Source organism: Thermobia domestica, chromosome 9, assembly GCF_964235325.1.
Source record: "Thermobia domestica chromosome 9, izTheDome1.hap1.1, whole genome shotgun sequence".
In the NCBI taxonomy this organism is placed as follows: Eukaryota; Metazoa; Arthropoda; class Insecta; order Zygentoma; family Lepismatidae; genus Thermobia; species Thermobia domestica.
In genome coordinates, this window is record NC_137462.1 from 77578738 (window position 1) to 77650826 (window position 72089).

Consider the following 72089-nt stretch of genomic DNA (forward strand, 5'->3'; position numbering starts at 1 on the left):
CCTGCCACCCCCGAGGGGTGGGGGTAGGGGTCGAGTGTGGTATCATTGGATGTCCCCATTCGAGACGAACAACTTTTATTACAACTTTTTAAAAATCCGATTTGTGGTTTTCCAGATATTCTGAAAAACAGTTTTAAATGCCTCATTTTTCGTGTTTGTAAGCCATTTTGTTTTTTGTCGATTACAACGCCATCTATCACGGAACGAAAAAAAATGTTCGAAAAAATGTTATGTATTTTTCCACGGAGAATCAGTGTGCAACAAAAAATGGTGGTTCCTATTTAAGATTTGAAAGTTAACCCCCCTCCCGCCCCCGGGGGATGGGGGTAGAGGGTTGAGTGTGGTATCATTGGATGTCCCCATTCGAGACGAACAACTTTTATTACAACTTTTTAAAAATCCGATTTGTAGTTTTCCAAATATTCTTAAAAACAGTTTTAAATTCCTCATTTTTCGTGTTTGTAAGCCATTTTGATTTTTGTCGATTACAGCGCCATCTATCACGCAACGAAAAAAATGTTCGAATCAAAAGTTACTTATTTTTTCACGGAGAATCAGAATGTGCAATAAAAAAATGGTGGTTCCTATTCAAGATTTCAAAGTTGACCCCCTCCCACCCCCGGGGGGTGGGAGTAGGGGTCGAGTGTGGTATCATTGGATGCCCCCCTTCGAGACGAACAACTTTTATTACAACTTTTTTAAACTCCGATTTGTGGTTTTCCAGATATTTCCAAAAACAGTTTTAAATGCCTCACCCGGTATATATATATATGGAAGAAAAAGGTGGGAACTAAAAATATGGATATTGCAAATGTGCCATAGGTATCTCGAAATCTCTTGAAGTGAGAGACATGAAATTGGTTTTTAGACTTTTCATTTAAAATAATGAAAGACGTGTTTCAACGTTTTTTGATGTTTCCTTTAGAAGAAAAGACAAAAAGTGTGAGGTTGCAATTGTTACAATAAGATGGCCATATTTCGAAATCCTTTAAGATTAGAGACATGTTCTTAAGAGAGATGAAACTTCGTGTGCGAACTCCTTATTGAAAACAAGTCACAGTGTTTCCAGAACTTCCACTTTTAGCGAGAGAAGAGGGGAGATTTCTTTTCTTTTCTTCTTCTTCTTCTTTTGTAAATATATTAAAATTATGTCAAGTTGTCAGTTTCATTATCAGTGGTAAATGAATGATTCATTTTGAACATACAACTTGGGCTAACAAGAATCAAAAATTTCACTTGGATTAAATTGTGTATTCTGAGGAGGAAGAGTACAAATTCGGAGGTCTGGAGTGCCAAGGTATAGCCGAAAGTTGTTTAATTTAAAAAAAGAAGAAAAAGAGAGAAGTGCGTGGTCACTGTTCATTTGGAATTACACTTCCTGTATACAGATAACATGTTGTTACTAAAACGTTCATTTCACTGCCATCTGTCGCGCGTTTGTTGAAGTTCGTCTTGATTAGAAGCTTGCTGAATTTGGAACAGTCACACTGAAACTGTATGCCTTGCTGGGTTCTACCAGATTATTGGAACAGAAAGTGATAGGTTGCCGAAAACGTTAAAAAAAAATGAACTTTAAAGGTCAATAGCTCCATAGCTCCTATCGTAGTCGGGTCAATACTTTACTTAGGAACTAATACGTGCCCTATCCAAATATCCATGTTTCAGAATCCTGCGGTACTTTTACAACAAGTTTTATAGAGGTAGTTCGTGAGTACTTCATATTATATGCCTGTAACCAAACTTCCTTTATAAAAATTGTTGCGGAAGTACCGCAGGATTCTGAAACATGGATATTTGGATACGGCACATACAAGTTCCTAAGTGAAGTCTTGACCCGACTATGGTAGAACCTATAGTTTTAGAGCTATGGACCTACAACGTTCATTTTTTTTCGTGTTTTCGGCATCCTATAAGTAGTAATCGCATGACTTGAGGCCATTTTTGCCGCCCCCTGGAGCATGGCGCGCGCCGCCGCCGCCAAATTTTGCGCCCCGGGCGCCGGCGCCATTTTTGGGGTTACGTGACTCGGGGTCAATGACCTAGGGGGCGCCCGCCGCCGAGGCCAAATTTTGCGCCCCGGGCGCCGGGCGCCCATTTTTTGGGTTACGTGGCCCGGGGTCAATGATCTAGGGGGCGCCCGCCGCCGCCAAAATTTTGCGCCCCCTGGCGCCCATATTTTGGGTTACGTGCCCCGGGGTCAATGACCTAGGGGTACTTAGGACCACCCCTTTTAGATTTTGGCAGGGGTACCATGACCCACCCCCCTAAATTTTGGCAGGGGTACCTAGGAACATCTCCCTTAAATTTTGGAAATTGCCAAATCTAAAAATTTTGGTGTGGTAGCCTAGGACCATAGTATGTACCTTAATCAATATTGGGGGTCTATGTCGTTCCCTTTTATGGGTAAAAAATTGCCAAAAAGTCAAATTTCGGGGGTTTTTGACCTAATTTATCCCCCTTGATGACGTGTTATTATCCTATATGGTTATATGGTCGTATATAAGGGTCCATTACCTTTCCTAAGATATGGGTACATTTGTGCACCCCTTTAAAAATTTGGGAGGGGTACCTTGGCCCACCTCTTAACTTTTGGAAATTGCCCAATTTACACATTTGGTATTATAGTACTGGACCCTAATATGTATTATGATAAATTTGGGTGGTCCACCTCGTTCCCTTTTAGGGACAAAATTGCCAAAATATAAACGTAAGCAATACGTTGTACCACGTGTTTGGTCTTTTGGTTCAATTTATCCTCTTGGATGAGGTCCGATTACATTATATGGTTATATTGTTATGTATAGGGGTCATTACCTTTCATAAGATATGAGTACATTTGTGCACCCCTTTAAAAATTTGGGAGGGGTACCTTGGCCCACCCCTTAAATTTTAGAAATTGCCCAATTTAAACATTTGGTATTATAGTACTGGACCCTAATATGTATTATGATAAATTTGGGTGGTGGTCCACCTCGTTCCCTTTTAGGGTACAAAATTGCCAAAATATAAACGTAAGCAATACGTTGTACCACGTGTTTGGTCTTTTGGCCCAATTTATCCTCTTGGATGAGGTCCTATTACCTTATATGGTTATATGGTTATGTATAGGGGTCTATTACCTTTCGTAAGACATAGGTACGTTTGTGCACCCCTTTAAAAATTTGGGAGGAGTACCTTGGCCCACCCCTTAAATTTTGGAAATTGCCCAATTTAAACATTGGGTATTATAGTACCGGCCCTAACATGTATTATGATAAATTTGGGTGGTCCACCTCGTTCCGTTCTAGGGGTATAAAATTGCCAAAATATAAACGTAAGCAATACGTTGTACCACGTGTTTGGTCTTTTGGCCCAATTTATCCTCTTGGATGAGGTCCTACTACAGTGAAACCTGTCTATGTTGGCCACCATCGGTTCCATCGAAAAGTGGCCAACTTTGACAGGTGGCCAACTTACAGAAAATAAGTGTGATTTGTGTATTTTTAGAATAGGATTTCTAGTATTACTTGATTGTAAAATTTTAATAAGCAGTGGCACGACAGCTACTTAATAATGTATATAGAATAATCATAAAAATATACAGTACTAGAAAATATTACTATAGTATACAAGAGCGACGATTTCTCTGTAAATTGGGGGGAGGGCATTCAGATGCAGAAGGTATATATATGAAGATTTTAAGACAAATTGCACTCAAATTATACCAAATATTGTATACTCAAACAAAATAGGGGCCACATGAGCTTTGGGGGGCTCGGGCCCCCTCGGTCCCCCAGGATCGTCGCTCTTGATAGTATGTTTAATATATATGCATACCTTTCTCTTCCTGAAAACTAGTCTGGTACATTGGATTATTCGGATTGAAAACACAATAACATAAACAACCATGAAATAGAAGTGTATGTACGCAGTTTATTGAAATTGATATTATAGCACACGGAGTTATTCAGATTGAAAACAAGAAAAGCTGTTATAAATTGAGAAATTCATATGCAATTTATGACTTCTTTTCAGTTGTTACTGAATGGTGGTTCATTCTAGACATATTTGCTTTATTCTTTTTGGCAGATATGCACATTCTAATATTGTAGTTAACTACCTCTTGTTAATGAGCTAGAAGTGTTTCCCTCGGAGCAAAATATGTTTTGAGAAAATCTTGAGGGAATTCATATCTCAAAACCTCCACTACCTTTTGACATGGAGTCAGATGCCAATAAATGACAATTGAGCTTTAACCTTGAGAATTTTCCGGAATTACTAAAGCTTCCCACTGATGAAAGGAGCCGATATAGCTAATAGTTTTACCAAAACAGACAAGGTAAACAAATACGTACAACCATTTCCTGAATTCCTGTACGTGCTTTTTCTTATTCACATCTTCATTCACCACCCTTTTATGAGGGTAGTGTTCTGGCCATTGACCTCCAAGAACAAATCGTGCCAATCTATGCTTCTTTGTGTGCAGTCACAAATACAGAACATCTGCCTCTCATATGGGAATTCGAAAGAGTTAAGAAAAATAACAAAACTGTATTTTTCGTGGCCAAGATACGCAGGTAAATTAATCATTATCGTCATAGGGTAAACATTGCTTCAGTGTGGCCAACTTCCAAGATAGACAGGTGGCCAACTTAGAGAGTAATAAGTAACTAATGTCTTATGGGAAAATGCAGGTTCAAGACGAACTAGGCCAAGATAAGCAGGTGGCCAACTTAGAGAGGTGGCCAAGTTGACAGGTTTCACTGTACCTTATATGGTTATATGGTTATGTATGGGTGTCTATTCCCAATCATAAGAAATAGGTACATTTGTGCACCCCTTTAAAAATTTGGGAGGGGTACCTTGGCCCACCCCTTAAATTTTAGAAATTGCCCAATTTAAACATTTGGTATAATTGTATAAGACCCTAATATATTACTATAAATTTTTGTGGTCCATCTCGTTCCCTTTTATGGGTACGAAATTGCCGAATTTTAGTACAACCACGTGTTTCGTTTTGACCTAATTTATTCCCTTGGATGAGGTCCTATTACCTTATATGATTATATGGTCATGTATAGGGGCCCATTTCCTATCATAAGACATAGGTAGATTGATACACCCCGGGAGGGGTACCATAGCCAATCCCTTAAATTTTGGAATTTTTCCAATTTAAGCATTCGCTATCATAGTACATGACCTCAATATGTATCATGATAAATTTGGGTGGTCCACATCGTTCCCTTTCATGAGTAAAAAAAAAATGCCAAAATATAAACATAAGCAATATGTTGTACCACGTGTTTGGTTTTTGGCCCAATTTATCCCGTTTGGTGCGGTCTTATTACCGTATATGGTTATATGGTCATGTATATAGGTTCATTTCCTATCATAAGACATTGGTACATTGATTCACCCTTTAAAATTTGAGAGGGGTATCTTGGCTCATTCACTCAGTCTTAGAAAATTGTTTAATATAAGCATTTGGTATCTTCGTACAGGTCTTCAATATGTACCACTATAAATTTGGATGGTCCACATCGTTCCCTTTCATGGGTAAAGAACTACCAAAAATCAAATTTCGGAGGTTATTGACCCCTATTTAATACGTTATATGGTTTATTACCTTTATATGTTTATGTGCCCTTTTAAATTTGGGAATTATCAAATAACAAAATTCGGTAAACGTTTTTCTAGGACCCATTGGTGTTTCTCTTATGGCCAAATATTCAAAATTTAAAGGTTATTGACCTATCTTTTGATACGGCTTTATTATTGAATAACTACAGGATTTATTAGTTTTTCATAAGACACAGGTGTATTTGTGTACCAATCTTAAATTTTGAGAGGGGTACATTTCTTATTGTCATATTAATAATTGGTAATTGTTCTTAAAATTGGATAGTATCTCATTCATTGGGTAAATCATTGTCAAATATGAGTATGATCACGTGATCAGTTATTGACCTATGATGGGGTTAGGAGTCCAGGACATTGGTACATTTAAACTTTCTAGGATAATTTGAGAATGCGTCATTGGTTTTGATTATTACAGCCTATGGACCAAATATAAACGTAAGCAATACGATGTACCATGTGATTGACCTTGATGAGGTAGTGTACAGTGATATATAGCTAACCTTATTGAATCTTATGACTCATAGTCTTAAGGAAATACATGCTACAACACTGGCAAAGTTATTGTTGATGCAATTTGATTGGTTGATCACTATCTTTCGTGCAATCTGATTGGCTGATCACTATCTTTTGTGCAATCTGATTGGTTGCTGATTTCCAAATCTTTGCTGCATTCAGTTTTAAGTTTTGTTTAACATTTAAAAAGTTTTTGAAATTTTTGTTAGAAAATTTTTTTGTTTGACATTTTTTTCGTTTGATATTTTTAGTTTGAAAATTTTTGTTTCGAAATTTTTGTTTGAAATTTTTGTTTCAAAATTTTTTGTTTGAAACAAGTTTTAACATAAAATCTTGGTTTCGTTCAACACTTTGCACTCACTGATAAATATCAAAACCGTTTATTTGTTAATCGAATAGTTAAAAACCGGATAAAGTTTGACGGTTAACCTTGAAACGTAATTTTTTTAGTTTGAAAATTTTTTGTTTGAAAGTTTTTGTTTGAAAACTCGTTTCAAATTTGTTTGAATTTTTTTGTTTCAGAATTTTGTTTGAAATTTGTTTCAAAATTTTTTGTTTGAAAAATTTTAAATTTTTTTGTTGCAAAATTTTGTTAGAAAATTTTTTGTTTAAAATTTTTTGTTTGAAATTTTTGTTTTGAAATTTTTCGTTTCCAAGTTTTTTTGTTTAAAATTTTTTGTTTCGAATTTTTTTTCAAAATTTTGTTTGAAAATTTTTTTCGTTTCAAAATTTTGTTTGAATTTTTTCGTTTCAAAGTTTGGTTTGACATTTTTAAAAGTTTGTGCACTCATTAGTAAAGAACCGGAACTGTTTAGAACTAAAACCTCTGGCAACATTGTGGTGCAATAGTACACGTCAGAACATGATAATGCAATGTCATCAGTTTTGCATCATATATAAGTATCGTTCGAGTTAGTATTCATATCATCATGGCTACTTGTCTGCAGTTTCTAAACACACGTGATGTGATGAAATCATTTACCAAGATTACTGATTTACAACAGAATGTACCTTATAGAATCTTAGCTAGCCAAAAAATCCCTACAAAATTTGGATTAAGAATCGTAGTGAAACTTGAAAATGATAAGAATATAATTTTACCAGCAAGATATTTACCCATGGAAGCATCAAAACAAGAAGAACTGCTGCGTTTCTTAAATACTGGATCTGTATCTTTATGTTACAAAGGATTCTTGGGTCGAAGTCATCAATTTGAATTTAGTACATTCGTCAGCAATTGTGATGAAATCATGAATTCAAACGTCAGCACATTCCTTTGACGTCAGACATAGTTGTATGAATTTGGTTGGTGAGCATGACGTCAGCAACTGTGATGAAACCATGAATTCAAACGTCAGCACATTCCTTTCCAATGACATCAGCAATAACTATGAAATGAGCAAATACACTGTCATCCCACGAAATCATTTGAGCAAGTGCGTTTCAGGAGGAAAGATGTGTACTTCTAACGATAAAGAGTTCATCTTCGCAAGCTATTATCCAATAAATATATTTCAAACAAAACATGTGGTTGGTATCAGTGCTAGAACATTTGAACCAGTGATTCGATTGGGCAAAGCAGAACAATTTGGTGTACAACTGACCTGTGAAGAATGGCAAATATTATGTTCATGAATCGACCAAATGAACGATTATTTTCATGATGAGCTAAATGTGACCATAGTCAAATCATTAGGCTAAAATCATGAAGTGGTGATGCGTACAGTCCTCGAAGAGAAGATGGTGCTGTTACGTAAAAAGAATACATTCCATGTCCCTCGCAACATGGTGTATCTAACGCAAACGGAATGGAACAAATTCATCAGCGTATTTCAGTGTGTTAAACATGCAGTGGAAGTGTGCAACAAAACAAGTATATTCCTGAAAAAGTACTATTTTGAAAAATGTGTTATGCATATTGTACAACATGTATCTAGATATTGTGATGGTTGTCAACATCGTTCGTAGGTGCATACCTGTATTGATAAACAGTTTATTTGTGATCAAATGGACATTGAGTTTCCACCAATTGATATTGCAATAGACCTTAAAAGACTTCAATTGGAATTAAAATTATATGCTAAAGACAAACTAGTGCAAGAAGTTCAAAATACATTGTATCGACAATATCCAAAACCACTATCTGGTATGGATGTATGTGGAGTGTAATAAAATGATCCATTTCAATGAATTGTGTTTTTTTCATTTCAAGTACAATCCCATGTTCTGACGTGTACTATTGCACCACAATGTTGCCAGAGGTTTTAGTTCTAAACAGTTCCGGTTCTTTACTAATGAGTGCACAAACTTTTAAAAATGTCAAACCAAACTTTGAAACACAAATTTCAAACAAAACTTTCGAAACAAAAATTTTCAAACCGAATTTTCTTCTAACCAGTTCCCGTTCTTCACTAATGAGTGCACAAACTTAAAAATTTGAAACCAAAATTTTCCAAACAAAAATTTCGAAACAAAAATGTCCAAACAAAAAATTTTAAACAGAAAAAAAAATCGAACATTTTTTAAACTAAAATTTCAAACAAATATTTTTTTAGTTTTGAAACGAGAAAATTTCAAACGAAAAAATTTCAAAACAAAATTTTTAAACAAAAATGTCAAAACAAAGAATTTCAAACAAAAATTTTCAAACAAAAAATTTTGAAACAAAAATTTCAAACAAAAAATTTTTAAACAAAATTTTAGAAACAAAATTTTCAAACTAAAAATTTCCAACGAAAAAATTTCAAACAAAAAAATTTTGAAACAAAAATTTCAAACAAAAATTTCGAAACAAGAATTTTCAAACTAAAAATATCAAACGAAAAAAATAAACTAAAGTTTCAAACAAAAAAAATTTCAAAAAAATTCCAAAAACTTTTTTAAATGTTAAACAAAACTTAAAACTGAATGCAGCAAAGATTTGGAAATCAGCAACCAATCAGATTGCACAAAAGATAGTGATCAGCCAATCAGATTGCACGAAAGATAGTGATCAACCAATCAAATTGCATCAACAATAACTTTGCCAGTGTTGTAGCATGTATTTCCTTAAGACTATGAGTCATAAGATTCAATAAGGTTAGCTATATATCACTGTACACTACCTCATCAAGGTCAATCACATGGTACATCGTATTGCTTATGTTTATATTTGGTCCATAGGCTGTAATAATCAAAACCAATGACGCATTCTCAAATTATCCTAAAAAGTTTAAATGTACCAATGTCCTGGACTCCTAACCCCATCATAGGTCAATAACTGATCACGTGATCATACTCATATTTGACAATGATTTACCCAATGAATGAGATACTATCCAATTTTAAGAACAATTACCAATTATTAATATGACAATAAGAAATGTACCCCTCTCAAAATTTAAGATTGGTACACAAATACACCTGTGTCTTATGAAAAACTAATAAATCCTGTAGTTATTCAATAATAAAGCCGTATCAAAAGATAGGTCAATAACCTTTAAATTTTGAATATTTGGCCATAAGAGAAACACCAATGGGTCCTAGAAAAACGTTTACCGAATTTTGTTATTTGATAATTTCTAAATTTAAAAGGGCACATACACATATAAAGGTAATAAACCATATAACGTATTAAATAGGGGTCAATAACCTCCGAAATTTGATTTTTGGTAGTTCTTTACCCATGAAAGGGAACGATGTGGACCATCCAAATTTATAGTGGTACATATTGAAGACCTGTACGAAGATACCAAATGCTTATATTAAACAATTTTCTAAGACTGAGTGAATGAGCCAAGATACCCCTCTCAAATTTTAAAGGGTGAATCAATGTACCAATGTCTTATGATAGGAAATGAACCTATATACATGACCATATAACCATATACGGTAATAAGACCGCATCAAACGGGATAAATTGGGCCAAAAACCAAACACGTGGTACAACATATTGCTTATGTTTATATTTTGGCATTTTTTTTTACTCATGAAAGGGAACGATGTGGACCACCCAAATTTATCATGATACATATTGAGGTCATGTACTATGATAGCGAATGCTTAAATTGGAAAAATTCCAAAATTTAAGGGATTGGCTATGGTACCCCTCCCGGGGTGTATCAATCTACCTATGTCTTATGATAGGAAATGGGCCCCTATACATGACCATATAATCATATAAGGTAATAGGACCTCATCCAAGGGAATAAATTAGGTCAAAACGAAACACGTGGTTGTACTAAAATTTGGCAATTTCGTACCCATAAAAGGGAACGAGATGGACCACAAAAATTTATAGTAATATATTAGGGTCTTATACAATTATACCAAATGTTTAAATTGGGCAATTTCTAAAATTTAAGGGGTGGGCCAAGGTACCCCTCCCAAATTTTTAAAGGGGTGCACAAATGTACCTATTTCTTATGATAGGTAATGGACCCCTATACATAACCATATAAGGTAGTAGGACCTCATCCAAGAGGATAAATTGGGCCAAAAGAGCAAACACGTGGTACAACGTATTGCTTACGTTTATATTTTGGCAATTTTGTACCCCTAGAACGGAACGAGGTGGACCACCCAAATTTATCATAATACATGTTAGGATCCAGTACTATAATACCCAACGTTTAAATTTGTCAATTTCTAAAATTTAAGGGGTGAGCCAAAGTACTCCTCCCAAATTTTTGAAGGGGTGCACAAATGTACCTATTTCTTATGATTGGGAATAGACACCCATACATAACCATATAACCATATAAGGTAGTAGGACCTCATCCAAGAGGATAAATTGGGCCAAAAGACCAAACACGTGGTACAACGTATTGCTTACGTTTATATTTTGGCAATTTTGTACCCTAAAAGGGAACGAGGTAGACCACCCAAATTTATCATAATACATGTTAGGGCCGGTACTATAATACCCAATGTTAAAATATGTCAATTTCCAAAATTTAAGGGGTGGGCCAAGGTACCCCTCCCAAATTTTTAAAGGGGTGCACAAATGTACCCATATCTTATGAAAGGTAATGGACCCCTATACATAACCATATAACCATATAAGGTAATAGGACCTCATCCAAGAGGATAAATTGGGCCAAAAGACCAAACACGTGGTACAACGTATTGCTTACGTTTATATTTTGGCAATTTTGTACCCTAAAAGGGAACGAGGTGGACCACCCAAATTTATCATAATACATATTAGGGCCCAGTACTATAATACCCAATGTGTAAATTGGGCAATTGCCAAAATTTAAGGGGTAGGCCAAGGTACCCCTCCCAAATTTTTAAAGGGGTGCACAAATGTACCCATATCTTATGAAAGGTAATGGACCCTTATATACGACCATATAACCATATAGGATAATAACACATCAAAGGGGTTAAATTAGGTCAAAAACCCCCGAAATTTGACTTTTTGGCAATTTTTTACCCATAAAAGGGAACGACATAGACCCCAATATTGATTAAGGTACATACTATGGTCCTAGGCTACCACACCAAAATTTTTAGATTTGGCAATTTCCAAAATTTAAGGGAGATGGTCCTAGGTACCCCTGCCAAAATTTAGGGGGGTGGGCCATGGTACCCCTGCCAAAATCTAAAAGGGGTGGTCCTAAGTACCCCTAGGTCATTGACCCCGGGCCACGTAACCCCAAAAATGGGGCGGCGGGCGCCCCCTAGGTCATTGACCCCGGGTCACGTAACCCCAAAAATGTAGGTCATTGACCCCGGGCCACGTAACCCCAAAAAATAAGCGCCGGGCGCCCGGGGCGCAAAATTTCGGCGGCGGCGGCGGACGCCACGCTCTAGGGGGCGGCAAAAATGGCCTCAAGTCATGCGATTACTACTCTATAACTCCGAAAGAAAACATTTGTGCACCCAGGTTGGTCTATACTTTATGTTTTATCTTGGTGTCAGGAATCATCCTCCCAAACGTTGTCGGTATTGTTTTGAAACACCCTGTATATCGTTTGTTACACGTTTGATGTAAAGGAATTCCATGGAAACAGAATTTTGTTTTAAATGCTTAATATTTCCTACAGACGTGTTCGAATTATTAGACTCAACTTTCAGTTTCTGAATATTTTACTATTCTTACAATATTACGTGAGAAAACATGTTCGAACTTAGTCGAAATTACTGCTTTATAATTCTGTCCTAACTTTTAGTGGATGTGGCACATGCTTTTCAATTTTTCATTTCATTTCATATCACTTTATTTATCCTCCATTCTGTACAAACTTGGAAATAATAAAATAAATACGTATGTGACATTCTAATATAATGACTATACAGTGTGTATATCCAAATTGGAGACAAAAAATGAAATGGAATACTTACAAGAAAATGATCTCTCACACAAAGTTTAATATTTCGTATGTAATCCCTTGTTCTGTATTAAGTCTTGTAATGCCCCGCCTTTTACACCTGCGCCGCATTACATTAGAGTATATTTTGGAACGTGGCGATTTGCATTATGATCTGTATCCGGTGATTTAAATCTAAACAAAGACATTTTTCGAATCGAAATTTAATTTTAAAAAAGTGTGAGTCGAAGAAGATAGATACTAGTTACAATTCTTAAACAAGGTTTTATATCAAAAGTATTTTATGGTATTATATTCATGTACCACATCCAGTCACACATCGACAAACTGGAAAAGATGTTTTATTCACTAGCAAGATTGATTTATGCTCAACCGGCATTCTGCCCAAAAAGAGGTCTATTATCAGAAATAGGTTGTAATCCAAGTCACATTATTATTCCGAAATACGCACACAAATACATTTTAAATGTTCTTGGAAAATCTAATAACCCAATCGTAAATAAATTGCAACAAATAGATATAATATTGAAAAAAAGAAATATTCCGTATTCAAAAAACACCATGGTTCATTCAAGCATATCTGAATTTAAGAAATGTCTGTCCATATATTCAGAAAGTACCCACGTTAAGCTGTTATGTAGGTTGTAATCCAAGTCACATTATTATTCCGAAATACGCACACAAATACATTTTAAATGTTCTTGGAAAATCTAATAACCCAATCGTAAATAAATTGCAACAAATAGATATAATATTGAAAAAAAGAAATATTCCGTATTCAAAAAACAGACCATGGTTCATTCAAGCATATCTGAATTTAAGAAATGTCTGTCCATATATTCAGAAAGTACCCACGTTAAGCTGTTATGTCTGGAACTACCAAGTAAATACTACGCAGATCAAACCAGTAATACCGAACTATATAAAAATATATCACGAAGATCTCAAACAATCAATTTACCAGAATATTTGGAAAAACATCATTCATACTTTTGACGAAGATTATACATTTATATATACCGATGCTTCAAAATTTCCAAATTCAAAAGTCGGAGCAGCAATATTTATCCCCAAAGAGTCCAAAATTATCAAATACAAACTACCACAACATACCTCTATATTCGAAGGAGAAGCTTTTGCGATACGTCAAGCTTTATTATACATAAAAAGAAACAAAATATCAAAGACAGTAATATGTTCTGACTCCTTAAGTGTATTAATGTCTCTAAATTCAACTCATTGGAATAAAAAGTCTACCTGGATCATATTAAATATAAAACATCTTTATGCAAATATGTCAAAAAACAATTTTCAAATAACGTTTGTATTCAGTAAAGCTCATGTCAACTTAGATCCAAATTTAAATATCATCAACCTAGCTGCTAAAAATGCATGTCAAAACGGCCAAAATATGAATATTAAACTGGCACCAGAAAATTTCAAACATATTATATCAGAGTATGAAAAGACGGAAATCAAACAATGGAGACATAAAAATCCTTCTTTACCTGGAAAACTCTATTGGGAAATTTATGAAGACAATTCTACAAGCTTTTCAAAAAATTTATCATTATGGAATAGACGAGAAGTGATAATTTTCTATCGCATGTTATTTAACACTGCACTAACTCCGACCAAATTATTTCAAATAAAAAAAAAAGGACACTTATCATTGTTGGTGTGATAAAGGTATTGGTACTTTGAATCATTTAATATTCGAATGTGAGTTATTTCAAACACATCGAAACAATTTACTTCAACAACTGCATTTCATTTTGGGACATGGACCTCTCTCATATGAAAGTATTTTGGCATCCAGGAACTGGAAAGGAATAAAAACACTCATGCAATATATAGTAAAATCAGGAATTGACATATAAAAAAAATAATAATAAACAAATAAATAAATAAAATAACAATAATAACAAGTATCAACAACAATATACTGTACTATCTTCTTTTGGACACACTTTCAATTCTAATTAATTTTTTACAAGGAAGTAATATGAAAAAAAAGTAATAAAAAACAAAGTCACAGAAAACATGCAATAACCAATCAAAGAAACAAGGAAAATAAACTTAACATAGAGATTATATTACTTCCAAGAAAAACCCCACATTGAAAAAAAAATCTTCTAATATCAACATTTGTTGCACAGTAATAAGAGGGTGCATAAGAAAAGAGAAAAAACACCTTTGTATGGTGAAGAAGAAAGAAAGAAAGAAGATAGAGAATATAAAATGGAAGAATCAACCCTGCGAATTATTTTATGGATTTAATCTTATAGTGACGAGGGATTGAAAAGTGCGAAACTATTGTGCTATATTTTAATTAACTTTTCAATAAGTGTTGAGGATTATTTTACAGTAAGGCATGAATAAAATATAATGGATTTCTGAAGCTATTATTTAGCTCAGGGGATTCTATCCCCTCTCCAAATTCTACACTCCATCACGTCTAAACTTTCGACTTGAATTCTAAATAGTTATATTATAAAATAAAATGTGTTATCAAAATTTTCTGTGGTGCATGCTATATAATTTGTAGACTTGATATCAGATGGTGTTTGTAGCAAATCGTAATGTTATTGATCTTTCTTGCTGCGTAATTTGTATAGACGCAATGATATATTATTTGGTGTCATAAGATGTTATATTGAAGTTGGTTACAGGCTGACGATTCTGGAAGAGCTCACTAAAATACGTCAATTGTATTTTAAAAAAAGTTAAAAATGTAGATATTATAAACAAATATATTTATAAATGAAAGTATATAAAACAGATAATTATGTTAATATAAAAATTGCCTATAAGTGCACAGATATATTTATAAAAGATGATAAAGTAAAACTTCGTATATTTGATGTACATGAGCGTAGGAACGTCAGATAGTACCAATCAATGTTTGAAAGAGAAAATAGAAATGAAATGAATAACTGCAAGATATGCACAAGCAAGACACTAAAGCGAGCTACATATACTTAAATAAATATAAAACGAGCTACATACAAACAGAACTACAGTTATACTCATAGTACATGCAAGCACGCGCAAACTACTACTAAATTACTTAACAAATTTCAATTGTATGGATTTATTATTCATAATGTGATTATTACTGAATCTGCTCTTTGTTTTCACAATATAGATTTCAACACGATATAATGTGTACAGAATCATTGTAAAGCTGCTAGAAACTAAATTTAGTTAAAGTAGGATTTTGGTACAAACCAGTTCAATTTGATTACGTTCTGGAACATTTAAATACATTTTGCCAGACGTTGTTAATTTTAGATTCCCACTACGTAACATCCATCTCTACCACGAATCTATAATTTTCCTCGGATAAAGAAGGGGAACATCGGCGACTCCGTTACTGGGCCACAGGCTCAGGTCTTCTCGTAGAGGATTCTGAGCCTTTATTATCTTATGATAACACCTAACTCATTGGAAGTCAGATACTGTTTTGTGTTGTCTGTCTTGTTGAAGTAGTAAAGGATCCTGAAACGACATCTGTAAAGTCATCCACGGCAAGATAACACTGAAATAGTTAATGGCGTCTAGGCATGGATGGCGTTAGTGAGGGTTAGCGCATTATAGTCTTTTATCATTTGTGACATGCTATGTGCGAGTTGGCACATTTTGCCTTCAATTCAGCATCATGATGCCACAAATTATTGATCTCCTCGATCAATTGATGTTTGGTTGAATGTGCTTCTTCTTTAGCTTTTCCTTCATGAAGCTCCAGGGGTTTTCAATCATATCAGGATTATTACCAGGGCACGGAAGAATACTCATTTCATTGTCCTCGAAGAATTTTGTCACAGCTTTAGCCCAGGGACATGGGGCTCCATCATGCACAAAGATGACGTGTGCGTCATCAAACCAGACTGCAGCCTGAGGAAACATTTCTCGCTAAAGACCTTGTAGATATTAGGCGTGCTTCATTGCTCCCTCTACTATATACACTCTCCCAGGTCCGAACACAGACATTACACTCAGACCATGACTGAAGTAGGATGCTTCACAGTTTGTTGGAGGCATTCCAACTTGAATTCTTTCCAGGTCGACGTCCCACATATTGTGAACTTTCATCAGACAGGAAAACACGATTATCCACTAAAACTCACTATTCTCCAATCATCAGCAGCGCGTCGTGCCGATTCGAGACGTTCTTTGCCATGAATGGAGTAATTTTTGCTCTTTTTTGGCCTGCGTGTTTTTATTCCCTCAGCACAAAGACTTCCTTCAGCCAGAAGTATTTTGATAACTTCCACTTTACGCCGATGAAAGTGCTTGGTACTTCTCCATTATGCCGCGAATACAGGATTTCACACAATGAAAGAGTAATACACAAAACACGTCACGATCACTTTAAACTGGCCCATTCGCACTGTTCAAATCTTTGAATGTCGTAACTGCTTACGACTGCAAACACAACACTTCAGACTGTAACTTGTTAATAGAAACTACAAAGCTGTCTACAACTGAAACACCATTTCTGAACTCCCCCTTCCCCCACTAACACCATCTGCTGTTCAACGATGATATCACCACTTCAACTGTGTAGTGAACAAATGAAGGATAGTATATTGGTGGTTTAACCCATAAATTATCATGTTCTACAACTCCGAAATTAGGATTGCAACATAAACTTTGCATTTTTTGAGCGTGAGTGTAATAATTTGAACAGGTCTGTAGTTAAAAAAAAAAAAAAAAAAAAAAAAAACAGTTCAAATATGGGATTTTGTACGCGTGTGTATGGAGCTTAAGGGTCTTCACTCCAGCGAAATTAAACTACCGCTAATTTTAGTTTTTCTGTAATATATTCAAAACAAATAAAAATATTCAAAAAAACGGAAACGTAGTGAACTAGACAATACTATTTTGCATGTGATACCGTTATCGCAACTCATCTATCTGCTTTCGATTTGCAACTGTCTATGGATTTAGTATCTTTTGCGGGTTCTGTATATAGCGGCATACCTAAAGCATATAGGTGAATTGTTATAAAGGTATCACATGCAAAATCGTATTGTCTAGTTCACTACGTTTCTGTTTTTCGAATATCTTTATTTGTTTGAAGATATTACAGAAAAACTCCAAAATTAGCTCAAGTTTATATTCCGCTGTAGTGAAGACCCTTAACTGCACGTTTTGTGAGATTACTCGAAACTATGAGAAATGGATGTGGCGGATTTTGATACTACACGCCTCCATAATCTTATTGCATATCTGTGAGTGATTGTTATTACTACCATGTTATACTATAACAAGGAAGTACTGTATCACGGTCAAAATGCCTAATGTAAATCCATTGAAATTTGTAATGTAAATTTGTGTGAAGACCTATCATTTCCGTATTGACGTCTGTGTCTGTATGTACGTTCAAAGAATATTTCGTCAACAATCAATCAAGTAAAAGATTACATATACACACGGGGCTCTGCATAACTTTCTATTTGGTCCAATATTTGTGAAGTCCAGACTTTAACATGCAATAACGTGCAAACGGTACAAGCTACGGTAAAATTCACTACACCAACTAAATTCCGAGAAAATTGCAGATGAATTTGATGTATCACTTGCACCTATTTCCATTTGAAAAATCGAAAGTTGGATACAATATGGTGGACCCAAGATGGCGGCCGGAGTGGCTAACATGTGTCAGAGATGCAGTACTTGGTCTAATTTGTTTTGCATATGCCCACATTCATGTCCAATTACCTCTAAAGAAACTATAAGCAATTTTGTGTCCTAGCGTTATAGTAGTGGATGATTGAATTTCGGATATACAGTATATGAAGACCCATACATATGCAAATTACCGGCATGGGCTGCTAAAATTAGTACAATATACGGAGAGCTTTGCATTTGAATCAATTTTACACTAATCCCGAGGAGACACTTCGCGAACGTACCTTGTCAGACAGGGGTACACCTAGAAATTTTTGTTGAGGTGCGGGGAGAGGGGGTCCAATACTACAAGCCGTTTAACGGGTATAGTAGTATTCAACGGGTATTATTCTGTACTCGATAAGTAATTGTAAAATACTTCTACCTATATCTTCACAAAAAGAATATAGAACTAGAGTGCTCTCTTATAAGATAAAGAGTACATATGAAGCGTAAAATCTAATGTCCATGTTACATCAATCATTTTTCGTTAAACGAGTATTTTTATTCAAAAAACTACAGTCTCTCTCTTACTTTCTAATCTAAATATTATATATTTTAAAGAATTTCACTGTTTTTCCCGCTCTAGTGCTCAATTGCATCAACCGAGGATTAATCTGTGAACACGTATAAAACTAAAATTAATAATCGAACTGAGGATAACCTGTTGCACCAACACTGATCTGAAGATTATTATTCGCGAAATGAATAGACAGGAATTGTTCATTTCTCAAGAAAACCCCTAACTCTACTCAACTGATACATTTAAAGATGAATGTATCAGGAATTTAATTGCTGGTACATTCAGGAATATTTCACTTAAACAGGAGAGAGCGACAAGACAAATATTGGACAGTTACAAAAGTGTATGCATAGGGTATTTTTGGTTTGTTGCTTGAACTTAACGTTCCACGATAATGGCATGGCGGCTAAAGGAGACTGATTCTGATTATAGTGGAATTCGAACCACATTTTTTCGTTCAAATGTACCCCCACCGGGAATCAAATTCGGGACCGGGACCGCCGTATAGGGTATTTTGTCCGAATACAGCGCTTGCGCAGTGGTACAATTGAGTATGTAAAGAAACAAAGCATTAGACGAGACTAGGAACAGGGGGTTGGAAATTGGCTCTATTAGGTAATTTCTTAAATGCAGCTTTTAGAAACATAGTACAATTATAGCTATGCTTATAACAACAATAAAATTATATTATACTAGCCTTCGCCTAGATGGAGCTTCGCCCCCAGAACCCCTATTTGCTCGGCATACGGCCTCGCACAATATAGCAAATGCTCCTAAGTGCTACTGTAGCACAGTATTTCGCGTTTTTCTTCTGTGTCTTTCATATAGAATTGGATTGAGCTAAAACTCTCACGAAATTTAAACACCTTTTAAGGCATTTTAGTGAACCACTCCCACCTCTTTTCCTTCCCTTCTACGTTAAGTGGCAAAAAACGCTCAAATACATGTTTAATTATTTTAAATGAAAAATCAAACTATCAACTTTCATGTCTCTAACCGTAAGGGATCGCGAGATATGAGCATTAAATAATACTTCCCACTCCTTTACTTCCCTTCTAGGTAAATATCAGAAACACTGAAATACATATTGAATTATTTTATGTGAGAAGTCCATATACCAAATTCCATATTTCAAACCTTCAAAAATTCTTAGATATTGATACTTTATTATAATAATTGCAATCCGCGCTCCTTTTCTCCCTATTTTACTGAAGTATCAAAAAACGTTGAAACGCGTGTCAAATTATTTTAAATGAGATATTCAAATACCAAATTTCAAGTCTCTAACCTCAAGGGATTCGGAGAGATGGCCATTTTATTAAAATAATTTCCACCCCACCCCTTCCTTTCTTCAAGTTTCCAAACAATCCTTCCTTAGTGATACCCTACATCACAAATCCTATCTACTGTCCGAATTTGAAGTTTCTAGCTTAAGCGGTTTGGACTGTGCGAAGATCAGTTATTTACTCAGAATTTCGTCTTTTATATATGAATTACAATAACAGCTTGTGTTATTTCCCAAGAAAAGATGAAATGCCATTTACACAAAATCACAATGAATCCCTGGTCCCTTCCAAATGTTTCATGTTGAACGCCAAAAATCACGGCTCTCTTTGTTGATCTAATAGCTAGCCATCTTTGATGCATGAGGTTCTGTGGTTTTGATTCCCAGTGAGTGAGCAACGAACGACTACAGTGGTTCAGATTAAATTTTAAACTCTAGTTCTCGTTCGGTAAAGCATCGCTTTTGACAAACGACGTAAATACATATCAATTAAGCAAGCAACCGAAAAGCCTCGGATTCAGAGAGCTTTTCGGTAAAGAGCGCTTAAGATTCTATATTTCTCTTTATTCAGGGTAAAGGTAATTGAAGTTTCCATTCTGAAGCCGAATTTCATTTCCATATCCTTTTCCTAGGACAGAATTTTAAAACATACATTTTTAGTTCAAACAGTGAGTCTTCTTACTCTTCTTCCTACAGCTGTTTGTCCAACGAATAAATCATACACTCTAAAAGCGGTGACGCTTAAATAAGCGTAAAAAAAAAGTTTTTTTTAAACATATAAAATGAATGTAACATTGTTACTTATAAATGGAAGGTCTTACGTTACGCATAAATTGAGCACAATGTGACGCTTAAATGTGTAAGTGTACCGGGTTCAAGTCCCTGTGAGGGAATAGCCATTTTATGAGTGTATCGGGGTTCGATCCTTGTACGTCCCTGTTCGGGATAAGCCATTTATTTATAAGTGTATGTGGTTCGTGTCCTGCAGTTCCCTAGGAGGGCTTAGACATTTACAACAGTCCGGGATTCGATCCTCTATGTTTTGGACGTCTCCTTTAGACTTTAATAGCAGTTCGGACTTCAACCAAAGCCGACCATATAACCACTGGACAACACGGTTCAGAGTTCGGGTCAGAACATTCTGGGAAATCGTCATAAAAATTGATTCTAATCGTATCATCAATGCCGATACAATTTAATAATGTGAAAATTATTATGTTGCATAGGCATTAGTTATTTATGCTGAAAAGGAAAGTAAATTAGGTTATCTCTTAAACTAGAAAATATAAATTTATACCATGATAATTATTTTGATAAAGGATATGCGAAATTTCACTTTTCACTTTTAATAAACAACACTAAAACTGCACAAACACATATTAAATTACATTTTGGCACTTTAATTTGAATAATTGAATATGAGAATAAAATTTAACATTTGGCCCAATTATTCTTATTACAATCGCGGAAGGCGCGGGTTACCGGTTGAACTTTACTACATCGTTAGTTTCCGTGATTTCGCACAGTCACTTTTTACTCACTTTGATGCTGAAGAAAGGCAATCTATGGCGGTTCCAGGAGGATGTCCTTGAGGTTGCGGGGTGAATTCCCTTTCCTTCCATTTTGCCTTCTTTCGGGTGGACTGGAAGCTTTTTATTGTGCTGCTACTCCTTTAGATTTAACTTTTAAGGCAACATTTTTATTATCGTCAACGCACTTTTAATGTGTTAAGCACTGTACTTAACTGCATAACAAATGTACCATAATACGCACAGTGTTGTTCGTCTGCTCTTCCAGAACTGCCTCCTTGGTAACATTCTGTTGTCACACCAGGAACAATTGTCAGACTAACTTAATTTTTCTCCCCGTCTCCTCGCGTTTCTACACAGCGGACAGGCTCACAATGCAGCCTGGTGATGTCAAAGCTAAAAATAGACAGGAATTTTTGGAGACGAAGTTTGTTTCCTGTGCTGAATTTTAACACCTTATTTGGAGAGACGAGAGGGTTTACCAAGATTTCCGTCGCAGACGCGACGCACACACACATATGAATATTCGTTTGTTTGCTGAGAGAAAAATTCTTAAGAGTGCCTTTATACGGTGTTTACTTAAAAATTAAAATTTTCTTCATTAATATTCGATCAGCTGGATCATATGGTTACATAGGCGCTCGACAAGACGTTTGATTTGAGAGGACTGAAAAACAAACAGAACTCTGGAACACTGATCATTTCACTAGTCACCAAATTTCTTTCACTGGTCTTCAAAGGGTTAATATCGATTAAGTTTTCTTGTGATGGTATGGCGAAAAAATTTTTAAAGTCCATTCGGAAGTACGGTAACGAACACGTGGGCCATACAAGGGTTAAGTGTAATGTAAATAATCCAAGTATAATGTCTAATTATCTACTATGTTTTATTGAAAGGAAGTAGTGCTCAAAAGAAGAACCTAACACACTCAAGAAAATTTATTGGTGTACCGTTAAAAGAAAATCGAAAGTTAATTTGTTTTTCTTAGAACTATTCCCCTTCAGTAATGTGGGACAGAAAGGTAGGCAAGTACACAAAATTTAGAATATTTAAAAATGGTATTTCATACAGGCATTGTCACCAGGTATACCTATGAATTTCCTACTAATTTATTATTAGATGTGATAAATAAATTTCGATAATGTTGTAATATACAATATCTGCAGCAATTAAGAAGATTGCTGAACTTAAACATTTATTTTAAAATGAAAATGTAGTATTCGCGTTCTTACCTTGAGAATATTGTGATGCTCAAAAAAAGCCCCACACACTCCGAAGCCATTTTGTTGAACTCGATTAAGCAGTAGGAAAAATTGCCTATTACAATGTAACGAAACAGCTAGATTGCCCATAGAAACCAAGTTTAACATTTGTTGAAAAAAAAAAAAACTCTCGAAACTGTTTTTCATCACTGTGGTAACAATGCAAGATACATCCAGTCCTCAAGGTCCAGGCGGTAACGTCCCATAGTGCTAAGCGGCAGTGGGGAGGTCAATTTGTTCAAATCCCACCGTCAACTATCCTGACTTAAGTTTTCCAGGGTTTCACACATTTAACCAGGCGAATGCGGGGATGGTACCTTAAGAAAGGCCCTGGCCGATACCTTCCTTGACCTACACTCTATCCTGGCCACAGCCACAGCTACTAAAAGGCGTTAAAAATAAACTTAAGAAACTGCTAAAACCACAACGTTTCATCCCACAATATTACATCTTACACGATCAGATTGAAACTGTCTTAATTATTTTTGCACTGGTAGACAATGTATAAATAAAAAATACCAAGCACATATTAGATGCTTCTACAAAAATACGCCATAAAGAAATAAAGAAAAAAAAAGAAAGAAATAGTAATTTTCGAAAATCAGCATTAATGTAGATAGCATTTCCGTCAGTGAGTTGGTCAGTATTGCGGTTATATTAAGGACTACATAGGATGCCTGTTTATATGAGTGATCGAAATTTACGAAATAGTTATAGTGTTGTTTGAACGCTATCACCTAATCTGTTGGTACTAATCTGCTGTTAGATTAGGTTGGATTTATAGTTGCTGGATATACCAATGATGGTGGAAATCGCTTTCAGTCGCAGGGCTAATTTTACGCAAATTCAATTGATCTTTCTTGTACTTTATAACTCGTATGAGCATTGACTGTTTTCTATTGACTTTGAATGTAAACATCTATCCGTGTACTAGTTTTCAAGGGAAGTTTAGACTGACTCTGTTAAGATTTTCCCTTGTTAAATATCGTTTAAAAATGAGATAATTTACTGTTAGGAACAATAAAAAATATTAATCGGGTAAACATAAAAATAATACACAAGCAATAAGTGAAACACTGTTTAAGTAAACTATATTTCACATTCATACTTTTACACTTTTACAAACTTCACAGACTCAGAAGCTTGAGAGTTTCGGAAAGTCTTTGCGACATGAATGCTTAGGAAATTTTTATCGAGTTACGACGCATTGCAAAAGCCCTAGAGTTTGCTCGTATGCACTTGAATAGTTCAAGTTCTTTACGTAATAGACTGTTAGTAACAGTATTGTAGCCCTTAACTCAGAGCATTCTTGTTCCAAATTAATAATTTCCTCAGGACCATAATATATTTCTTTTCTGTGTCAAAAAACACTGTTGGTCCTACAATACTCTTCGTCTTCTGATATATGCCTGCAAGTAAAACGATAACAATTTAATATATAGTGTATTTGGAAGAAATTTAAACAGATAATTTAATTTTTAGTAAATACTATGTACAATGAGCCTAAGAAAGAAAACCTTGTGTACTGGTAATGTGAATCAGTCCTTGAACTGGCCTTAAGAAGGCTTGTTCACCTTCCTGAGAGTTTGTTCTTTTATTCAACGCAAGATCTTATATGAATTATGGGAAAGAGCTCCGCTGTACTAGTTTCGACGCTACCATTGCGCATCTTTTTACAGTTGTTGGTGGTCAAACTACCGCAACAGTGAGGCTGCTTTGCACTTCCTCACAGAACGGAGCTTCTTCCATAATGGAATTTACTATTTCAAGATTTGACGTGTTTGTAAGGATTGTTAAGACTGTCCTAAACGAGTGAAAAAGCTTCCAAGAACGAGACCAAGTTTAAAGTGGGCTCCGAACCATATGTATCACCTACTGGGAATCGACCCCAGGATATTTTGATTAGAAGGTAGCGAGCATTACCGCTAATCCATAGAGGACAGTCGTGCTTTTGTGTTGTAACATGTGTGTTTGTTACTGGTGAAATTACATTTTTATTGTGATTTTTTTTTTTTTAAGTAAAATTGTGCACCTTAAACGGATTGATTTTTGGTCAAGATTGAAAGAGATTGTTTCAATAGCTAGCAGTTATTGAAAAACATGCTCGAAGGTTATCGTCTCTACAGACAGTTTTATTACTGCAGAGCGCTAAAGGCTCAGGCAACTATGAACAAGATTTCTTGTTCAGGTAAGGGCTACTTGACTCTGCCTGTGAACGCCAATGGATATGTTGTTATAATAAATAACCTAGTGTTTTACCTACTGTGATTTTTACACCCGATGAAGTATACAGTTAGATAATTTTAAACTAGTGCTCTTATCGATTCTAGTAACATGTGCAGGTCAAAATTTGCAGTCAAACTTCTTTTTCAGGTAATAATAGTCTCTCTGACATATTATGTTAATTTACTTCGAAGTTATCCAGTTAAGAAATTTTACGACCTGGTGAAATATTTTAGCCGCAGACTGGAAATGCGTCTTATTACATTGTTTCTTAGTACAAAAATGGACGGTTGTTTCTTTAATTCTTTTATATATATAAAGTGTCTGTGGAAAACGAGGATGTAGAAAAATGCTTCACAGGGGATATCATTTAGAGACTAGACAGTCTGAGTCGGTCACAATGTGACTATTGTTGATTGGATTAGGGATTGCGAATTCGAACCCTTTAGGATACTTAGCCGATATTATTATTCTTTTTAATCAGCTGGTTGTTTTACTATTTACTGCTTATTAATAAGGAGGTATCAGTAGATGTGTTAAGGACTTTCGGGACGATCAGAGGCCAAAGTGGAGGGTTGTACTTTATTTTATTTTATTTTATTTTTTTATTTTATTTTATTTTATTTTTTTTTTTTTGTATTCTTATACTAAAAGGCTGATGGGAATTAATATGCAAAGAAGTGTATCTTCATAATAATAGTAATACAAAGTACTAAATAAAATTTAAAATTAACGTTTACTCAAACTGCGTTGGTGATAAACCATTCTCAGAAATAATAATTCCCTTAACTCTATTATATGTACACCTACCTGGGAAATTGCTCGATACGAAGATCTCTTTGGCTGCAAATGTCTTTCTACGGCGAAAATATTATTTTCTATGTTGGCTGCCAGTGCCAATTTTCGAGCTTAATTTCAAGAGTGTCTACGTCGTACCCAAAGTAAAGACTTGCCTCTGTTTCCAACTGAAATAAAGGGAAAAAAATAAATGAATAAAAATAAAAAATAATAAGAAGAAAAACCCGTAATTTTTTTTTCCTTCATACTATCTTACGGTAGATTATAATATGCAAGGCAGTGATGTAAATTTTCCGGAAAATTTTCCGATTCATAAAAACATACTTCACTTATTCGTACATCGTTGTTTAGCGTAAAATTTATTTGTAATAAATATTGTCTGAAAAAGAGTTTCATGAAGTGAACATCTAACGATTCTTCATTTCTGCAAAAGTGTTTCACAAACTTTAACGTATTCTTCCCTCAAAATTCACCTTTGATCTCACGATATCATATTTCGTTAATTTAATACGCGTAAGACTGTTTTTTTCATAGCTTTAAACATAATAAAATCAAAGCATTTCTTGTTATTTTCTGTCACAAAAATAATCTTTATAAGAAACTGAAACTTTTATGTAGTTATTTCATTATATAGGCATGCGTATATATGAAGAAATAGTGGAAATTTTTGTTTTTGAAATAACTGATAAATTCACAAAGGTTTCTTTTCGCCTTTTTGTTACCTTTTAAACAATGGGATGGGATATTAGTACTCTACGAACACGATTTATGTTCTCTGCACTTTACATATACACATAGCAAGAGAAAGAGAGAGAGAGAGAGAGAGAGAACACCATGTAAGTTTTTACTTGCCAACTCGAAATATTAGAAAATTTTCCGGTTCCCAAAAGTTAATTGGAAAATTATAATTTGTTGCTATCCTCTACCTGAATTCAATTTTATAGCTCACTGTGCAGTTTAATATAGTGGAAAATTTTCCACCTAACATCACTATACATAATAATATTCAAAACTGTCCGGGTTATGAAAAGTGTTTCCACTTGTTTCTACATCATAATGAAAATTTTCCGATCCATGAAAATTTCTTTCATTTGTTTCTACAGAGAAATAAAACTTTCCGTTTCATAAAAAAATGTTTTACCTTTCGCTTCAAAATTATGATTATTTTCCTATTTATAAGAATTTTTTCAATTTTTCCATACACGACAGAGTTTTTCGATTCATGAAAAATTATTTCACTTGTTCCTACATAGTACCGGAAATTTTTTGAGCCATGATAATTTACAGATTCTCTAAACGATCTTCCACTTTTTAACATTTATATGCATGAAGTCAATCAATTTTATGGTTAATGAGGAATTGCTACTTGATCACTGATATTTGTTTAGAACCGAAAGTTTCTGAAATGGAAAATTTTCCACCTCACATCTAATTCAAGGCGCGTAGATGGATCGAGAAAATAAATCTAATAGTAGTCTTCACGAAAGTAATAAGTAACTTATCCAAGTTACAGCGTAGGTAAACGAGCTAATACTCGTTCTCAAACACTGCAAAACCACGCTCAAGAATTCTATAATTCTACTTACAGATTTCTGTAATTCCTGAATTTTTAGAGTTCCAAGCTTTCGACTCTTCCCGTGGAATCCTGGTCACGGAGGTTAAAAACAGGAAGAAAAAGAACAGAAACATTGAGGAATAAAAAGGTACGAACTTACCAAGGAAAGAGTTGTGTTCTTTATATATATATATATATATATATATAAAAGCCACTGCGTCAGCGATATACAGATGAGGTTGATAAGAACTAAAATATGGCGGAGTCAGTTTGTGCACCCTTCCTTTTTATTGTTGAATGGTTACGAACTCATGTTATTAGTTTTATTGTCATGCTATTGCTGTGAAAATTTTGTAATTACCATCTCCCATTCCACTCAACCATCCCTTGTCTACATTAATTTTTTCTTAATGAATAAATAAATTTTCAAACCTCAGTCTCTCTATTTCATTTGTAGCTCCAAATAAAAGTTGTGAATCTTCTATCCTCTGCTGCGCTTCTTTTAAATGTTTCGATAAACCTGATACTGGATTTTCCCTTTTGAATCTCTAATGTGTTCCTTTACTCGGACTTTCGTTTTGCCTATATAACTATCTTGACAACTGCTTTTTATTTCGTAAATATGTATTTTTTCATTGGAATTCGTGTAATAACACTTAAATTGGATTATGTTCTTTTCTAAAGTTTTTGGAGGTTTTACGGCTGTACAAAAACCGTAATGTGTATAGATTCTATTTAATGTCAGCTGTCAATCTGGAACAAACAGACAATCTAATCCATTTTCTATCCTTTATGTAGGTTTCATCCCAGATTAACAACTTAAAACTGTATACTATACTTGGTACTTTCAAAATCCATTATTGGGACAATTTGCCTAATTTTTCCAGGTTTTTGGCACTTTTCAGCAAATTTTCCTGAACAAGTTTAATTTCCCTGGCTTATCCCTCACCTTCCCTGACTTTGTAGAAAGTTGATACCCTGATACAGCTGCGTAAGTTTGCTGAAACCAAAGATGAAAATAAGGTAAGAATTGTAGAATTTAGTTTTTGTGAACTCACCCATTTCACCTCCATTTCCAAATGTATATACCTTAAAAATAGCAAAGAGTAGCGATTAGAGAGATATTGGTACGTGGCGTATAATTTTAACTTTTTAACGAGTATTTAAGGTAAGCCTTTCATATAACGATGTCAGATTTACAAATATATATTATCCGTAGAATTTTGTGTTCTTCACAACTTAAAGTGGCGAATATATCGCCACAAAAGATTGAGGTGAGGGCATCTTCAGCTTCAAAATTTGCCAACTTGATTTTTTTATTAGTTTATTGTGATAATTTCTTAAGCATGAGGAACATGTAATCTCGCCCCTTGAAACAGTTAAACTAGTTTTATAGAAGTATAATTTTAAAACATCCTACGTTATATCACTTTGCATCACATATCAAACATTGATTTCTACAAAATATTAGGTGCCTATGTGAGATTTTAATATTTTAAGGTAACATTCTTACCGAAGACTTAAGTTGAAGATACGCTGGAAGTTGGATTGTTGGGTTTTCCTTTCTGTAATTGCAAGTCTTCCGTAGGAGTTCTCCGATACGACTTATACTTTCCGGTAATATATTTTCAGGAATCGCCTGGAACGGGAAAACAATTATATCTAATTAAGTTAATTAACCTGTATTGTAGCCATTTTAAAAGTAAATTTCCGAGAACTGGTAAATTCCTAAGCATATCGAGAAAACAAAGCACTTACTATTTATATTGTCCATGATCTAATTGGTGCCGTACTCACATCCTGAAATCCTGAAAAACGCATCCGATTCATTCTCAGGAAACATATTTTACTTTTCACTTCGTCAATAACCTAGTTCTTTGAAGATGGTTTATATAAGCATTTGAAGCCTTAAAAATGCATCTACAAACAGTATATGAGATAAGCACTTTTTAAAAGCACGCGTCCGCACAGTATCCTAACTTAATTCCTGAATAAATCATCATACCATTTGTATGTTTTTCCCACTATTTTTGAAGAAATTAATGTTATTTAATCCAAAGGCCGTCCCAACCTGTAATTTGGGTACTTATTAGTGTTGGTCTTGTAAGTTGGGTTTTTTCGAAATACAAGTTATGGCAACAATGTTGTGAGTAAAAATAGTTTTGTAGTCTGTGAACGCTATTACACTTGCACATCAATAAACGTGCCATGGTTTAATTCTTGCGTGTCATTTCGCAAATTATAACATTGGTTTGACACAAGAAGAACCAAGAAACTTTCAGGAAGCTATGAGTAGGTCGGACAAAGAAAACTGGAAGATGGCAATGAAAGAAGAGATTAGTTCTATGCACAAAAATCAAACTTGGGATTTGGTAAAATTACCAGAAGGAGAAACAGCATTAGGCAGCAAATCGGTTTATAAATTAAAAGAAAATACTGACGGCAAAGGTTCACAGAATAAGGCTAGACTTGTTGCGCAGGGGTTTTATCAAGTCTTGGGGAAAGGCTATGATGAAGTTTTTGCACCGGTTGTTAAACAAACCACTTTGTGTGTGTTACTTACTGTAGCAGGAAAAAGAAATATGAAAGTGAAACATGACATAAAGACAGCTTTTTTGTATGGCAACTTACAAGAAGAAATTTATATGAAACAACCTGAAGGTTTTGAACAACCAGATAAAGAAAACCTTGTACGTAAATTGAAGAAGAGCATATATGGTCTTAAACAGGCTGCTCGATCTTGGAATAAAAAGATAAATGATTTTCTCGTAAATAATGGGTTCAGGAGGGGAAAGTCAGATCCTTGTTTATATTCTAAGGAAGTAAATAATACTCATGTGTATGTGTTAATATATGTTGATGATGTAGTCATAGCTTGTACCGATAATAGGATTATTGATGAAACACAGCAGTTGCTTGCAAAAGAGTTTCAAATTCGTTGTCTTGACGATTTGAGCAGGTACTTAGGGCTTGAAATCAGCAGAAATGTTGATGGATATTTTGTGATTTCGCAAGAAAGTTACATCGATAAAGTGCTAAAAAGGTTTAGACTAGAAAATGCAAAAACATCAAAATTTCCATTAGATCCTGGTTACATTACAAATGTCTCATGTGTAGAATCATTAAGTAAAGTTGATGCAAGTTTGTATCAAAAGACTATTGGCGCATTATTGTATATAAGCAATAATAGTAGGCCAGATATTGCTGCTAGTGTTTCCATATTAAGTAGAAAAAACTAATAATCCTTCTCAACAAGGTTGGGTTGAAGTAAAAAGAACTCTCAGATACTTGAAAGGGACCAAATGTTACAGATTGCAGTTGGATAATAAGAAAGGATGTTACAGCAAACTAATAGGGTTTGTAGATGCAAATTGGGCAGGCGATTTAACTGACAAAAAAATCAAGCAGTGGTTATATTTTCAAATATGCCGGAGGTATTATTAGTTGGGCAAGTCGTAAACAGTCATGTGTTACCTTATCATCTACTGAAGCAGAATATGTTGCAATGTCCGAAGCTTGTCAGGAGGCAAAATGGCTTAAAAATCTGTTGAGTGATTTGCATGACAGCTTTTGTGAACCGATTGTAATTAATGAGGATAATCAAAGCTGTCTAAAACTAATAAGTAGTGACAAAATAAATCCCAGAACCAAGCACATAAAGATAAAATTTCATTTTATTCGTGATTTGGAATGTAAAAAAGAAGTAAAATTCCAATACTGTCCAACTGATGTAATGATAGCTGATATGTTAACAAAACCACTGCAAGGAGTAAAAATAAAACATTTTTATACAATGTTGAATTTGTGTTAAAATCAAAATTGCAACATTGAAGAGGGGATATGTTGGTGTTGTAAGTTGGATTTTTTCGAAATACATGTTATGGCAACAGTGTTGTGAGTAAAAAAAAGAAGTTTTGTATTCTGTGATCGCTCTTACACTTGCACATCAATAAACGTGCTATGGTTTAATTCTTGTGTGTCATTTCGCAAATTATAACAATTAGTACTCACATTGATAGCAAAAATAGGCCTATTTATTTTTAAGAAAAATAGAAAGTCTGCATCTTTGTTACATATAACGTCAAATAGCAAATCAACTGACCCTGAACACATATTAATGGTCAGTTTGCCTGTGAGGCATATCGTTGGAAACTACGTATAATGAGCTTTTCAACGACACAAATATTATTACCAGTGGCTGCCCATCTAGATTGAGGAGTAGAGCTTTATCCTCAGTCACACCACACAAATGCCGGAATGGTACCTCCAAAATAGCGCTTGAGCGCCTACCTTCCAATATGCTCTTTCCTACCGTATCTCGGTTTGAGCCACAGATGATTAAAAGCCTTTAAAAAAACTAATTCAGGAAGCAATTACAGAGTAACATAATGCAGTGGGAAAAATGACATGGTATGGATAGAAATAAATAAATAATAATAATAAAAAAGAGTCCTACCTTTAATCTAAAAGGTATGTAATGCGATCAGTTTATGAATTGTCTTCATTTGCAGTCTGTTCTTTCCTCCTGTTGTTACGCTTGTTTCGGCTTACTTTTTCTGAATTTCTGCATTTTCCTTCTTTGGCTTAGTCGATGAATAAACACACTCTGTAAAAATACATTTTGGGTAATGACAGGCCTGTATCTACAAGTGAAGATACAGTAGACAATGTGAAATAGACGAAATAAGTGTATAGAATGAAGTGTAGTACCAAAATAATTATGCCGAAATACAATCGAATACCCTATGAATCATTTTTTAAAGCTAAGCGTTATAGTGAACTAAAAGTTCTGGAATCTAAAGGAAAACTTCAATATAATTTTAATTTAATATCTGTAGTTTATTGTTCCTAAACAATCGCTCGTAGCTCATGGTGTCCAGCTGTGTAAACATTTGCTTGTTCTACCACACTATATCGAACTTATAAACATAATTACCAGAACGTTTCGAAAGGTACTGAAAGAAATCAATACAAATTTCTCAGTATGTTTTCATTTAATATTAACAGTTAGCTAGAAATTATAATATTGTTTTTCGGTACGGAATTATAATCAGGAAAGCACAACGTGCTCCGTGTTAAGAAAAATCTGCTACCCTGTCTAATTCATAGCTATAGTAACAAATAAAACATATTAAATTCCGTTGTCTATTACATTGTTTTGTTCTTCCTTTGGAAAAAAAAATCATGTACTTCAAAAGCACTCAGATTAGACTTAGCTCGCATAGGAGATGTAGCTTGAAGCCATGAACGGTTAGTGTAATAAAGCCGTAAAATATGTTCAGAAAAAGTTAAATAGAATCCAGTGTGTGAATATTTTCAAATTAAAATTCATACAATTTATTTTGAAAACACCACGTGTCACGGGGAAAAAAGTACAAATTCCTATCTACGAGGGAGGGGGGCTGGAAAATTCATGAAATCAAGAAAAAAAAATAATAAATAAATATATCATTGTACTCATTAGAAAGGTCATATATTGTGAACCTCTCATCCCGTATATGATGAGTTTATCATTATTTCCTTTGTTACAGGTTCTGTAAGAAGATATGGCGGAGGATCTAAGAAAATTCGAAAAGAATGAGCTTCGCAGTGTCACCAAGTTTTTTACGCTGCAAGACAAATCGTCTATGGAAATTCATAAAACTTTGCAGGATACTTTGGGGGAACACGCTCCTGGATATACAACAGTAGCGAAGTCCGTGAGGCGTTTTAAGACTGGTCATCGTGAGACTGAAGATGAACCTCGCTTAGGCACGCCTTCAAGTACAGTGACCATAGAAAACACTGACAAAGTGCATGACATGATCATGGAGGATAGGCGCATATCGATCAAAAACATTGCTGCGTGGGTGAGGATATCGCGTGAGCGTGTGGGTGTTATAATAGTAGAATATTTGGACTGCGGGTCAGTGGCAAATAGATCCCAAAATGTTTGAATGCTGACCAGAAGAGAACACGGGTGCAGATGTTACAGAAATTTTGCAAAAGTTTCAAAGCTCTGGTGAGTGCTTGCGCAGTCTGGTGACAGAAGATGAAACATGGCTGCACTATTATGATCCAGAGACTGAACAGCAATCCATGGAGTGGCGCCACAGTGGATCTTCTCGACCCAAGAAGTTCCGAAGCCAAAGATCAGCTGGGAAAGTGCTTCCATCGGTGTTTTGGGATAAGGACGGTGTCATCCTTATCAAATATCTTTAAAAAAAAGGGTGAACCCATCATTGCTGGGGTTTATTCCAACTATTTGATTGAGCTGAAGGAGGCTCTGAAGAAAAACCGTCGCGGAAAAGTGAGCAGTAGTGTTCAGTTTCTCCAGGACAGTGCACCTTCCCATAAGGCTCATCAAACCATGCAATTGCTGGTGGATTTGGGCTTCGTATCTCACCCATCCTACTCACATGATTTGGCTCCCTTCGACTATCACCTCTTCCTACATCTCAAAGGCAAACATTTTCCACCCTATGAGGTACTCATTGCGGAGGTGGAGGGCTGGTTTGCACAACACGACAAAACCTTCTATTTGCAAGGGTTACAAATGTCGTAACATCGTTTCAAAAGTGTATTGAGCTTCGGGAGGAATACGTTGAATAGTGTATTAAAATGGTTCTTCCAGGTAACTTTCTTCTTGGTGATTTCATGAACTTTCCAGCCTCCCCTCGTAGACACGTAGTTGAAATCAATCTTCATTAGGTGCGAAAAGTCCCAAAAGGTCAAACACTAGATTTTAACTACGATAGGTATGAGTCAGAGGAAGGTTTAAATATATACTTACATAAACAGGTGCTCTGTCTGAAAATGATCTTTTCTGACGGTTTGAAGGAGCATCCCATAGCATATGTGGAAACTGTCTGGCTAATGTTTCACCTAAATCTCTGTACTGCCATCTCATTGAAGCTGTGCTGCCACTTGTAATGAGGTTATTTTCACTGTAAATTCGAAGGAATTTTTCGTAAATACCAAACCCGAAGTAATAACATCTACAAGTATCCAGGGAGCATGGTCTATTTGCATAATTATTATTGGTTAGATTAGATTAGGTAGTATGTTATAGCTTGTAAGGTAAAATAAATAAATAAATAAAATAAAATAAAATAAATATATTTAATGCATGGGTGATTGGTCTCTTCCAATTTAAATCCTATTAATACTAATATTGCTCTTCTCTTTCGAATATATATCTCTTTTCCTTCCATCTAAATTTGCGGTATGGAGATTCTCTACTCTATTTGCATATCTAACAGCCAATAAACTTCCGGCCAAACCTGTTAGTGTCTAGGGGTTCATATCAAACAGTAAATAAAATTGAGGTCTTTAAAATGAAATTATTAAGATATGTTTTTTTTTTAGGTGTTTTTGTTGACTTTCAGTTAAGAAGGTAAAGCATCATCCCTAATTATCGTTAAGATTATGGTTCATACGTCGTTTTGTTCAGAATAGAGTAGGCTTTCAGACAGTACCACTCACATGTCCCTATCATGTACCTGAGGGGATTTTTTGACAAAATAAACCTTCTTCAAAGTGCCCCCTTGGGGCGGGCGGGAAAATTTTTTGCCCATGTTGGGAGAGCATCAAAAAATGTCCAAAATTTCCCTAAAACGTACCCTACAAAATTTAAAAAATTCCTGACACGTCCCTAATTATCGTAGGATCACGATTCATACACCGTTCCCTTCAGAATAGAGAGTAGGCTTTCAGACATTACTACTCATATGTCCCTCGGACGTCCCTAAGAGTGAAAAGTTGAGGAAAATGGGGATTTTGTGAAAAAATCCCTTTTTCCCAATTTTGAGGTCCTCTGGCGCGGCTCTGGGTAAACATACAGATCTGGAAACCACTTGCAAAAATAGTACTTGTGATACTAATTATTTGTGACAAGTACCAATCTCCTATCTTCAACACCAAGGGCGGGAAAAATTATTTCTCTTTTGCGAATATCCGCACAATTTCCCAAAGATCCTATAGAAAATTTAAAAATTTTCTGACAGGTCCCTAATTATTGTAGGATGATTATTCATATGTTGTTCTCTTAAGAATAGAGTAAGCTTTCAGACACTATTACTCACATGTCCCTCGGACGTCCCTAAGGAGGAAAAAAATTAGGAAAATACGGATTTTTTGTGGATCCCTTTTTTTCATTTTGGGGCCCTCTGGTGCGGCCTGGGGTAAACATACAGATCTGGAAATCACTTGCAAAAATAGTACTTGTGGTACTAATTACTTGTGCTAAATACCAATCTCTATCTTCAATACTACGGGCGGGGAGAATATTTTTCCATGTGGGAAAAGCGCGCAAAGCGCCTCAAATTACAGTACTAACAAAAAGGATATTATGTAAAAAATCCCTGACACGTCCCTAATTATCGTAGAATGATGTTTCATACGTCGTTTTGTTCAGAATCGAGTAGACTTTCAGACAGTACCACTCCCCTGTTCCTATCATGTACCCGAGCGGAGCAATAATCGCGCAAGTGAGATTTTTGGTCAAGAAATATCCCTTTTTTTACCCTCTAGCCCCCCTTCTGTGTTGACGAAGAGATCCGAAAAAATTCAGATAAAACTAAAGGGTCCACTGACTGTGTAAAACTTCAGAAATCTAGGGTTAAAGAGAAGCTCACCAAAAAATATTGAAGTTAGACCTCACTAAAGAAAAGGGAATTTGTAAAGTGATGACGTCATACCCCCTATGTTCCGATGCTCGGAAGCGTATAGACCGCTTCCAGGGCTTTCTTCAATGCCTCCTCTCTTGTTATATATATATATATATATATATATATATATATATATATATATATATATATATATATATATATATAAAACTAAATAGCTTTCTTAGTTTTCGTTTAATCGAATTTTGAAGACACTATCATTTCATAGTAAAAACCACGATATATCTTAAAAGGGTTAATAAGTAAATTCCCCTAATTTCAGGTATATGGATTCAGACGAGAGAACAGGAGAACTATACCTCATTCTCAGAAAGCTGAGAATATCCTGCTCACCTTCCCCAATAATTTATGGAGCGGGCAAGGAGCTGTGCTCTCCATTTAACTGTCCTATTTCCTAAGTAAAAAATTCCTCAATATCTGGGGAACAGCGAAGATACAGAGACCGGTACTCTCTCTATTCTGGGTCCATATTCTTTTACTTTAAAGACTGTTGGTCTGGCCTATTCCTGTTTGTAAACTCTGTACATAGAAATTTCCACAAAAAGGAATTAACTAAATTTTAAGGATAGATTAGGTATTAGGATAGGAAAACAGCTGGGAAGGAAAAGAGTAGTGGAACTGGACAAAAGGACGGAAAATTCCATTCGTAACCTCTAAACAGGCTCTAAAAAAGAAGCACGGAATTTCAAAGGATAATACGTAAATCTACCTAACTTATAGAATATATAATATCAAATACTAAGGCGGATTAAACTCTAAAGCATATATAATTTTATACAGTACAGTCTAAATAGATAAATATCATTACCTTAAAACTATGTACCAATATAAACTATTTATGAAATAAGTTGAACCCAGTTATGAAATATTTCGAAACCCAGTACTGAAATTTAAAATATTATAAAATTAAAACAAAGTACACATATTATTATTTTAATATTAAAACCAATGAATAAGATAAACAATTTCTATACGAGGTCTAAAATGATACCTTGCAAGCTCAACCTATAGTTGATTTCCTCTTCACCGGCCACCTTTTTATTGGCCTACGCTTTAACCAACCGCCTCGAGTTTAAGACGATTATAACTCACGGACTTGTTGCGACATGTCTCAAGGCCTAATATGTACAGTGTGTTTATGTACTATAAACAGTAGCTTTAAGTAACACATGTTTAGTTTTTTTTTTTTTTTTTCTCAGAGGAAGTTTTTCCGGTGAAATTTTTCTTATTAATACATAGCAAATTACAATAAAGTATGCTATACACTTAATTTTATATTAATAGAAACTATTTCTGGAGTGCATTTTAATCCTTCTGAGAGAACGACAGTTTAACTGGCCAAATCGTTATCCGCTTTGGGTTCCATTGCCAAAATGACCGGTTAAGATCGAGCCTACAGTATCTCTGTTTCAAATTAGGTTAGATAATACTGCTATCGACAGCAGGGCGCTCGTCAAAGCAAGAAAAATTAAAACGTTCACTTTATTAGTTTTCCCACCCACCCCTGGTGAAAAAGGCACGAGTTAGCAACAGTGCAATCAATTTTCTCGTCAGTTTCGACTCAAAGACGCCAAAATTAGTTTTGTCTTCGTATGTGTGTGTGTGCCCAAAACAATAGCTCTTTGTTCGAAAAGTTGCTGAGAGATTTTTCCTGTGTCAATTCTCACGGAAATAAAAAAAAAAGCAATTCACCCCAGTTACCCAAGTGACATTTAAACTAATTCCCGATTGGATAATTTTTGGTCATCAACCAATGGTGGACAATGTTACATTAAGTGGGTAGTTGCTAGTCATGGGACCCACGATGACCAGAAAAAGCGCAAATCAGTCGAGCAGCGAACCTTAAAACCTCCATCACGGAGAGGTTCGGGCAGCGAATACCGAAACTTCCACCAGGAAAAGGTCATGTGGAGAGTAGCCCGACCAACGACTAGTGGACAATTGCTCTAAGTGATTCAGCCAAGTGGCAGGTTAAGACGAAGATTGTTTTGTAGTTTTGTTCCTAAGGCATTTGTGATTGTGCTATGAGTAGAGTACTTTTCTTCGGTCATTAAGCATTATAAGAGGAAGACACGCATCAGTTATTTTAGTATGCAGAGAATTTACTTGGAACATACGAAATCATCGGAGGACCGTTTGATCGTACATCTCAAAGGGATATGATGTGCTATGGAATTTTATCTGGATGAAACTGTAAGTAAAGTGTAAATTTCGTTTCAAGACAGCGGCTGAAACATTCAACGAGTTATTTTTGCGAGTGCTACATTTCTTCAGTATTGTATTAAAATCACCATTGATCATACAGCTAGCACGCCAACTACAGATTTGTTATAATAATAATAATAATAATAATAATAATAATAATAATAATAATAATAATAAAGGAAAGTAAGATTAGTTATATATGTATACCTTACCTTCGTACAAGCCACTTTCATCGAAAGTTTAGTTTGTATATTTTGTTTGATCGATCTTTAAGTAAAGAAAGAAAAAGATTTAGTTACTTAGGGCAATAAAGTTCATTTAATATTTTCACGGCCTTATAATGAGTTCATATTGTAAAATAATGTCAATGTATTTCTTATTGTGTTCTCATGTGGATGCAGTATTATATGACTAAATCGATTATAGAAATATGTAACATAGGTAATTTTAGAACTGAAAATATGATCCTTTAAATTCAAAATGTTATCAGTGTAATCATTTAATATTGAATCTGAAAATCCTTCATACCACGAGGACGTAGGTTGTGGTATGTGCTTCTGATAATTGATAGAAGCAGTGAGCTATCCCTCGCGTCGAGTTTAAAAAGGCAAAAGAAAGGCGTATAGTATTAATCATTACAGATAGATAGCTCGAATACGATCACATACGTTGCGTACCAACTCTCACTTAAATACTCCCAAGTTTAAGTGACAGTTGGGAAAGCATGATATGTATCCTGGTGTGGTAGATGATTGGGAGATTCACATGTTAGTGCATCTTGACTTTAAGTGCACGGATATACAGACGTGGCCTCCCACACCAGCGATAACAATACTATGTTAAATTGAATTGAAAAATGAAATGAAATCTTTGAGTTTTACGTCCCACTGTTATGCCGGTTAGGCTAAAAGGGACGCTGATGATGAATAATGAATGAAATGATGGAATGAAGAAAGTGGGAGGAAACGGGAGAACCCCGAGAAAACCCACGCATACGGTGTTTCTCCACCACAAAGTCCATTTGGCGGGGGCTGGGATCGAATCCGGGACCCCAAGCACTAGAGGTGAACGCTCTACCACTAAGCCACCGCGGCCCCTTAAATTGAATCTAGTTTAAGGTATATCATACGACTACCTATTTGTGCTTCAATTTGTGCAAAGAAGCGAAACGTAACAATAAAATTTTATAGAAAATATAATGTAACATATCATACAACTCTTTATGCTACGTGCTACACATTTATCTACTCACTTTAAGTATGAAATTATCTCTTCCTTCAAAATGGAACTCATTTCCTTCTGAACCTTAGGTGGTAGATTGTCTCCATTTAACAGTGGTCTTACAGCAGCCGAAAACTCTGGTAGAATGAATTCATTAGAGACTTTTTTCTCTTTTGTTGGTCTGCAATCCATTCCATCTTGTGACAACACGTCCATCATGCTTTCTATTTCTTCCTGCGTTTTCCCAATAACATCTTCCAGGGAACAAGTCATTACCTGACCTAACTACAATGATACATATAGTACACAATTTTTAGTAATATCAATGCAAAACTCTCACACAGTTGAATGTTACCGAATCACATACCATCTTCACTTCATGTCACTGTTGAAAGATTTCGTATCAATTAAATATGATGAATATTGAACGGTTATTCAATAACTTGAACTACGCAAATAGTATTTAACACAAATAAATATCTTCAACCCTTACAAATATACATAAATACAAATAAATATCTTCAATCCTTACAAATATACATAAATACAAATAAATATCTTCAATCCTTACAAATATACATAAATACAAATAAATATCTTCAATCCTTACAAATATACATATATTCTGTTTGTCTCTCTAAGTATAACTTTCACACAACTAACATTAGTTACCCCGAAGTACTGCAGTACAAAGACTTGAGTTACAAGATCACTATTGTACATACATTGAATTATATATTCTTCACTTCCGCTACCGTTAACTCTTATAATATCTAGTACAGTGGTTCTCAAACTTGTTACCGCGACCCACATTAAAAAGTATTTTGTGGTCCCCCTCCTTCTATTCAAATACACATTGACTTGTACGTAATGGTAGTGTATTCAAAGCAATTAAATTTTGTAAATCACATCTCTAATTTTTCCATAGAAGGGTAACATGCCTACCCCGTGACAGATTCTGACTCACCCACTCTCCCTCCATCCTAACTCAGCACCTCTGCTGACTATTCAACAGGGTAGGGCTCTGAGTATCCACTTACTCTTCACGTCATTAACAAACGCTTGCAATTTTCATTTCCTGAATAGTACTTTATAAGATGTTTCTGCACCAAAATAAAATTTTCATAATTTAAGGGAAAAACTTCTCGCGACCCACACTTTGAGAAACACTGATCTAGTACATGAGACACCACTGTTATTGCCCATATCCTTCAAAGGTATGTTATCAACTTCGGAAGTTACCTTGGTACTGATACATTCAATAAATGGGTTAAGCAACCTACTTTCAGTAAACTCCGACATTCGAAGGTTATGAGCAAAACTTATTTGAAAGAAATTACTCACAGAGAGAGGTACATTTTTGAAATTAAAGAACTTCATATTCTTTATAATCGCGTGTTTCCCCTCCATGCGCATTGTCCAATGGTGCCTTGCTGGGCCTTGATTACTATTTTTTTCTATTTCTGTAGCCCAGTCGTAGGGTTTTAGGTGATTTTAGGCAGCCTTAAGACTGTATTCCCTATTATACTGTGTTCGTTATACTTCAGGTAAATTGAATATGCTGTCTCAATAGTTCAACTCTGAGTGAAACTCCTGATCAATGAGGTTCCGTATAATCCTTGAAACAAGTTAGTTAAAAGTTTTCTCTAATTTTATTATTGCCTGTTGATATACATAAAATTAATATTGTTGAATTATATTTGTCTTGGATATACAAGGCAGACCAGTCCGTAAATCCAAATATAATGTACTTAATATATACAGGGTGAGCATCAAGTCTTGCCCTGATTACAAAAATTTATTACAGAAGAACCGTTTGACATAATAACGTAAATACTGGTCAGTTACATAGGTTAGTATTACAAGTTTTTTTAAAGACCAATAGATGGCACTAGGGCAAGGTTCTAGAACACAGGTCCCCCTTCCTATTTAGCTGTAATAAAGACAAAGAACAACGTGCCCTGCGTAGCTCTAACCCACCTTTACTCGCTCGGCAGTACCATATGAATTTAATATTAAACTTTGGTACAGAAAGGAACCAACCTAGCTACTAACCTATATGGGGGGACCTATGTTCTAGAACAGCGTTTCCCAACCTTTTTCAACTTGCGGCACACTACGGGTGTAACTTGAATTCTCGCGGCACACTCATAGCTATTATTATTATTATTATTATTATTATTATTATTATTATTATTATTATTATTATTTGCAAATATAAAATACCATGGTAATTTTTTCTGTGTTAACTGATCTCCTTCTCACAGAGATGAAAGCTCGATCACTGGTTTTCCCCTATGCTAATTTATCATGCTTGCAATGAAATATAGGACTTAGATTATTAAAAATACGCTTTCTTTTTCGAAAACTGTATCCAACCTTTCACTAAGAACGAAGATCACTAAATAGCAAACGAACATACAAATGTCTTGTATTTTTAACTTCGCTCTTTTAACCAAAACCGATGCATATTATTGCAATCACACAGCTTGCGATGCGTCGAAGTCAAAACACAGCTGTTGAACAAAGTGTTGTTCTGTCATTCACGTGCGAATGAGTGTTCTACGAACGTTCACTTGACGCGTACCGTACAAACGCTTCCATTTCTCGGTGTTAGTATGACTCTCAATTGAAGTGTAGCATAGCAGCTAACCGTGGAAATGTGTACGAGCCGAAATACTGTCTGCTACACAGTAACAGATGTAGAATAATATATTACAATTACAGTAATTTTTTCCATGGTAGAAATTCATAGTAATGTGAAATACAAAAATATACATTTTTTTACCTATTTCTTGCAATTTGGTTGCTATAGAATTAATAATTTTGTTTCGATTTCCTCGCGGCACACCGGTTGGGAAATGCTGTTCTAGAACCTTCCCTGGCACTAGTGCTACCCAAGAGTGACGCAGTACGTTACTTGGCGCGCGCGGGTTAGTTGGCGAAATGGAGAAATCGCAATGCGTGCTGTGGTATCACGCTCTCTCCGCTACAGACATTACTCCACTGGACTTTTTTTATGGGGCTATATCAAGGACAAAGTCTATGTCACACCTGTTGCTGACGTCGGAGAACTGGAGGCTAGGATACAAGCAGTTGTGGGTACTGTGACAGAAGACATGTTACAAATCACCTGGCGGGAACTGGAATACCGCTTAGACATTCTCCGAACTACCAAGGGGACACACGCTGAAGTGGTCTTAAAAAAAACTTGTAATACTAACCTATGTAACTGACCAGTATTTACATTATTATGTCAAACGGTTCTTCTGTAATAAATATTTGTAATCAGGGAAAGACTTTATGCTCACCCTGTATATATTAAGTACATTATATTTGGATTTACGGACTGGTCTGAACGAACTAATGATTTGATATGGTTTAGTAAAGTTTTATTATAATCTTGTATCGTATCTGTTCAGGAATATGCACAAGCATGTGCATTTTTGGTATAAGACTAATTGCCATAACATTTTACAAACAGTTCTTGGGACGAGCTATGAGCATTTCCAATGCATGTCATTATGTATATATGGCGAAAGTACTATTTGCACTGTTCGATCAAGCATAATTAAAAATGCAAATGAATCTGGATAGGAATTTTCAAAAAACTTTCTGAGAATAAAAGGTAAGTGAAGAATAAAATTCAGACATACACTACTGGAGGAAATGAACTGCATATTAACAGCAAGAGTTCTTGGATACGTGCTCTTACTAACAAACGGATGACACTGAAAAGAACTGATGTATTCATTTAATTTTTTTCGTGAAAATATCTTTCGAGACACACTAGGGTCAAATAACATATCCTTTGTTAGGGAAAAATAAGGTATGTCGCACAAAATCGATTTTGAGTTTATACCAAATTCCTTTGTTACACTTTCTTTCGCTCTAAAGCATTTTCACATGTCGATATTTGTGTCATTTGTCTATGCAATGCTCCATCTGTCCCTAAAAAACACTGGTTATGGTAGAAAGTACTTTCATATGCTGAGGACATAATTTCACATGATCGGCACGGCTGCTTTACGTTAGGTAAAAAACATTCTTTAAAACCACCCATATTCTGACAGGCAAGTCAGTCACCTGGATAGGCCAAAATACATCATCGAAAAACTTCAGTGCCGGCATGTGTGTAAAATGAAACTCCCTTCGTTGAACGTTCTTCCATAGTTTCTAAAAGATCCCTTAGCAGAAACATCTTAGCATCTGGTGTGTTTACGGAACTGGATTCGGCAACCTCCAACAAATGTATGAATGCCAGTTTTGATCGAAGATCCAGTTCGAATGCCAGTTCTGATCGGCAGATTCAGAAAAGAAATGTAGAACACGGATAGCTTGCCACGCAAAGAACGTTTAATTCCAATAGGATTTGCTACTTCTATGTCATCACTTTGTAACAGTTTACTAAAATTGTATTACTGTCACTCGGAGATAGAATTTGATGGCTGGAATATCTGAGACCACTATAAAAGTCAAACAAGATGCCCGGAACATTCTGTTTCTTACACGGATTACGAAAATGCGTTACGAAGATATCATATTTCATTAGGCATGAGAGCAAATTCTTCACCAGTATAATACCCTAATTGGCCATTAGATAACTCAATACATGTAGGCGGTACATATATTCCAATTTGTTCATAATATTTCTTCCTCTTGAAATCTGTACCCCAAAAAACTAACATCAATGTTACATCTTTGGGTCTGCAGAATATCTCGAAAAATGTCTACAACTTTCGTCAGGGCCTTTTTTGTACACATAATGCTTTCTCTCTAGTTCTAAACACAAATTCACAATTTTTGCATAGTTGTCATCTACCACTCAGTTTGGTCCCTTCAACTCCCTTGTCAAACCCATTTCTGCATTCATACTATCGATGTTACTATTGCCAGATCTATTATGATTGATTCCGCTAGCATTACTGCGAACGCGTGTAGACATAATTTTTAATGTGTCTGCATAATGAGGAACGAAATTTGAACTTAGTTACACAAGTTACACGAACTGCACTCATACCGCAATGCCCATTCATGCCTCTTTACATGGTGTCATAGTTTATCAAAACTGAACGTACTAAAATCACAATGAATATACCGATAAATTTTCCTCGAACACCTATTGCCAAATACCTCATTACTTTTGACGTGTACACTTTGTTCCTCATGGTCTGCACCGTGCTCTTCTCTGTGGGGAGAACTGCTTCCTGTAGATACTTCTTCTTTAACTATTTCTGCTACACCTAGTGTCCAGCTTCCAGCTGTATCTGAAAAAAAAAAAAAAAAAAAAAAAAAAAAATCAGTACCTAAAATGTGTACAGCCTTTTCAGATTTAAAATTAACACAGATGTTCAAAATATAAGTCAGATTTTGAATTTAGCCTAATGCTGAAATGGTATCTCAAACGTAAGCTTTAACTTCTTTTCGAGGCTGATCTTCCCATTTTTATACAGAAGGTGATTGCTTGGGATATTTCTGAAGGATTTGGCGACGACACTCACTTGTGGGTGAGCTGGACTCGCAGTGCGCTTCTTAATAGTCTCAAGCCTTATCCATCACGTGCTGGAGTGTTATGCATGCAACCGTAAAATGAGCCAGAAAATTAGCCTGGCTTTTTTTCCATTAACATTTATAGCATTACCGAAGTTTTGTTTTAAATTTAAAGTTTAACGTCCGCCAATTTGTCACGATGACTGAAGAGCATGAAAGGCCTGGACAAAATTAAGAAGAAATCGATCACGGCCTTGTTATTAGATGCCATCCAGCATTAACCTAGTAGGACTGAGAAAAACGTTTAAAACTGGATTATTGAACAACGTCTGAAATATTGCCGTCCATGTTTTTTGAAAGGCCTGACCAACTTTTGTAGGAAACTAACTTTCACGAAATTAGTGCTGTTACTCATAAAGCGAACAATAAGAGAGCAGACGATCGAGGAGCCTGAGGCCTCAGGCCGCCGCTGGGGGATGGATCTTCGTGAATATTAAAACTTAACACCTAATAGCATGGTGACAAGCCGCACGCACCAGAGGTGAATGTTCCAATCAATAAGCTCGCGCGGCCCCTCTATCAACATGAATTAACAAAAACTTGGGGTAATGCTACTTTACAAAAGTGCAACGTCTCGTTCACGTTTTTGTTGACAAATGAGTCCGCGACGTTAAACTTTGGGGGTGAGTGCTAGTCAGGGCCATTCTTTTTGAGGGCATAACATTGCATAATATCTATTTCTCATGAGTCACTTTCACATCAGGAAAAATTAAACATTACAACTGTCAATATTTCATGTCTAAATTTAAAAATAATGTCTCTTATCACAATAAGTGGTACACGCACTTCAATGCAGTAAAACTGAGAGGTCATACCTTGAATTGCATTGGCTTAGCATTTGGGACATCCTGGGGTCAATCTCTGTGACTGCCCGTCCTGATTGAGGATTGATAGGGATTTCCCTCAGCTACACCAAATACGGATGGTATCTACAAAAATAGGGTGGGGAGGAATATCTTTTCCCACCCTAAGCCATACATGCTTATGGTCGTAAATTAAAAACTCAATTCTAATGCAGTAAACTATTTGGAAGAAATTAGGATACAATGTTAAGGAGTGATAATTTATAGTACATATACATATCTGTACCACGGACTAGTGGTAACGGTATGCCTAAGTCATTGTCATTAAAATTGTACACCTATTAACATCAATGTTTACACAGGAAGAATTACCATGTTCAGTAAATTATTTCGGAGGACGGAAAGCGGAGGATTTAGTTCAATTTAGAGTGGTTGATATTAATAAATATAACTTTAATTAATCGAACTTAACCTAACGTACCCTTTATCTTTTACAATGATGTTGGAGAGAATAAAAAGTAGAGCTACCTTCAGCACTTAGCCATCTGAGGTTAGGTTCTATACCAGTACATATTCTTTATAAGACTATACACGTGTATTCAAGGGAAGACCAGGATTTACGATATTTTTGGAAAGGTTCTAGAACACAGGTCCCCAATATAAATTAGTAGCTAGGTTACTTCCTTTCTGTACCGAAGTTTAATATGTAATTCACAAAGTACTGGCGAGCGAGCGTTAGCGAGTGGAGATGAGTTAGAGCCCTGCAGGGCACGTTGCTTCCTCTCTTTATTACAGCTAAATGGGAATGGTGACCTGTATTCTAGCACCTTGAACGAAAGCATGAGTATTTCCTGCTGAAAACGTCTACGTTTGTGCGTTTGCATGAAGCGCTTACTTTAAAAATTGAAATACATACCTGATTTTTATATGGTATACAAGCAGATATGTTGCATTGGTAACTTATTGTTATCTTCCGAAATAATTAAGTATATTATTTTAGTGATGGTGTCGTTTTGGCCCACCACAGTTTGGAAGATTTACAGGTAAAATTCAATACTTTTCATGAAAAGACATGTTTAAAGGAACAAATTTCTGCAGGCGACACAATTAAATACAAAGTAATACAGTTGTATGTTAGGTTTACAAGTGTAGGGTTGCTAGTGTAAAATCATTACAAGTGCTTTATGACGGAGCAAATAAGTGTGTGCATATGAAAGATGGCTCTATTAGATGCTACTTTTCACCGTGGGCACCCTCGCTTGCGCACACCCACCATTACTGACGCGCCTGTTCCCTTCGGACCACCCCTGCGCAACCACACAGCTTCGCCTTACGCTGACTCGCTAAGATAACATCCGTGCTTTCTATTTGCTACCTGGTTACTTTGTTTCTCGCAGTGTAGTTCTTATGCTACACATCCAAAAGCCGTGACGCAAATCGCAAAAGAATCGTAATTTCTCAACAGTTACTTCTTGTGGCTCCCTTGAATTTTATCTATGTTAAGTGAGATATTTTCATGTCGCCCAGTGGAAACCTTTTAGGGGACAATAAGAAGGAAACCACTGAGAAAATTGTAATTCTTTCACTAATTTCTTCCCTATTGCCTCCTAGATGGTTTGCGCTCGGCGACATGAAAATATCTCACTTGGCATAGATAAATTTCAAGAGGATCATCAGAAGTAATTGTTGATAAATAGGGAATATAATTCTTTTATGTTTTCCGTGTATATACGCAGTCCGGATATATGGCAAAAACAAAAGTGAGAAAGCACAAACCCTCTACTAGGTGGCCACTAAATAGCACGATGCCATCTAGCCGAGTCCAAGTAGGGAGAAACTGGTGGCCCGAGCGGAAGCGACAGGCTGCGACAGAAGGGACCAAGCGCGTCAGCGACGCTGAGTTGACGCGTAGGAGAAAACAATTAAGGGGTGGCAATGATCTTTACACTGTGCAGAAATATTCCGCCTGTGGAAAATTGTATATAATACAATAATCTTTCACATGCATTCACTTATTTCATCTATCGTAAAGCACTTGTAACCCTAAAATAAATGTGCATTAATTTTGCAAGGTTCTAGAACAGAGGTCCCCCTTCCCATTTAGCCGTAATAAAGACAGAAAACAACTTGCCCTGCGGGACTCTAACCCACCTTCACTCGCTAACGCTCGCTCGGCAATACTATGTGAATTAAATATTAAACTCTGGTACCGTAAAGAAGGGAACCAACCTCGCTACTAACCTATATGGGAGGACCTGTATTCTAGAACCTCCCCAACACTTTGCATTTAATTTTATCACCTGCAGAAATTTGTTCTTTATAAATATGTCTTTTCATGCAATGTATTGACTTTTGCCAGTAAATCTTCCACAATGTGGTGTGCCAAAAGTAAAGCAGCAACTTATAATTTTCCTACGGGTCTTTCAGGCCGGCAACTAGAGGGGAGCTAGGGAGGCCTGGCCCCCCTAAACTTTTCAGGATTCTTCCAAACCTTAACACAAAATGCTATTATTAATACAAAGCACAATTTGGGCATTGCTAAGACAATGTTTAACGATTTGCCACACTCCCCTCCCCCAAACCTCTGCGGCTGGTTTCGGGCCTGAGATCTTTCTAGTGGTGCGCCAAAAGTAATCCTGCACACTTTGTTTCCTCTCTATTGCAGTTCAATGGGATCTAGAACCTTGCCCTTAGGGAACAACCAAAACATTCTTGTGTGTTATGCTAAGGAATAAAAACATATTTTTTATTTTTTTTAATGCAGTTTTACTATACGGATCTTTAGTATTAGTAGTTGTAGCAGTAGTAGGAACGGGTTACAAGCCCCACAGGGGTTGGTTGGGTTCTGTTCTCGACATAAAATGCGCAAATTAAAGACATTTTCTGTAAATTTCACAATATGTGGATCCGTATAATAAAACTGCACCAAAAATAATACAAGAATGTCATCCATCAAAAGTGTGAAAAATGTGCATTTCATGATAAATCTCCTGAACATAGTGAAAAAACATTCATATCTGGGCACGCATGCAGACTACGGAAGCAAATTTATCGTCATAATACCCAGAGGATATAGTATACGAGAGTGCCTCATCATTTAGCGAGGACTCACGAAGTGCAGTCTTTTAAGGATTATTCATTGAGGATATAGGAACTTGAGAATGAGGTAAAAATGCGACTTTCATTTAATTACTGAGTAATATAAAATAAAATGTACGTCGGTTTGCGTTGTGTTTCGTTGTGTTTTATGGTATGCGAAGAATAATAATGTGCCCTTGTACGTAGTGCATGAGTATATGTGGGGGATTTGAAACACATATCGCATGTCACGTGCACGTGGATGCTTCTTAGTACTTCTAAATGTAATAAAATCATTTTTATACGTAGTGCAACAGTAGGAAGTATCCACGCGCACAGATCATGAGGCACTGTTGTATACTATTACCATATATATATATATATATATATATATATATATATATATATATATATATATATATATATCTTTATTCCCTCTCTACATATGACTTGTAAAGCTGTATAAAAGGGAAATATTGAAAAAGCAGTTAGGATCGTTAATTCGCAATATTTGATGTACCATTATTCTGTTGGATTGGCCAGAAACCCAACTCTGTTTCTTGTGTAGAGGTACAAACACGGAAGAACAATGGTACAATAGTTTCATTGTGATTTTATAGTCATTTTCCTGACCTGAAATTTGTCCGCTGAAACGGACAGGGATTCAAAAAGTGTCATTTTGCTTGCTCATTCGTTTTACAGTCATGTTCTTTTGGCCCTGTTTATCTCTGCCTAAACGGTTGTTCTTCTTTATGCAAAAAGAAAATACCAGTGGAAAATGTATATTCTATCCAATCCTAAAATCATATGTTTTGATACTTATCGTACACTCTGGCAACGCTGCTTCTGGGGAAGATTCAAAAGTGCATTCCTACATCCTTTCCAACTTAATGTATATCACACATTATTTCCACATACCTTTTTCAATCCTCAGGTGTTTTGTTGGAGGGTGGTCACAATACTCACACCACCCTTTAGTTTTCTCTCTCGTGTAGTAATCGCAGTCGCAACTATCATCATTGCATCTACCTCTTTTTACACCTCTTGAATCTACACCGTATTCCATGATACCGATTTGTTTTCACACATTAACACACTAGTTTTCCCTAAACAATATTTAATAATTTGACCAAACACAAATGGCTTAGTTCGGGTTCGATCGACTTCTTTCGGATTTACACGAAAGTTTCAACGTAACGTCACGTGACTTATAAAATTTTATACGTCACCGTGAGTGTAACAGCGTAGCACATACAATATTCTTAGATTGTCGTGCCCCTTAATTCTAGATTGTTACATTGAAACTTTACTACTTGACGTTTAAATGTAACAAAATTGCATCCATTTTTCTCAGCAAACCATATTTATACATCACATTCCATTTTACATATATTTCTTCTACTGTGAATGAACGCCACAATTTTTCTCCGTGTATTTTCTCTCCTTTGGGGCTTATGGTGACCGCCTCATGGAACTAGGTACAGTAGTATTCAAAATTCAAATATGTCTGTATTAAGTACCACACATTTTTATTAAACCCTTGTAGGCTTGTAACACAGATTGGATTGTTAGCGAGAAAGCTATATTTGTATTTCCGAACGGTAAATGCTGGAAGTAATATATATATATATATATATATATATATATATATAAGGACCTTTGGAAGGGCGGTTGCTCCCTCCGCCCTCCCCGTGGTTCCTCCAGTGCTTACAGTACAACGTACAACGCATGGTCGCTTTGATGTTATTATTTTCGTGAACAATAAATTTAAAAATTCTATCTCAGTGAGTTGATTTGTTATTTAACTCAAGTTCTTGTGTAGCCAAATGACGCATTAATCTTAAATAAAATGGTTTTGATACAACGGGTACAATGGTATAAGTTATGACTAGGCCTATATCTAAAAGAAATTGATAAGTTCGCTTATGTTGTTTTCATTTTCCTGTATGTAACAAAGTTATGAATGTAAAGGAGGAGGCGATAGATTCCCATATGGACGGCTTGTCTAAAAGTAAATTACTACCGGTATATATTTCAAAGAACAGATAATCCTAAAATTCAGAGGGAGCAACTGCTCCATTGCTCAAGCTGCAAGCGGCTTTGTTCATAGGAAAACAGATACAAAGGGCATTATGCAGAGTCGTTTGGCGCCATACTAAAGAGTTTGACTAACATGTTTCTTGCAGTAGTCAAGCATTTAGTATGACCCTAATCATAAGTCAAAACGACTGTGCATAAGGCTGCAATAATTTACCATATATTTGCGTCGATTGCATTATTCCGTATTAGTTGTCAAAAAAAATTGTTAGTTTCAAGCAAAACACATAAAGAAATTGTACGGGTGTCTATCAGGCCCGTGCCGGGATGCCAACGAGGGCGGTGGACAAGTCTACCAAAAGGGCGCCTATACAAAGATAAATACTTTATATATATATATATATATATATATATATATATATATATATATATATATATATATATATATATATATATATATATATATTAGCGATGGCCAAAATTTTCCGGATTCCGGAAATTTTGTTTTCCGGAATCGGAAAATTTACTTTCCGGAATTCGGAAAAAATCCGGAATTCGGAAAAATTCCGGAATTTGGAAAATTCCGGATTTCGGAAAAAATCCGGAATTCGGAAAAAATCCGGAATTTAGAAAAAAATCGGAATTTTTCCGATTTTACTTTTCTGATTCCGGAAAGTAAAAATTCTGGAATTGGCCATTCCTAGCTAGTAGCTGTTAAAAGAGAAACACAATAATGAATATATACCTATACTGTATTAGTTTCTTGTAGTTGGATATGTCTTTATCACTTACGTAGACAATTGCTACTGCAGTTATTTACTGCTTTATGAGGAAGGTCTTATTTTCACACACAAAAAAGTCGCCGGTATGTCTCAAACATTATCGCGTTTCCACCTGCAGCTGCTCCAAAGCACTGCAAACTACTTTTTCACCAGGCGAAAGGCAGTGAAGGAAAAGAAATCTCAACAAATATTCTAATAACATTCGCTTATTGTCAACATACCTACAGTGAGCGCAGAAAGTGTTCGTACACCGCGCATACTTTATATTGGAAACAGCTAGCATGAGAACGGGAGGTGGAAAATATATATATATAACCAGAATTAAGACTACACATTCATACATTTTATTTCTATATACAAGAGAAAGGCCAAACAAAGACAATCACTGTTTTGTTCAGAAGAAAGAGAGAATTCCTTTTTTGTAAACGCAAAAAGTCACCGTACACTTATGCTTGAATTAATGCTTATAAAGTAAAATGAAATGAAATCTTTAAGTTTTACGTCCCACGGTTATGCCGGTGAGGCTAAAGGAGACGGTGATAATGAGAGATGAATGAAAATGGTGGAATGAAGAGTGGGAGGAAACGGGAGAACCCCGAGAAAACCCACGAGCACGGTGTTTGTCCACCACAAAGTTCACTTGGCGGGGGCTGGGATGCTTATAAAGTATATTACGTTATTTAATATTTAGTGGGATTACCCTGTGCGTTAATGATTGTCTGTAGTCTTCGTGGCATTGATTTCACCTGTAGTAGTTCGTAGTTCAGTAGCTTCGGGACTGATTATGTTCCATTCTTCTTAAATATCTTTTCTCAGACCTTCTTTAGTAGAGAAGCTGTGCCTTCTGATTCTTGTTTCCAGAACAGACCATAGATGTTCTATGGGGTTCATGTCTGGGGATTGGGGAGGTGTGCGAAGCTGTTTCAAGGTATTATAGAGTAGCCACAATCGAGTATTTTCCGCTGTATGTTTGGAGTTGTTGCCTTGCTGAACAATAAATTGTTTTCTGCGCACTATTATGGAGATTTTCCTTTAATATGTTAATATACACTTTGTGGATCATCACTCCATCGATAAAGTGGAGACGACCCACTCCTGAGGCACTCATTCAACCCCAGACGAGCACCGTGTCTTACTTTAGGGACGAGATTTTGAGGATTCATCTCTGTATTCACCTTGCGCCATACCATACGCCTCCCATTGGATTCGATAAGATTAAATTTACTTTCGTCCGAAAATATGATCCTATTCCAGAAAGAAGCCTGATCCCTTATCTTTATACTCTTTTTCAAACTTTAGTCTCTTTATACGATTTGTCTTGTTCACCCATAACATTTTTCTGGCTATCCGACCATGATACCCTGCAAATATTCCGCACTGTACTGGCTGATACTTTAACACCGCGTGTTTCCAGATTCGTTGCCAATTGCACAGCACTACTTTTCGGAACCTTTTTTCTTTCCCTAATAATGTAACGTTTATCTTGTTCACTCAACACTCTTGGTATTCCAGTTTTTTTTTTTTTTTTTTTTTCGCACAGTGATAGAAACATTATACATCGCAATTATTGTTTGTACTGTTGAACGAGGCCTGTCTGCAAGGTTTGCTATCTTTCTGAAATACGTACCTTTCTTAAACAATTTAATAATTACTTTTCCTGTCTCCTCATTTGTTTCTGTTCGGTTGCTTCCCATTTTGACAGCCCACCGTGCAGTTTTTTCACTCCTATTCACAACTAAACTCATTCTGTTATTCGTCAAGCTATACAGAGGTGTATACTCAGGTGAATACTAGTGAACCCCAGTTGTGGTATCTTTGTTTCGTATTCGTACGTCAGGTGTACGATCTCTTTTTGCGTTTACTCTATACACTTTCTACGGAATTTATTTACTTTCTGACCATTAAACTTGTCTTTGTGGTTCTTTATTGATATATTCATAAAGCTTAGTTTTCATTATTCATATTGTGTGTGTTATTACACTTCTTAAATTTTCTGTTTCTGTTTCGCAGGCATTCTCGTTTCAATAGCATAGGTGTACGAACACTTTCTGCGCTCACTGTATGTACAGTAAATACAAATTTACAATTTTGACTTTACGAAGTATACAATGTAATTGTTGAATAATTAACATAAGCAGGCATTCATTAATTTATATTAATATAATAATTAATAAAACTAATAAGCGGGTGATTGATGACTCAGTGGTAGAGTTTTCATCTATGGTATTCTAACCCAGGACATGTGGGTTTTCGATTGCTAATTTTGAGTTCGAAAATTTTCCCGGTAGTAGGCCTACTCTTGGTTCCCTTTCTTATATTTGTTCCATCATCACTCATTAGCGAATTTAGTTTATCAAAACTCTATAGCCATATATTCATTCTGTCCGTCAGTGAAACAAACAGTCTCAAGAACTATCTGATGGATTACCATCAATTTTGGCCACGATGTACAGAGTCAATAGTTAAGAATCGAGTTCCCTGATGAATGTAATATTCAAACCGGAAGCGGTACAAATCAACCATTTCCGGTTTTAACGTTAATCATTATATAGTAAATACGGTAATAGATAGCGAGAAGCGGTTTCCAGTAATCGACATAAGCTATATAACATTCATGTAAATAGAATGTTACCCAATTTGCGCATCTGCTGAAAATAATGAGCTTAGGTATTTAGAGAGCATTTTCCGCTTTAGAAAATGTGTGCTTGGTAAAGAATGTAGAGAATTAGCTGAGTCAGGCACGTAGCCAGAATGTGGTAATAGGAAGGGGGGTCTGTCACGAAATACTGTGGTTATTTCCAGGGGCTCAATCATTCTAAACTATTTTATTGTCAACATATATTGGTTCGTTTAGCCAAGATTTCTAATGGAGGGATGATATGAAATATTGTGGTTACACACCAGAGGCTCGATCAATCTAAATATTTTACTGACAACATACCCATATTAATTGGTTAGGACAATAAAATGAGGATATATTAGTAAGTATTTTAATAAGAAGCTATGAAGAAATCTCGAGTAAAAGAATATAAAAAAAGTATTGAAAAAGATATAGTCTTCCGAGGTCATTCGAACGGTGTCGAGAATTTTGCGTCTGGGAAATTTGCGCCCTACCTCAAGAACAGGGAAAATTGCGCCCTACCTCAAGAACAGGGAAAATTGTGCCTGCGATGTACCTCCACCGGGAAGTTTGAGCCCTGCGAAATAAAAGAACCTATTGAAGCTTACGCATTTGCTCGGAGGGGCTGACATTACAGCATAAACAATCCTCCCCCCACAACCATGCCATTTGTGATTTATTTTCATTGTGGCTATATAAGGGGAGAATAAACTTCAATATAAGCCAAAAGAACACAACGGATCAACGCAATCACTGCTTTTTCCAGAGATGATTTTGGGGGAACACTGGCCTCCCCAGAGCTCTCAGAGTGCCCCCTCGGAGGAGACCAAAATAATACGTCTATAATATAATAATAAATAGAATAGTACCAGCAGTGACCCCCCCTCCGGAATACTAAGTGTGCCCCCCGGAACATTTTTTCTGAAAGAACGACTGAACGCAATTGTGTGTTTGAAGTGTATTCCAGCAAGTAAACACACTGTACATAGTTTTCTTGATAATATTACTGAACTGATTTTACATTCACTTTACATTTTATTTTCTTTATTTTGTGTCCTGAAAAGCCAAACAACTCGCAATGATTGTGAACAGAGATATCTGGGTAGAGCCAAACAGCCTTTTGTAGATTAAATTATACTCTTTGATTATATTAATAAATAATTATTTAATATATATCAGTCATTTATACTTTTATTGTAAATTTTGTAGTATAATGAAAAATTGTATTTGTATGGATTGCCCTTTAGTTAACTAAAATTGTATTTTATTTTCATTTGTTCGGAATATTATAACGGATGGAGTAACTCACTGAGACGATGAGAGGCAAGCCTAGTTCAAATGTGAGTGGAAGTTATTTTACACAATACAAAAATAAGTTGAATTGTAGGGCGCTAACATCCCAGTGCAAATATATAGCCGGCGCATTTTCCCCTCTTTTTGTAGTAGGGCGCAAATTTCCCAGGCGCAAAATTCTCGCATTCAAGGAAAAAATAATGTCCGTGAAGTTGACAAGCCAGTTATGTCAGACTCCAATTTCGACTTTAAACGTCGCTAGTGCTATGTTAGTGTTCGATAGTGACGCAAATCGTTAGTACTCCAAAGATAACGTGTGCTTTTTTAAATAATGGATATAAGTCTTCTAACTGCATGCCAACACGCCCACTTCTAAGAATCATCTCAAAAATGAGGTTAACCGCTAGAGCAAGTAAGTGCTCATTAGTGCCATTAACATTAGCGTTAATGCCTCCATCGTACGGCCCTTTGAGTAATAATAACACAACCCTCTTTGCTAGAGTCTCAATGCGTCCCTATATTCTCGCGAACATTCTGACATGCCCAAGTTAGTTTTTTTTTTTTTTTTTTTTTTGCAACTATTGATTATCTGTTATTGTTTATTGCTAGTCTGCAGAGTAGTCCTTACATTAATATGCCATTGTCCTTGATAATCATTGCGTATTTACAAGCAGTTTGTTATTACTGTTAGAAGATATCAAAAAACAACAGATAAAATCTACTACTTAACGGTTCATATTTTTCTTTTACAGTACATAAACGATTAATAATAATAATAATAATAATAATAATAATAATAATAATAATAATAATAATAATAATAATAATAATAATAATAATAATAATAATAATAATAAGACTATTCCAGCATAAAAGTTATCAATTGCATCACACTGGCAACAAGCGACGCATATTTTAACTTCATAAAAGTTCGTTTCTCACGATTTTCTGGAAAACTACGTATGATAACATCATGTCAAGTTGTTTATCTCAGTGTGATATATGTATTACCTCTGGACAATATCACAGTAAAACAAAAATTAAATATTAGGAGTACATCGTACTTTTGGACTATATCTCATTAACCATGGGAAGATTGAGTAGTGTATACTTTAGGATGTAAGTTTCAGCTTAACTTGCATCATACATTCTTAGGATTACAAAAAGGAAATTTGTTCGTTTGCATTTGAACAAAATTCTCAGGATTACAAAAAGAAAAAATAATTTTTCCGAATTCCGGAATTTTTCCGAAATCCGGAATTTTTCTGAATTCCGGATTTTTTTGAATTCTGGAATTTTTCCGAAATCCGGAATTTTTCCGAATTTCTCTGAATTCCGGAATTTTCCGATTTTACTTTCCGGATTCCGGAAAGTAAAAATTCCGGAATTGGCCATCCCTAATATATATATAGTCTGAGTGTGTGTGTGGTGTAATTTAATCAATGTAGTAAACGCCGGGAGGTGATTCCTGTCCCCAACATGCAATGAAAACGAAACGTATACACCAACCGGCGTGTAGAAATGCCTCAGAGCTATGACCACCCGAAAATTTTCGAAAAAGTGCAAAAACAACCATCTGAAGAATAAAATGTCGGATCGAAATCGGGCAAAAGGGAATGTCCATTATTTTTAGCTGTAGATTAAATTTGTGTACAATCGGATGTATACTGGGGCGGTGCAAGGATGACTCCGAGTGAGTATTCCTTCGAGTATTTTATCAAACGTTGACTAAGGAAAATCAATAATAATCAAGTAAAATATTTGAACAATCAAAAATAATAGTACATCGTTCAAGTTCGAACACTTAGAATTCGAAAGAGAGATAGATACACATGCGTTATTGATCTATTTTGTCTCAGCAAAGAATAAACTCTCAGAAGAAGAATTTAAATGAAAAGAAGTCTTTAACATATCACAGTTATATCTTCTAGGCTAATGGTAACGGATGATAAATGAACAGCTTCCTGTCCAAGTTAAGAGTGTGTGAAAATGGAAAAAATAACTTTGATCCAGATTAGGATTTTAACGACTGTGCAGAAGACAGTCAGGCGGAAAATATCATGTATGATGAACGAGAGTACAAAGGATTCTTCACGTGACAACAGTGACTCCCAAAAATTATGTGAATACAATTTGGGCGAAAGTAAGCTGCATTAAAAGATTTCTTCCTCGTAATACACAGAGAAGCAATGAAACTTTGACGAAACACAAGTTGTTGCGCGTGTTGCACAATGATACAAAGAAATGCAGTCTCAAACTACCGATTTATTCTGTCTCGTCCAAAGTAGGATAACTGTGAAATACTCAGAGGCAAGCCTGTAGCCAGCCCAAAAATTTAGGGGTGGCCCGGGTGAAGTTAGGGGGGGGCGATGCAACCATATTATAGTTCATCACCATATTATAGTTCATTTGCCAGTCTACCGTGAAAATTTTAGGGGGCAGCCAAAATTTAGGGGCCCCCTAGACCCCCCTGGATAGGGCCTGCTCAGAGGTACCTTGCAGTATTTGTGCAATGCAGTATGTGTACACAAGACAGCTGTGAGGAATACCTGCAAACAGTTCACAGTCTGATACTGTCGACATTGACCGCATTGCAAAGATGACATCGGTCCTTCTTTCCCAATCCAACGATCTGGGAATGTTTCATTTAGATAGGTCTGCATATTCCTGTCAAAATTTGCAGGTGCTCTGTCATGCTGGGATCACATCAGTAGTATAGCACGCAGATCTCACGAACTTGTTCCGAATTTCTCACGAAAATGGGCCTAAAATCCGCCATTTTGTACCAAAATTTACCCATGTTCCCAAAATCTCACGAAAATGGGGCTAAAATCCGCCATTTTTACCAAAATTTACCCATGTTCCCAAAATCTCACGAAAATCGACCTAAAATCGGCCATTTTGTACCAAAATGTGTGTACAGACCGAAAATCTCACGAAAACTATTACAAGTTTCCTTCATTCTCATAGAAATTGATCAACAGTGTAAATTTCCCACGAAAATGGATGCAAATTTCCTCTGATCTATTTTATTATATATTTTAATACAATTTTATGTTGATTTATACAATTTATGCTGATTACTTACTATTTTTCCCCAAGCCTTTAAGAAACTTGTTTCTTCCTTCCTTATTCATCCCTCAAGTGCTCAGAAATAGCTGAAGAAACTTCAGAACATGTCCACACAGGTTTTTTCGTTAATCTTAAACACAGTTGGTCTTGGTATTCAAGAAACTAATTCTAAAGAAAGAAGACACGTATAATGAAAGAATGGGATGTCGTAAGGTGAGGTAACTAAAGGGGGAAGGCGGAAAACAAAGGATAAAAAAGTAGGTATATTGGAAAATGTAACCATCGTGTGTGGCCTTAGAAACAAAGGATTGGCGACAAATACCTTTGTATTCGTAATTGAGAAGCTTTTATGTAACACTATCATAATTTGAACCTTCTGTCATTTAAAGAAAGAAGAAAGTGTCACTTAAACGTGACATATAGATGTCGGATAATACTTTAACCGCAGGAAGTGAGACAGACATGTCAAATAATTTAGTTTCATGTATTTAGAAAACATGGGAAAATCTGGATAAAGAACAAATGTTAAAAGACATTGAATGTTAGGTAAGGATGGCGGGGGGGAGGCAGAGAACCCTTTGATGAGGTGAAGTAAAGAAAGGGAAGAGAGAGAGAGAGACAGCTGCTTGTATGTGTGTGTTGTAATTTTGGGTGGTCCGGCTTGTTGGAGGGGACGAAGTGTGCTGTCCATGGAGTAAAAGACCTTGTTTAATTGGGACTGTGACTTGCACCCTACGGAGAAATAGCACTTATTATTTGAAGGACAGAGATTTTAAGAAACAGATAGTTACATGTTACTTTTAAAAGTTATTGGAATGGAAAGCGAAAGAACATATTGCTGAACTATTGACATAAGATTGCATGGGGGAATTGTAGTCTGCTTTTGAGCAAAGGACCACTTTTAAATTAGCGTTCGACTTGTTACGCATTTTGTTAAGGACCTTGCCACATAGTGTGAGAGAAAGAGTGGCCCTTCCTACCTGAGTTTTAAAGGGGGAAAAAGAGTGAATGAATTGTGTACGTAATACAACTTTCCCATTTGTGCTTTTTGGAAGAAGTCTTCAAACAAGATTTTTTAAAAGGTATTTCCGCATAAATGATTTTATCCTTTTAAAAAAACTAGATTATTGAATTAATTATTTATGAATATTAATGAGATGATAATGAATATTAATGAGATGCTAAAGAAAAGGTTACAAAGAATGTTTTTTGTGTTTTTCGTATATTTAGAGGTATATTGGGATATAAGTAATATAGAGCACTACATATTGTACATAAATGTATGAGATAATGTGGAAGGAAATGGGCGCAACTCTAAGAAACGTATTTTATGTATTGATATTGTATTTTCAGTAGCTGATATGGGATTTTAGCATAGAATATCATCTTTTGGATACTGTATGGGTCTAATGGTGTACGAAGCTTAGACGAATAAGAAATTACATGTATATATGATTAGTTTGTAAGTGGGTACATGTATGTGTAGCTGATATGAGATTTTAACATAGAATATTGTCTTTTGGACACTGTATGGGTCTAATGGTGTACGAAGCTTAGACGAATGACAAATTGCATGTATATATGAATAGTTTGTAAGTGGATACATGTATGTATGTATGTATATTTGGTTTTGATATTGGGACAGGAATATATGTATCATATTGTAGACATATTATCTTTCGTTTGCATGTAAGTGTTTTAAGCATGTGTTGTTGGGTTGCGTAGCTTTAGGGGCTATACTAGGCTGGATGCAAACACCTGAAGTGTTTGTATTGTATTAATGTTGGTTGTATTGTATTAATATTGGATTGTAGCCTTATTTTATCGTAATGTAGAGCTGTATATCTTGTTGTGGTGATATGCTAGGTGAAGGCAATCACATGAGCTGATTATATTGTAGACTTATATTCTGATTGCTTATGTATATAGATTACCTTGAATACCATGTTAGAATGTATATATTGTGATTTTTTACGTACGTAGATGTTTGTTAGACATGTTCTAGTGGTATTTTAAGTACATAGGATTTCACTGTGTTATAAGCCATTTACATATAGATATCTTTTCACTACAGTATTCTAATGACATTTATTGGTACCTTTATTTACTTCTAAGATGCTTGTTCACCTTGTAGAAGACATTATGCCATCATTATGGTTTCCAACGTAGGGTCATTTATTGTAGGAACATAAAATATGATAAATACGTATAAATAACCTTATATGAAGCATACGTATTCTTCCTTTATCTTATATAGAATACAGATACTTCGTATTATATCAATATTTGTTTGGATATAGTCATAGGAATAAAACATATTATTGTAAATTGTAACGTTTTATTATATTTATATAATCTACAATATTCTATTTCCAATATTGGCATATTTATATACATATATAGATAAGATATTTACTATACTTAGAATATTCTTCATAACTTATTGACATATTTACATTATATGTACGTAGAAGTACCAACAGATAGGTCTTGTGAAACTTATGGACATATTTGATGATATTATGACCATGTTACTCCATCATGGTACCTTTAGACAGTCTACTATTTACATATACATAGAATACCAATCATTTAACACACTTAATACTTTGATAACCATATGGCAATGTTCTATAGTCAGTAATACTGTTATGATTTAATCGTCGTCTTTTATTTTGAACTTTCTGATGTGTTTTAGTTTCAGACTTGGATACGATGACAAACCCTGGCTTACGAACAATTCTTCCTGGATTGTGTAACTGTTTTTTCTCAGCTTTATCCCGAACTAGTTGATAAAAATGATCAAAGTTAATTTCTTGTCGTGTACGATGATTTAAAGTTATTCCTCTAATTTTAAATACATAATCTACTTTTCCTGTTTGAACTTGTTTCATTCTATAGGCATAATTTTTTGGCCCTAAGCCTATAAATGCATCAATTTCCCAGCCATCAGGAACTTCATTAGTTAACTGACCCAAATAGGAACCCAAAGAAAGTGGAGGCTCTTCATTAGTGGTTGTACAAACATAATACTATCAGTGTCGCAGTACAATACACGATCAGGATCTATAGCTGTTACTAACTCGTAAAGTTTTAGACGCGCCCAGGAGGTGATGAAGGCTGCAAGGACAACATTGGAAAATTTCCATGGCTTGTTTTTGTTTTCAATGATTTTATATGATACAATGAGATGTCGCTCTCCAATAGGCAATACAGTTGTGGTGCCCATAGATTGCTTAAAAATTTTTCTGGAGTATCTACAATTACAGATTGAGATAAATATGTTCTTTGTCCACATTTGCCATATAAGGAATTGAGAAATATTTTGGAAATATATCTTAGACCAGGATTTGATTCAATGTTATTTTCCGTTAACTGAATGCATTCATGTTCATAATAGTCTGCAATATATTTCTCTTGATCTTGTTTACTTTTGCACCAGTTAGGAAATACTGAAGACTCCTGTTTCATTTTTAAGAAGGAATTGACATAATCTTTAAACAGATTATCTTCTGATCCGGATAATTTGAATTCCCAAATTTCGATAATTTGTAGAATTTTGTATCCGAAATCTAAAGCTACATGAAGTTCAGGAGTATAGTATGTACCAGTAAGGACACGCTCGGCATCATTATGGATGCAATTGTTGTCACTTTGTTCCATACACGTACGACATAACCCAAACAAAAGGCGTTCATTACATGTATATGGTAAAATTGGAAAATATAAGTCTTTGGGAGGTAAAATACTACATTTAACTAACCCATGAATATTTTGCACTTGTGGAAAGTCAGGCCCCTTGTATATTATAGGTTTACCTATAGGCAATGGCTTACGTGCCATTACCCAGGGGTAAAGACTGGTAACATCATAATATGGCACAAACTCTTCGCTGGTACATTCGTACAAGGCATTAAAACATTCTGTACGTCCCCCATGAAAACTATCTTTAGGTACCAGATGGTCGACAAGATCATGACACTATGTTTGAATAAACTGTTGTAATTTTTTATCATTTTTTACCATGTGGTCCCATTCACATTCCCACATTTGAATGACATTAAGATTTAATTTTTTAAGAAATGCTATTTTTGTGGTGGTGTTTTCATACCGATCTTGTAGTGATGTACATTGCTTAGAGGTAGAATCTAGGGACACGTGTCGTAGTGTAGGATAACAGTTTAAACACCCGTGATAGTAACATCCATGAAATTCGTAAACTGTATTTGTTTTAGTTTCAAATCCATCAGCCTTATACCTCCCGAATCGTTTTTCCAAGCCATTTCCAGAATGAAGAATTTTATTGCCAGTTGTACGTTCTAAGTATCGTAGCCAATACATTGCCTTCAGACTTTGACGATCACGATGGTCAAACCCATAAGGTGGAATAATTGGAATAATTTCTTTGGGTAAATACAATGTACGATATGTTAGTATTGCCAAACTAGCAATAGTTGGTGCAGCGATAAAACATTGGATACCATTTGTTTTGTCTTCAATTAAGTTTGAAAATTTAATGACAGCCTCTGCTAAAATTTTAACATCATTCCGAGAATATTCCATCATTTCCTTTTGGAGATTATACTCCTCATTACTTGCAGTACGTTCTTTGTGCCATATGATAAGTTGCTCTCGATCTTCAGTGCTCCTTGAATCAGGATCAAAATACTTTAGATCAGGAATTTTGCCTATGTAATTTTGGTTCTCTAATTAATTAAACAAGTACGGGAAATCTCCCTTTCGTAATTTTGCAGAAAGACCTAACGCCTTAGGTAATTTAGATAATTTAACTCCCATATACAAATATGTGTCACGGAAGTAAATCTTTTGTCCTAAACGCATTTCAATAATTTTTTGTCCTGACATTATTACTTCCGGTGTAAAATGATGGTTTATGATCAAAGTTTTAGCACAGAATTGCATATCATAATTACTGTCGTTATGGGAAAGTACAATGATTTTTTAAACATTGGTCGAGATATTAATACATGATTAACAAATTCTTCAATGTTGTTGAAATCAAACGAACGGATTCCATTTTTATCGCCGCATACAAAGCATGTATCATGAAGTTTCATGTCCTTACACTTGTAACAGGCATGAATACAATTTACAAAATTTACGTGATGTTCTTGTTCTCCTTGTTCATTTTTAGGAAGTAACATTGTTTCTACATCAAAGATAATGTACAAAAAGGTATCTACATGCTGTATGATAGCCGTTTGAACAAAACAAATATGGTCAGCGCTTACATATGTATAGCATGTTTTACAATAACGTTAATCACATTCATGTTTAGACTTGCGTGAACGCATGTCAATCATATCACCACATTGGACACAAATTTTCTTTGTTTCGCATAAACTTTTTCCGGAAACATTTATTGTTTTATGATTGTCAAAACATTCTTCTGAAGAAAACAGTCTATGACAATCAATGCATTCGAATTTAATATTATTATCATTATTACAAACATTGTGATACTTTTGACACATTGAACATTTGAAGTTACACTTATGATTTTCTGTACGATGATAAGCTTCCAAACAATACTGACAATAATTTTTCTTGTTTAATAGTGTTGTAATACTAGTAATTAATTCATAGTGTCCCTCAGTATACAAAATTAAAATTTTCTTTGATGCATGTATTCCCGGATAAATTACATTGTAGTTTCGAGTTAAACGATTTTTTTCGTAAACAACAATTTGATAATGAGGTGCTAGCTTATTTTGAAACTTTTTTACATCATCAATAGTACATCCATCATGGATTTCAATGTCAACTTTAGTACTGACACATAATTCCTTTGCTTGTTTCATCAATCGTTCAGGATGATTTTTCAATTCATATACGTAATTATAACGATGATCAGCCCTACCCATTCCAAGAATAATACTCTTGGAAAGACAATACACATCCTTTTGTACAGGAATAGTACATTGATGCATGTGTGTTATAAGATCAACATATTTTGCTGAACCCATAGTTCGTCCCCTACCTTTACGTGAATCAACAATATGAATTTTGAAATTTACTGTATCACCTAATAAATAATTTTCATTACTATTTAAAACATTTTCAATATTACGAAATAAAATGTCGGAAGTTAAATTTGACTTTTGACGCCACGAAACGTATATTGGTTTATTAATCGTAGAAGCAGAACTTTCTATTGTTATACCAACATACATATCATTATCGGCATCATTTAACACATGATCTTTTACAAATTCAAATAATAACTGAATATATTTTTCAGGATCATCTATTCCTTCAGTTTGCATACGTTCAATTGTAACTTCCTTTCCTGTAAGTCCAAAATAAGTATATTGTTTGGTTGTACTATTAACAATACGAAAATATTCATTTGTTTTACCACTCCCATACATGTTAGGTTGTGATACAGTATTAGTATTAGGACTTGGAAAGTTTATAAAATTTTGCATGAACACGGTAAAGTCATCTGTACTTAAACTATTAGCTTTTCCTTCAGACACAAGTTCCATAAACTTTTCACGAGCTAAATTCTTTATATTATCTTGACGAAAGAAGCTTACATGATATAAATCAATAATATCTTTTGCAGACTTACATTTTTTCAAAAGAACATGAGGATCACAACCAAAATGCATAAACAACGCCTGCAATAACTTATAATAAGCTTCATTGCTTACCCTTGCACCCGTAGCACGACATTGTGTTATCACTTCCCATGTAAATAAAACTTCGTTTGGATTTTCATATCCACGTGCTTCTTGCCCTGACAACATGATACAGATGACAGACTGTCCTTCCATTGTATTATTGACACACTAAATATGTAATAGCAATTTGAATTATTCTGTCTTATACAGTAAATATTTTACACAATGATGTACACAGAACTTTGATATTTGTTTTCACAGTTTTTTAAATGACAAGGTTTCTTATGTAGACTTTTATGTTATGATTCACAATGTGTTGACCAAAGATACACTTTTCAAGAATTTTTTTACACTTACCAGTAAATATAATAATAAAACTTTCCCGAACTTGTTTTAGTTCACAACAGATTTAGTTGCAAGTTTACCGACACTACACTTGAAAGCTTGTTGGGAATTGCACTAACACTTGCCGTTAACTACAATCATAAATCTTCCCGTAACTTTTTTTCAGTTTAGTATCGATGCACTACCACTTGTCACTCACTAACTATATTTTTAGTTCTCCGAAGATATACTTTTAAGTTTATCAGTTAATCCTTTAGTACTTTCCGATAATTGTAATTTACAAAGTGTGGTAATAAAATTGTTTTAGACTAATTACAGCACGCAGAGTACAAACAGGAAATGTGTTTACTTTTTATTGATTGTTTATTATTAACAGTAATAAATGGAAATTCCAAGAACTCCACACGAAGATTTCCGAAGATTGCCGAAGTTTCCCGAAGTTTTCCGAACATTGCCGAAGATGAACATGAGAGTTTATCCACAATTCCCGTACATGTTGGTTAATGTACCACTCGAATGGTTTTGAAAATTGCCGAACTTATCCGAAGATGAACATAAGAATGTATGAACAATTCCTGTACACGTTTAGTAAATGTAACTTCTAAAAGTCTTGTAACTTTAAAGATCAGCAAAGATATATTTCAAAGTTTATTATTAGATGTAACTTTGTAACAAAATTGGTATTTTAAAATAAATGATTTAACAACAGAGAGTATACCAATGATTGGCTTTACTTTAACACTAGTAATTCTATAGTGCGCGGCGCGGCTTGCTGCGCTGGATTTATACTTTTAAATTTTAATCTCGTACCCAAAGGCATTTAGTTTGTAATCTTGTACCCAAACGCAGTTAGTTTGTAATCTCGTACGCAGGTGCTTTAACATATTTTAAATTAGTAACAGTAATATTACACAATATGATGTAGTTTGTAATTGTAGTATTATTTTTTTATGTATTTAACCTTTCGTAATAAATTACTCGAACATTTTGTGTGAGCATACCAAAGATGATTGCTGTTCCCTTATGTTAGTGGGTTTATAAATTCCTTTGTTAGTAATGCTAGGAATTTCTTTCGTTTGTCTTGCTACAGGTGTTTAAACTGGTTTAAACCGGTTTAAACTAGTTTATTGTTTTTTGTTATCCATTTATTCAGTTCTGCAAGAACTTCGTTGTTAAAATAGAGTGTGATCGTATTTAAATTCCTGTGCAAACTCCTTATTTATTTAACCCCTCGTAATAAATTACTCGAACACTACGTGTGAGCATACCAAAGATAATTTGAAAATATTAAAAGTTGTGTCAACATATAAATAATTTCGATAAAAACTGAAAGTAACATAGTTACAATTATTTTATTCGTTCGCTTCATTAGAAGTTCAACTTATTTTTTGTTAACATTGTTTAATGTCATCATATTAAAATTGTTGTGAAGTTATAAATAATTTTTAACAGAACACTCATAGAGTGTGATCGTATTTAAATTGTCGTGCAAACTCCTTATTTATTTAACCTCTCGTAATAAATTACTCGAACACTACGTGTGAGCATACCAAAGATAATTTGAAAATATTAAAAATGATGTGAACTTACAATTAATTCCGATAGAAACACAAAGTAACATACTTACAATTATTTTATTCGTTCGCTTCATTAGAAGTTCAGAGGAATTACATTCCGAAAATATTAAAATTAACAAAACATAAACATTAGAAAGCTATTTTTGACACAACACAAGATGATTAAACTTAAAATTTATTACATGAAACTCTTTGAATGTTAAATGGAGAAGTAAAATTTAAGTCAGTGTTGCAATTCAATACAGAAACTATCAGTAAAAGAACAAGTTCTAAAAGAAAAGTGCAGAAACTAAACATAAAACACAATGTTGCAATCTAAATTGGAAAGAAAATTAAAAATACAACTTACAAACAAAGCACGTTATTGTTTTAATAACATGAGTTTGCACCAACTTTGGTGAGATTTCCGGACAATGTTGGTGAGATCTGCGTGCTATACTACTACATAATGTTTCGTATATGTTTTATGTTTGTATTTTTATTTTCCTTTGTGTACTTTCGATTGCAACATTGTTTTAATCTTATTTTGTATTTTTGTTTTCAGTTTTGCATTTTTTAAAATTTGTTTCCTAATTGTTATTTTCATTTTGCAATTTAGATTGCAACATTGTGTACTTTAAAATTTTTTATTTCTGCATTTCTAGTTTTCAGTTTGCATTTTTGTATTTCTTCACTTGTAATTTTTATTTTGTTTCGGAATTTTATTATAACATTGTGTTCAAAGTTGTACTTTTAATTTTCTTTTGCAATTTGGATTGCAACATTGTGTTTTAAGTTTTGTTTCTGTATTTTTTATTTTTTAGTTTGTATTTTCAATTTTTTTAACTTGTACTTTTTATTTTTCTTTTACAATTTGGATTGCAACTTTGTGTTTTAAGTTTGTTTCTGCACTTTACTTTTGGGAACTTGTACTTTGAATTTGGATTGTAGCGTTGTTTTAATTTTGTTTCTGTATTTTCATGTCAGTTTCAATTTTTTAAACTTGTAGTATTAATTTTGCTTCTACAATTTTATTTTCGCTTTGTACATTTTGTTTGTAAGTTGTATTTTTAATTTTCTTTCCAATTTAGATTGCAACATTGTGTTTTAAGTTTTGTTTCTGCACTTTTCTTTTAGAACTTGTTCTTTTACTGATAGTTTCTGTATTGAATTGCAACACTGACTTAAATTTTACTTCTCCATTTAACAATCAAAGAGTTTCATGTAATAAATTTTAAGTTTAATCATCTTGTGTTGTGTTAAAAATAACTTTCTAATGTTTATGTTTTGTTAATTTTAATATTTTCGGAATGTAATTCCTCTGAACTTCTAATGAAGCGAACGAATAAAATAATTGTAGGTATGTTACTTTGTGTTTCTATCGGAATTAATTGTAAGTTCACATCATTTTTAATATTTTCAAATTATCTTTGGTATGCTCACACGTAGTGTTCGAGTAATTTATTACGAGAGGTTAAATAAATAAGGAGTTTGCACGACAATTTAAATACGATCACACTCTATGAGTGTTCTGTTAAAAATTATTTATAACTTCACAACAATTTTAATATGATGACATTAAACAATGTTAACAAAAAATAAGTTGAACTTCTAATGAAGCGAACGAATAAAATAATTGTAACTATGTTACTTTCAGTTTTTATCGAAATTATTTATATGTTGACACAACTTTTAATATTTTCAAATTATCTTTGGTATGCTCACACGTAGTGTTCGAGTAATTTATTACGAGGGGTTAAATAAATAAGGAGTTTGCACAGGAATTTAAATACGATCACACTCTATTTTAACAACGAAGTTCTTGCAGAACTGAATAAATGGATAACAAAAAACAATAAACTAGTTTAAACCGGTTTAAACCAGTTTAAACACCTGTAGCAAGACAAACGAAAGAAATTCCTAGCATTACTAACAAAGGAATTTATAAACCCACTAACATAAGGGAACAGCAATCATCTTTGGTATGCTCACACAAAATGTTCGAGTAATTTATTACGAAAGGTTAAATACATAAAAAATAATACTACAATTACAAACTACATCATATTGTGTAATATTACTGTTACTAATTTAAAATATGTTAAAGCACCTGCGTACGAGATTACAAACTAACTGCGTTTGGGTACAAGATTACAAACTAAATGCCTTTGGGTACGAGATTAAAATTTAAAAGTATAAATCCAGCGCAGCAAGCCGCGCCGCGCACTATAGAATTACTAGTGTTAAAGTAAAGCCAATCATTGGTATACTCTCTGTTGTTAAATCATTTATTTTAAAATACCAATTTTGTTACAAAGTTACATCTAATAATAAACTTTGAAATATATCTTTGCTGATCTTTAAAGTTACAAGACTTTTAGAAGTTACATTTACTAAACGTGTACAGGAATTGTTCATACATTCTTATGTTCATCTTCGGACAAGTTCGGCAATTTTCGAAACCATTCGTGTGGTACATTAACCAACATGTACGGGAATTGTGGATAAACTCTCATGTTCATCTTCGGCAATGTTCGGAAAACTTCGGGAAACTTCGGCAATCTTCGGAAATCTTCGTGTGGAGTTCTTGGAATTTCCATTTATTACTGTTAATAATAAACAATCAATAAAAAGTAAACACATTTCCTGTTTGTACTCTGCGTGCTGTAATTAGTCTAAAACAATTTTATTACCACACTTTGTAAATTACAATTATCGGAAAGTACTAAAGGATTAACTGATAAACTTAAAAGTATATCTTCGGAGAACTAAAAATATAGTTAGTGAGTGACAAGTGGTAGTGCATCGATACTAAACTGAAAAAAAGTTACGGGAAGATTTATGATTGTAGTTAACGGCAAGTGTTAGTGCAATTCCCAACAAGCTTTCAAGTGTAGTGTCGGTAAACTTGCAACTAAATCTGTTGTGAACTAAAACAAGTTCGGGAAAGTTTTATTATTATATTTACTGGTAAGTGTAAAAAAATTCTTGAAAAGTGTATCTTTGGTCAACACATTGTGAATCATAACATAAAAGTCTACATAAGAAACCTTGTCATTTAAAAAACTGTGAAAACAAATATCAAAGTTCTGTGTACATCATTGTGTAAAATATTTACTGTATAAGACAGAATAATTCAAATTGCTATTACATATTTAGTGTGTCAATAATACAATGGAAGGACAGTCTGTCATCTGTATCATGTTGTCAGGGCAAGAAGCACGTGGATATGAAAATCCAAACGAAGTTTTATTTACATGGGAAGTGATAACACAATGTCGTGCTACGGGTGCAAGGGTAAGCAATGAAGCTTATTATAAGTTATTGCAGGCGTTGTTTATGCATTTTGGTTGTGATCCTCATGTTCTTTTGAAAAAATGTAAGTCTGCAAAAGATATTATTGATTTATATCATGTAAGCTTCTTTCGTCAAGATAATATAAAGAATTTAGCTCGTGAAAAGTTTATGGAACTTGTGTCTGAAGGAAAAGCTAATAGTTTAAGTACAGATGACTTTACCGTGTTCATGCAAAATTTTATAAACTTTCCAAGTCCTAATACTAATACTGTATCACAACCTAACATGTATGGGAGTGGTAAAACAAATGAATATTTTCGTATTGTTAATAGTACAACCAAACAATATACTTATTTTGGACTTACAGGAAAGGAAGTTACAATTGAACGTATGCAAACTGAAGGAATAGATGATCCTGAAAAATATATTCAGTTATTATTTGAATTTGTAAAAGATCATGTGTTAAATGATGCCGATAATGATATGTATGTTGGTATAACAATAGAAAGTTCTGCTTCTACGATTAATAAACCAATATACGTTTCGTGGCGTCAAAAGTCAAATTTAACTTCCGACATTTTATTTCGTAATATTGAAAATGTTTTAAATAGTAATGAAAATTATTTATTAGGTGATACAGTAAATTTCAAAATTCATATTGTTGATTCACGTAAAGGTAGGGGACGAACTATGGGTTCAGCAAAATATGTTGATCTTATAACACACATGCATCAATGTACTATTCCTGTACAAAAGGATGTGTATTGTCTTTCCAAGAGTATTATTCTTGGAATGGGTAGGGCTGATCATCGTTATAATTACGTATATGAATTGAAAAATCATCCTGAACGATTGATGAAACAAGCAAAGGAATTATGTGTCAGTACTAAAGTTGACATTGAAATCCATGATGGATGTACTATTGATGATGTAAAAAAGTTTCAAAATAAGCTAGCACCTCATTATCAAATTGTTGTTTACGAAAAAAATCGTTTAACTCGAAACTACAATGTAATTTATCCGGGAATACATGCATCAAAGAAAATTTTAATTTTGTATACTGAGGGACACTATGAATTAATTACTAGTATTACAACACTATTAAACAAGAAAAATTATTGTCAGTATTGTTTGGAAGCTTATCATCGTACAGAAAATCATAAGTGTAACTTCAAATGTTCAATGTGTCAAAAGTATCACAATGTTTGTAATAATGATAATAATATTAAATTCGAATGCATTGATTGTCATAGACTGTTTTCTTCAGAAGAATGTTTTGACAATCATAAAACAATAAATGTTTCCGGAAAAAGTTTATGCGAAACAAAGAAAATTTGTGTCCAATGTGGTGATATGATTGACATGCGTTCACGCAAGTCTAAACATGAATGTGATTAACGTTATTGTAAAACATGCTATACATATGTAAGCGCTGACCATATTTGTTTTGTTCAAACGGCTATCATACAGCATGTAGATACCTTTTTGTACATTATCTTTGATGTAGAAACAATGTTACTTCCTAAAAATGAACAAGGAGAACAAGAACATCACGTAAATTTTGTAAATTGTATTCATGCCTGTTACAAGTGTAAGGACATGAAACTTCATGATACATG

The 72089-nt window shown here is 34.7% G+C and overlaps 1 protein-coding gene across 1 annotated transcript; it reads right to left on the minus strand.

Annotated features, from left to right (window-relative positions):
- Nucleotides 1–23787: 23787 nt before the first annotated feature.
- On the minus strand, nucleotides 23788–50004 carry LOC145694765 (uncharacterized). The gene is made up of 8 exons (XM_081771387.1): nucleotides 49740–50004; nucleotides 44524–44657; nucleotides 39422–39675; nucleotides 34071–34224; nucleotides 31755–31904; nucleotides 28812–28937; nucleotides 25756–25910; nucleotides 23788–24131 (listed from the first exon to the last, which is right to left on the minus strand). Exons 1-5 carry the CDS (start codon nucleotides 49885–49887, stop codon nucleotides 31830–31832), a joined length of 765 nt encoding a protein of 254 aa, XP_081627513.1. The 5' UTR covers nucleotides 49888–50004; the 3' UTR covers nucleotides 23788–24131; nucleotides 25756–25910; nucleotides 28812–28937; nucleotides 31755–31829.
- Nucleotides 50005–72089: the final 22085 nt, after the last annotated feature.

Excerpts from the sequence above, each read along its gene's own strand:
- LOC145694765 (XM_081771387.1), bottom strand. The coding sequence starts at position 49,887 with ATGGAATACGGTGTAGATTCAAGAGGTGTAAAAAGAGGTAGATGCAAT. Across the intron at positions 44,658-49,739 it reads ACACCTGAGGATTGAAAAAG|ATACAGCTGGAAGCTGGACA; the intron begins GTATGTGGAAAT and ends TTTTTTTTTCAG. Across the intron at positions 39,676-44,523 it reads TACACGTCAAAAGTAATGAG|TTAGGTCAGGTAATGACTTG; the intron begins GTATTTGGCAAT and ends GTATCATTGTAG.